At 40.5% G+C, this 72,089-nt stretch overlaps 4 pseudogenes across 2 annotated transcripts; 1 reads left to right on the top strand and 3 right to left on the bottom strand.

Annotated features, from left to right (window-relative positions):
- Positions 1–23,095: 23,095 nt before the first annotated feature.
- LOC110287667 (immunoglobulin kappa variable 4-1-like) lies at positions 23,096–23,714 on the bottom strand (annotated as a pseudogene). The gene is made up of 2 exons (XR_015047703.1): positions 23,573–23,714; positions 23,096–23,470 (listed from the first exon to the last, which is right to left on the bottom strand). The product of XR_015047703.1 is annotated as an immunoglobulin kappa variable 4-1-like (transcript).
- Positions 23,715–36,843: 13,129 nt separating this feature from the next.
- Positions 36,844–37,612, top strand: LOC110287665 (immunoglobulin kappa variable 4-1 pseudogene; annotated as a pseudogene).
- A 23,392-nt stretch (positions 37,613–61,004) lies between these two features.
- On the bottom strand, positions 61,005–62,475 carry LOC110288957 (ornithine decarboxylase pseudogene; annotated as a pseudogene).
- A 3,014-nt stretch (positions 62,476–65,489) lies between these two features.
- LOC110288959 (immunoglobulin kappa variable 4-1 pseudogene) lies at positions 65,490–66,244 on the bottom strand (annotated as a pseudogene). The gene is made up of 2 exons (XR_015047702.1): positions 66,104–66,244; positions 65,490–65,905 (listed from the first exon to the last, which is right to left on the bottom strand). The product of XR_015047702.1 is annotated as an immunoglobulin kappa variable 4-1 pseudogene (transcript).
- Between the last annotated feature and the right edge of the window lie 5,845 nt (positions 66,245–72,089).

Below are 72,089 nucleotides of genomic sequence, written 5' to 3'. Positions count from 1 at the left end.
GTTTTTAGTAGGATCTGATGATTTTTTTGGATTTCCTCAGATTCTGTTGTTATGCCTCCCTTTTCATTTCTGATTTTGTTAATTAGGATACTGTCCCTGTGACCTCTAGTTAGTCTGGCTGAGGTTTTATCTATCTTGTTGATTTTCTCAAAGAACCAGCTCCTGGTTTGGTTGATTCTTTGTATAGTTCTTTTTGTTTCCACTTGGTTGATTTCAGCCTTGAGTTTGATTATTTTCTGCTGTCTAATTCTCTTGGGTGAATTTGCTTTCTTTTGTTCTAGAGCTTTAAATATGCTGTCAAGCAGTTAGTACATGCTCTCTCCAGTTTCTTTTTGGAGGCACTCAGAACTATGAGGTTTCCCGTTAGCACTGCTTTCATTGTGTCCCATATGTTTGGATATGTTTTGTCTTCATTTTCATTAAACTCTAAAACGTCTGTAATTTCTTTCTTTATTTCTTCCTTGACCAATTTATCATTGATTAGAGTGTTGTACAATTTCCACATGTATGTGGGCTTTCTATTATTTATGTTGTTATTGAAGATCAGCCTTAGTACATAGTGATCTGATAGGATGCATGGGATTTTTTTCAATCTTCTCGTATCTGTTGAGGCCTGTTTTGCCACTGATTACATGGTCAATATTGGAGAAGGCCATGAGGTACTGAGTAGAAGGTTATAACCTTTTGTCATAGGATAAATTGTTCTATAGATATTAAATCCATTTGTTTCATAACTTCGGTTAGTTTCACTGTGTATCAGTTTAGTTTATGTTTCCAGGATCTGTCCATTGATGAGAGTGGGGTGTTGAAGTCTCCCAATATTATTGTGTGCAGTACAATGTGCATTTTGAGCTTTACTAAAATTTCTTTAATGAATGTGGTTGCCCTTGCATTTGGAGCATAGATGTTCAGAATTGAGAGTTCATCTTGGTAAAATTTACCTTTGATGAATATGAAGTGTCCCTCCTTATCTTTTTTTGATAACTTATGTTAAAAATCAGTTTTTTTTTTCAATATTAGAATGGCTACTCCAGCTTTTTTCTTGGGACCATTTGCATGGAAAATTGTTTTCCAGCCTTTTAGTCTGAGGTAGTTTCTATCCTTTTCCCTGAGGTGGGTTTTCTGTATGCATCAAAATGTTGGTTCCTGTTTACATAACCTGTCTGTTAGTCTATGTCTTTTTGGGGGTGAATTGATTCCGTTGATATTAAGAGATATTAAGGAAAAGTCATCATTGTGTCCTGTTATTTTTGTTGTTATAGTTGAAATTCTGTTCATGTGGCTATCTGCTTTTAGGTTTGTCCAAGATTACTTTCTTGCCTTTTTTAGAGTGTAGTTTCCCTCCTTTTGTAGGAGTTTCCCTTTATTTTCCTTTGAAGGGCTGGATTTGTGGAAAGATATTTTGTAAATTTGGTTTTGTCATGGAATACCTTGGTTTTCTATCTACAGAAATTGAGAGTTTTGCTGGATACATTTGTGTTCTCTTAGGTTCTGTATGACATCTGCCCAGGATCCTCTGGCTTTCATTGTCTCTGGGGAGAAGTCAGGTATAATTCTGATAGGTCTGCCTTTATATGTTACTTGACCTTTTTCCCTTACTGCTTTTAATATTCTTTCTTTGTTTTGTGCATTTGGTATTTTGATTATTATATGATTGGAGGAATTTCTTTTCTAGTCCAAACTATTTGGAGTTCTGTAGTCTTGTTGTATGTTCATGGGCATCTCTTTCTTTAGATTATGGAAATTTTCTTCTATAGTTTTGGTGAAGATATTTGCTGGCCCTTTAAGTTGGAAATCTTCCTTCTTATCGATACCTATTATCCTTAGGCTTGATCTTCTCATTGTGTCCTAGAATTCCTGGATGTTTTGGGTTTTTGCATTTTGCATTTTCTTTGGTATCTTCTGCGCCTGAGATTCTCTCTTCTATCTCTTGTATTCTGTTGTTGATGCTTTCATCCTTTGGTCCTGACTTCTTTTCTAGGTTTTCTATCTCCAGAGTTGTCTCCATTTTTTCATTTTTTTCATTCTTTGTTGATATATAAGCATAACCACATCCCTGTCTTAAAACTATTGCAGGTTTCCATTCTAATGTCAAGACATCCTTACAGTGTATTAGTTGGTCTACTTCCTCACTTCTTTCCCCCAATAATCCAGTGTCTCTCAACTGCTGTTGTTCCTTTTTCACCAACGTTTAGAAAATTGAGAATTAACAATGCATTATTTAGTTTGTCCCAGGGAGGGTGGAGATTTTTCTTCCATTTTATTTAATAAGCATTTCTTTGGAGGTATGATTGGCTCCTTCTATAACTGCTTGTCCTGTGGGATTATGTGCTACACCAGTAACATGCTTTATTTTATAATATGTGGAAGAATTGTTTTACTTTATCTGATAACATATGCAAGAACATTATGAATTTTATTGTGTATGGATATCCCCATAATTGCCATTATTTCCAATAAATGTGGAAATACACAGTCAGCTATTTCAGATCTTAAAGCAATTGCCCATTGAAACCCTGAGAATATGTCAATGGTGTGGTGTATATACCTTTGTTTTGCTAATTCTGCAAAATGGAAAATGGCCATCTGCCAGATGCCATCTTTGGTACTCCTAGGGTTACTAGCAGCAGGTAATAGAGTATGGTTTCATAGGGAACACGTGGGACATTTTTTATCATTTCTTTGGCTTGTTGACAAGTGATGAAAATTATTTTCTTTAAACCTTTCCTATTAACATGATGTTTCTCATGAAATTTTGAGGCTCCTATCACATTTCCTATGAGTAATTGGTCAATATCATCATTTCCTTAAGCTAAAGTACTAAGCAAACCTGCACGAGCCTGAAGATAAATAATTTATAGTGGATAGTTTCTGATGACTTGTTGTAACTGTATAATTAAAAAAAATTAACTCTCAGTTATCAGGTACAAATTCAGCAGTCTCTATATGCACAACAACTCTTTTTGCATATAGATAACTAGTAATTATATTAAGAGGTTCAGAATAATCTAATAATACCACAAGGATATTATCCAATTCTGATTTTTTAACCATTATGTACAGACATTTGATCACCTTGCTTATTTTATCTGGCTTATAACGTCTTATCCCTATCTTATTTGCACAAGTAAAAATTTTGGTGACTCTGGAATTTGTATGCTCTTTATTGTACATGAAAGAAACCAATTCGTTGTTTTTATAAACTGTATATGCTTGGGTTTTTTTTCATATTTGTTATTAATTTCACCCAAGAAGTTACTACAAACTTTTAGCTAATCCTCATTAATCACCCACATTGACACAATTCCAGCATTTGTAAGAGGTACTGTAGCCTCCCCCAGCCTCAAAGCAGGCTGATCCAGACTTTGACCTTGCTGCCACTAAGAAGGAGATTACCTAGGGTGGAGCCTTCCAACCTAGATGGCTCTATTGTTCTGTCACCTGCCACTGCTCTCCTCCAAGACACTGCTACCTGCTGAGAGGCCCCTGAGATATTCCAGAGGAACATTCTATTCTGCATGTCACCTACAGGCTGGCTCCAGACACCAAGAATGGCCTGGTGGGGAATGAGCCTTCCCCCTTATAAGCACACTCTCTTAGTAAACTGGAAGGCCTTGAACAGAATCATGTCTTGGTCTCCATTAATCTCTCTCGCAGTCTAAGTCTCTTTCAGCCCCATCCTGCCTCGCAGGTGTACTCGGTTCATGTAGGCCATGGGCCAGCATACAACAAGGTACAACAATCTGTTTCTGCCAACTGACATAGACTTATTCTACCATTTAAAATTAGTTCATAAATCTTTACTATATACATCTTCAATTTTTTACTTTGTTTATGAGCTAAGAAAATGCATTCTGGACAAGCCTCTTCCGGTCAGAAAAGCACCGGGGCAGCTAGGGCGCAGGGTCGGCTGACACTCGCCAGCTACCCACAACACCCTCCACAGGATCTTAAGACTTCTGGTGAGTGGAACACAGCTTCTGCTCCAATCCAATTGCGCGCGGGACCTGAGACTGCATTAGTTAGGGAAGCAGAAACCGGCCTGAGTAGGGCCACAGGCCTCATCCTGCCAGATCAGCGCCGGGGTAGCTAGAGCGCAGGGTTGCCTGACACCCGCCAGCTACCCACGACCCCCGCCACAGGATTTTGGGACTGCTGGTGAGTGGAACACAGCTTCTGCTCCAGTCCAATCACGCGGGACCTGAGACTGCTCTGGTTGGGGAGAGAGAAATCCGGCCTACATAGGGCCACAAGCCTCTTCCGGTCAGAAAAGCACCTGAGCAGCTAGGACGCAGGGTCGGCTGACAATCACCAGCTACCCACAACACCCGCCACAGGATCTTAAGACTTCTGGTGAGTGGAACACAGCTTCTGCTCCAATCCAATTGCGCGCGGGACCTGAGACTGCATTAGTTAGGGAAACAGAAACCGGCCTGAGTAGGGCCACAGGCCTCATCCAGCCGGATCAGCACAGGAGTAGCTTGAGCGCAGGGTCACCTGACAACCGCCAGCTACCCACGACCCCCGCCACAGGATTTTGAGACTGCTGGTGAGTGGAACACAGCTTCTGCTCCAGTCCAATCACTCGGGACCTGAGACTGCTTTGGTTGGGGAGGCAGAAATCCGGCCTACATAGGGCCACAAGCCTCTTCCGGTCAGAAAAGCACCTGAGCAGCTAGGACGCAGGGTCGGCTGACACTCGCCAGCTACCCACAACACCCGCCACAGGATCTTAAGACTTCTGGTGAGTGGAACACAGCTTCTGCTCCAATCCAATTGCACGCGGGACCAGAGACTGCATTAGTTAGGGAAGCAGAAAACCGGCCTGAGTAGGACCACAGGCCTCTTCCGGCTGGACCAGCACCAGGGTACCGCCAGCTACCCACGACCCCCGCCGCAGGATTTTGAGACTGCTGGTGAGTGGAACACAGCTTCTGCTCCAATCTTTAAACAGTGACAACGATAACAACTAACCCCAGAGATTACCAGATGGTGAAAGGTAAACGTAATAATCTTAATAACAGAAACCAAGACCACTCACCATCATCAGAACCCAGCACCCCCACTGCACCCAGTCCAGGGCACCCCAACACACCGGAAAAGCTAGACACGGATCTAAAAGCATATCTCATGATGATGGTAGTGGACATCAAGAAGGACTTTAATAACTCACTTAGAGAATTACAGGAGAACATGGCTAAAGAGTTACAAGTCCTTAAAGAAAAACAGGATAACACAATCAAACAGGTAGAAGTCCTTAAAGAAAAACAGGATAACACAATCAAACAGGTAGAAGTCCTTAAAGAAAAACAGGAAAACACATCCAAACAGATGATGGAAATGAACAAAACCATACTAGACCTAAAAAGGGAAGTAGACACAATAAAGAAAACCCAAAATGAGGCAACACTGAAGATAGAAACCCTAGGAAAGAAATCTGGAACCATAGATATGAGCATCAGCAACAGAATACAAGAGATGGAAGAGAGAATCTCAGGTGCAGAAGATTCCATAGAGAACATCGGCACAACAATCAAGGAAAATGTAAAATGCAAAAAGATCCTAACTCAAAACATCCAAGAAATACAGGACACAATGAGAAGACCAAACCTACGGATAATAGGAGTGGATGAGAATGAAGATTTTCAACTCAAAGGACCAGCAAACATCTTCAACAAAATTATAGAAGAAAACTTCCCAAATCTAAAGAAAGAGATGCCCATGAACATACAAGAAGCCTACAGAACTCCAAATAGACTGGACCAGAAAAGAAATACCTCCCGACACATAATAATGAGAACAACAGATGCTCTAAATAAAGATAGAATACTAAAAGCAGTAAGAGAAAAAGGCCAAGTAACATATAAAGGCAAGCCTATCAGAATTACACCAGATTTTTCACCAGAGACTATGAAAGCCAGAAGATCCTGGACTGATGTTATACAGACACTAAAAGAACACAAATTCCAGCCCAGGCTACTATACCCAGCCAAACTCTCAATTAACATAGATGGAGAAACCAAAGTATTCCACGACAAAACCAAATTCACACATTATCTCTCCACGAATCCAGCCCTTCAAAGGATAATAACAGAAAAAAACCAATACAAGGACAGGAACCATGCCCTAGAAACAACAAGAAGGTAATCCCTCAACAAACCTAAAAGAAGACAGCCACAAGAACAGAATGCCAACTTTAACAACAAAAATAACAGGAAACAACAATTACTTTTCCTTAATATCTCTTAATATCAATAGACTCAACTCCCCGATAAAAAGACATAGACTAACACACTGGCTACACAAACAAGACCCAATGTTTTGCTGCTTACAGGAAACTCATCTCAGAGAAAAAGATAGACACTGCCTCAGAATGAAAGGCTGGAAAACAATTTTCCAAGCAAATGGTGTAAGGAAACAAGCTGGAGTAGCCATTCTAATATCTGATAGGATTGACTTCCAACCCAAAGTCATTAAAAAAGACAGGGAGGGACACTTCATACTCACCAAAGGTAAAATCGTCCAAGAGGAAATATCAATCCTGAATATCTATGCTCCAAATACAAAGGCAGCCACGTTCATTAAAGAAACTTTAGTAAATCTCAAAGCACACATTGCACCTCATACAATAATAGTGGGAGACTTCAACACACCACTTTCACCAATGGACAGATCATGGAAACAGAAACTAAACAGGGACACAGAGAAACTAAGAGAAATTATGAATCAAATGGATCTGGCAGATATCTACAGAACATTCTATCCTAAAACAAAAGGATATACCTTCTTCTCAGCACCTCATGGCACCTTCTCCAAAATTGACCACATAATTGGTCACAAAACCGGCCTCAACAGATACAAAAATATTGAAATTGTCCCATGCATCCTATCAGATCACCATGGACTAAAGCTGATCTTCAATAACAAAATAAATAATAGAAAGCCAACCTTCACGTGGAAACTGAACAACGCTCTTCTCAATGATACCTTGATCAAGGAAGGAATAAAGAAAGAAATTAAGGACTTTTTAGAGTTCAATGAAAATGAAGCCACAACATACCCAAACTTATGGGACGCAATGAAAGCATTTCTAAGAGGAAAACTCATAGCTCTGAGTGCCTCCAAGAGGAAACTAGAGAGAGCACACATTAGCAGCTTGACAACACACCTAAAAGCACTAGAACAAAAGGAAGCAAATTCACCCAAGAGGAGTAGACAGCAGGAAATAATCAAACTCAGGGGTGAAATCAACCAAGTGGAAACAAGAAAAACTATTCAAATAATCAACCAATCAAGGAGCTGGTTCTTTGAGAAAATCAACAAGATAGATAAACCCTTAGCCAGACTCACTAGAGGGCACAGGGAAAGCATCCTAATTAACAAAATCAGAAATGAAAAAGGAGACATAACAACAGATCCTGAAGCCATCCAAAACACCATCAGATCCTTCTACCAAAGGCTATACTCAACAAAACTGGAGAACCTGGATGAAATGGAGAAGTTCCTAGACAGATACCAGGTACCAAAGTTGAATCAAGATCAGGTTAATGATCTAAACAGCCCTATATCCCCCAAAGAAATAGAAGCAGTCATTAATAGTCTCCCAACTAAAAAAAGCCCAGGACCAGATGGGTTTAGTGCAGAGTTCTATCAGACCTTCAAAGAAGATCTAATCCCAGTTCTTCACAAACTATTCCACAAAATAGAAACAGAAGGTACTCTACCCAACTCATTCTATGAAGCCACAATTACTCTGATACCTAAACCACAAAAAGACCCAACAAAGATAGAAAACTTCAGACCAATATCCCTTATAAATATTGATGCAAAAATCCTCAATAAAGTTCTTGCTAACCGAATCCAAGAACACATCAAAACTATCATCCATCCTGACCAAGTAGGTTTCATCCCAGGGATGCAGGGATGGTTCAATATACGGAAATCCATCAACGTAATCCAGTATATAAACAAACTCAAAGACAAAAACCACATGGTCATCTCCTTAGATGCGGAAAAAGCATTTGACAAGATCCAACACCCATTCATGATAAAAGTCTTGGAAAGATCAGGAATTCAAGGCCCATACCTAAACATGATAAAAGCAATCTACAGCAAACCAGTAGCCAACATCAAAGTAAATGGTGAGAAGCTTGAAGCAATCCCCGTAAAATCAGGGACTAGACAAGGCTGTCCACTTTCTCCATACCTATTCAACATTGTACTTGAAGTCCTAGCCAGAGCAATTCGACAACAAAAGGAGATCAAAGGGATACAAATTGGAAAAGATGAAGTCAAAATATCACTGTTTGCAGATGATATGATAGTATATATAAGTGACCCTAAAAATTCCACCAGAGAACTCCTAAGCCTGATAAACAGCTTCGGGGAAGTAGCTGGATATAAAGTTAACTCAAACAAATCAATGGCCTTTCTCTACACAAAGAATAAACAGGCTGAGAAAGAAATTAGGGAAACAACACCCTTCTCAATAGTCACAAGTAATATAAAATATCTTGGCGTGACTCTAACTAAGGAAGTGAAAGATCTGTATAATAAAAACTTCAAGTCTCTGAAGAAAGAAATTATAGAAGATCTCAGAAGATGGAAAGATCTCCCATGCTCATGGATTGGCAGGATCAACATTGTAAAAATGGCTATCTTGCCAAAAGCAATCTACAGATTCAATGCAATCCCCATCAAAATTCCAAATCAATTCTTCAACGAATTAGAAAGTGCAATCTGCAAATTCATCTGGAATAACAAAAAACCTAGGATAGCAAAAACTCTTCTCAAGGATAAAAGAACCACTGGTGGAATCACCATGCCGGACCTAAAGCTCTACTACAGAGCAATTGTGATAAAAACTGCATGGTACTGGTATAGTGACAGACAAATAGACCAATGGAATAGAATTGAAGACCCAGAAATGAACCCACACACCTACGGTCACTTGATCTTCCACAAGGGAGCTAAAAACATCCAGTGGAAGAAAGACAGCATTTTCAACAAATGGTGCTGGCACAACTGGTTGTTAACATGTAGAAGAATGCGAATCGATCCATTCCTATCTCCTTGTACTAAGGTCAAGTCTAAGTGGATCAAGGAACTTCACATAAAACCAGAGACACTGAAACTTATAGAGGAGAAAGTGGGGAAAAGCCTTGAAGATATGGGCACAGGGGAAAAATTCCTGAATAGAACAGTAATGGCTTGTGCTGTAAGATCGAGAATTGACAAGTGGGACCTCATGAAACTACAAAGCTTCTGCAAGGCTAAAGACACCATCAATAAGACAAAAAAACCACCAACAGATTGGGAAAGGATCTTCACCTATCCTAAATCAGATAAGGGACTAATATCCAATATATATAAAGAACTCAAGAAGGTGGACTCCAGAAAGTCAAATAACCCCATTAAAAAATGGGGCTCAGAACTGAACAAAGAATTCTCACCTGAGGAATACCGAATGGCAGAGAAACACCTGAAAAAATGTTCAACATCCTTAATCATCAGGGAAATGCAAATCAAAACAACCCTGAGATTCCACCTCACACCAGTCAGAATGGCTAAGATCAAAAATTCAGGTGACAGCAGATGCTGGCGAGGATGTGGAGAAAGAGGAACACTCCTCCATTGTTGGTGGGATTGCAAGCTTGTACAACCACTCTGGAAATCAGTCTGGCGGTTCCTCAGAAAATTGGACATAGTACTACCGGAGGATCCAGCAATACCTCTCCTGGGCATATATCCAGAAGATGTCCCAACCGGTAAAAAGGACACATGCTCCACTATGTTCATAGCAGCCCTATTTATAATAGCCAGAAGCTGGAAAGAACCCAGATGTCCCTCAACAGAGGAATGGATACAGAAATTATGGTACATTTACACAATGGAGTACTACTCAGCTATTAAAAAGAATGAATTTATGAAATTCCTAGCCAAATGGATGGACCTGGAGGGCATCATCTTGAGTGAAGTAACACAATCACAAAAGAACTCACACAATATGTATTCACTGATAAGTGGATATTAGCCCAAAACTTAGGATACCCAAGATATAAGATACAATTTGCTAAACGCATGAAACTCAAGAAGAATGAAGACCAAAGTGTGGACACTGTGCACCTTCTTAGAATTGGGAACAAAACACCCAGGGAAGGAGTTACAGAGACAAAATTCGTAGCTGTGATGAAAGGATGGACCATATAGAGACTGCCGTATCCAGGGATCCATCCCATAATCAGCTTCTAAATGCTGACACCATTGCATACACTAGCAAGATTTTGCTGAAAGGACCCAAATATAGCTGTCTCTTGTGAGACGATGCCGGGGCCTAGCAAACACAGGAGTGGATGTTCACAGTCAGCTATTGGATGTATCACAGGGCTCCCAATGGAGAAGCTAGAGTAAGTACCCAAGGAGCTAAAGGGATCTGCAACCATATTGTTGGAACAACATGATGTACTAACCAGAACCCCGGAGCTCTTGTCTCTAGCTGCATATGTATCGAATGATTGTCTAGTCGGCCATCAATGGAAAGAGAGGCCCATTGGACTTGCAAACTTTATATGCCCCAATATAGGGGAATGCCAGGGCCAAAAGAATGGGAATTGGTGGGTAGGGAATGGGGGGCGCTATGGGGGACTTTTGGGATAGCATTGGAAATGTAATTGAGGAAAATATGTAATAAAAATATTAAAAAAAAAAAAAAGAAAATGCATTCTGTAATACTATCTTTCCTTTGAAAAATGAGACCAGTAGGAGAATGAGTTGAAAGTAAAATGACTAGAATACAATCAAGTTTAGGATCAATTCCATTCACTTATGCCTCTTGCAGTCTTTGTTCTACAGGAATTATCACTTTTTCTGCTTTAGCCATTAGACATTTTAAACTGAATAAATTTGAATCTTCTTGTACTGTTTGAAACAAATTACTTAACTCATATGGACTTAATCCAGTTGTAGATCTCAGCCAGTTAATATCTACTAATTATTTTTGAAAATCATTAAGAGTTTGCAATTGTTCACAATGGACCAGTACCCTTTGTGATAGAATTTTTTGTTGACTGATTCTGTAATCCAAAAAACTAAGTGAATCTCCTCTTTTTATTTTTTCTATAACATCCAGCATGGCAGAATTCTTTGTGGTACCCTAAACTTATTCTCTGAAACATCTGTCAGAATCAGACAACAGAATATCATCCATATAATGATAAATTGAGGAAAATGCTTACAAATAATTTCAAAGGGTTATTGCATAAAATATTGACATATAGTTGGAATATTTTACATTCCCTGTGGAAGTACTTTCCAGTGGTACCTCTTTACTGGATGGCTATTATTCAAATTGGGTACTGAGAAAGCAAACATTTCTCTATCTTTCTCATGCAAGGGTATTGAGATAAACACTATTTCAAGTCAATTATTATTATAGGTCTTGGTAATGAAGATGGTAAATGAAATCGAGGCTGTAAAGGACCCATTGGTTTAATTACCTTATTTACTGCTTTTAAACCCATTATCATCTTCAATTTACCTGAATTCTTTTTTTAAAACAAACACAGGGGTATGTTGAGCCTCTAGCTGCTCTTATACAAATTGTTCAGTTGCCTGAAATTTTTCTTTTGTTGCAGACCACTGTTTTTACCAGAAAGGTTGATTTTATAACTATTTTCAGGGCAAAGCTGTTAGTATGATAGCAGTGGTCTCTTTATAAATTTGGAAACTCAATCTCTATTATGTCCTATTTTCTGACCATGGGCACAGCTTGTGATTCTTTATCACCTGTATCAATACTTTTCCTGGGAGAATCTACCATATCACATCTAATTTGCTTGTTTGCTTCTTTTGGAATTGCAAGAATATTAATTTGTGTACCCCACTGTTGTAAAAGATCCCTTCCCCATAAGTTAATCACTACGTAAGCCAAATAAAGTCTTGCCGCAGACCCTCTTGGGTCCTTTGTCTGGGTAGGATGGGTCTCTGGATGTAGATGGGCAAAGAGTCGGTGAAAATGACAGACAGATGCACCCAGGAGATTGTGTAGAATCTGAATGTATTGTCATAAAGTGAATACCAGTCTTATATAATACAAAAGGTAGGATGTAACAGCAGGGAAAGTACATTGAAGTTACCTGACACAAAACAAAGGAATGACTTCAAAAGGACTTACAGGAACCAGGTAAATGTTTACAGTAAAGATAAAGCACTCCTGCCTAGGGTCAGCTTAATGACAGCTAAGGATTTCACTCCCTAGTCATAATTTGTGCTACTCCTTTGAGCCTTGTGAAAGCTAGCACCAGGGGGTTCTGCTCTAGCAGATCTTCTCATGAATAATGCGATACCACAACCCCCCTATTTCCTAGGCCTTCATAAATTCTTGTATGAGTGTAACTTTTAAGTATCTGTGGAGAATCTCCATTTGTCAGAAGAATTCACCAACTTGCTTCTAATATGCAATATAGCCTGCTATACCTGGCTGTAGTGAAGATTCCTGTCTCAGTGGGATTTCCTAGCTCTTTCATGGTAAAACCACCTATTAGCTAGGCCAATGTGTATTCCTTTGTTTTGATGAGACTGGATGCTGTCCCAAGTAAACACTCTGCAGACCAGCCCTGAGCTGCTCCCTGTCCTTTATAATGCTTAATTAGTTACTGAATAGGTAACTTTCTTACTGAATTCCTACTAAATTCCAAGTTTGTCAGCTTCAAGTATTTTCTGGGACGTTGGAACACTAGCGAAGGCTTAGCTATGTCAGATTTCAATCTTAAAAGGCACTTATAATAAAATAATACTAAAAGTGAGCAAATGGATCCATACACTAGACTAACTCGGGGATAGGGTATGAGTACATGGGCCATGGGAACACCAAAACTCCAGGAGATGAGCTTCTCTGAAAATCTTTGCCTCGTGAGTGCTCCCAGGCTTCTTGGCCTGCCAAGCAAACTTCACTGGAGTGTTCGTGGCAAAGTCTCAACTTCCCTGTTTGACCTTCTGAGCCCACACAGGTAATCTATTGGACACTTTGTCTGATTTGTGATAACTTACCAATTCCTATACATTGTGTGTAAACCTTCTGAAGTAGTCAATCTGGATCGCAAGACATTTGGGAAAATGTGCTAACATCAGCACCTATATCCATCAAAACATCTATGTCAACAACATTCACTTGTAGCATCACTTTGGCTCTCTTGTCATTAACCACTGTTTTTCAGAACACATGGTTTCCAATACTGCCAAAAGTCCCTATCCTTTCCACTAGAACAGCCTTGATGTTGATGTAAGGATACAGCAACACTTGAGCATTTCTATCCCCTACATCAATTTGTATCTTCTTTTTCACAATGTCATAATTTTAATTTCCTCTTTGCTATCCATACCTACCATACCTACATGTGCAATAAATTCTTGAGAAGTTAATCCACTTCTACCCAAGATTATTCCTACTGTCCCTAAAGGTAAGGGATCATGTACATCAGTGGTTAGCCTGTAATAGTCAAATTTTGGGGACAATATGATAGGGCTATCTGTGGTCAGATCCTAAGCTGAATTTTCTCCTGTAGCATGTATAACATCAGAAATATCTAATTTTGATTTTCTTGCCTCTTTTATACCTCCTGAATGACCAAAGGAAAACTACTCATATTGTTTACGTGCAGTCTCAAGCTGACAGGCCTTTTGTTTGTTTCCCTTTAGTAACATTAATTTCCTTTGCTCACTTATGTTGTGCTAAATTTTGTGGCTTCGTGGCTCCACCATAACAACCATTGTAATTGGTGTCCAGCTTCTAGTAGAGCTGGCACCAATCCCTCCAAATATTGTGAGATAACCCTATGCTATGTAGGCCACTTATTTAGCATTTCTTTGAGAAATGAGGAATGTAAGCTTCACTCTGTGAAATATTTTCAATCTCATATTTCTATCAATTGCCAGGTCAATTCATTATAAGCCTGTCCACAATTGCTAGAAGGTATATGCTACACAAGGACTGGGAAGGCTGAAGGTGCCTGTCTAAATCTAAGCAAAATCGCTGGTGATGCATGTGGCAGCACATTAACCTGTTGCACCTGTACCATTTTCTGTTCTTTCCAGGCCCTAGAAGCCATGTGGGTGACAGTTTACCTTCCAGCCTAGTTTGCTTTGTGCTTTCATCATGTGGTATATTCCTGGTCTCATTAACCAAGACAGAACTTTTTCTCCTCCCACTGGCCCTTTTTTTCCCCCAAGAACTTCTATCTTCAAACTCTCTAAATGTATAGTTGATTCTGCACTCTCCTCTAACTGAAGAGCTTTGTTGGTTTCTGCTTAAAATATTTCAAATAGTATACATTAAAACTATGAAGCAAAACCAAAAATAAAACCTCATCCGGGAGCAAGGCAGGATTCCATCCAGTGGCAGTAGATGTCATTTTGTCAGTCTCCATAAGCAACATTGCTAATGCCTCATAGTCTGCCTTTTCCTCTACATTAGGAGTAGATTACCAATTGGAGCTGAGACATATTGGGCACAACCTATAAGCTTTCATTGTTATCATCATAATTTTAATGATGGTTCTTAAATGTTTTATCCTCCCTTCTAGCCAACCATCCAGCAGAGGCAGTAGGAAAGAAAGGATACAGAGTGAGTGGATCTGTTTAGAAATTGTTCTTTGGAGCAAATCCCATCTGCTTTGTCAGGGAATCAGTTCAGTTCACAAGTCAAGAGCAGCAGCTCGATCCACTCACAAACAGTTGTCCAGTTCAGTAGTATTGGAATATCAGCAGTGGTGGTACAACCTAGCAGGAACAGCTAGACCTTATCCAAACCTCCACAAGTCAGCAGGAGGGATTTGGACCAGCAGGGACACAAGAAGAAGTTCTCTAAAATGCCCCTCTCAATGAACCAAAGATCATCAATGATTTGAGACCAAGAAGTGTTGCAGAGCTAGTTCCACCAGCAAGCCCCTTTCACAGTCAGTTGAGTCCTATTTATACTCCCTCCAAATATCACATATTCTCCATGGGTCTTGCCTCAGCACATATCTTGTCTCAGCATGTAAGTCTGACTAAGCAAAAATTCATGTGCGTCTGTATCAGCTGACATAACTCTGCCAATCAGCCCAAGTCCACAGGTGCAGCAAGAAGCTGCAGCATACCACCAGAATGTTTTTGGTGTGTTTCTCTCTATGGAGTCCCATCAGATGGGGCTCAAATACACAATATAAGGCAGACCAATACATGTGTATTAAAGAGAAGAATCCTTCATCATGTGTCCTTCCACAGAATTGCTTTAGCAGAACATCCTTTCAGCTGTGTCTGCTTCAGTGAAACATTCCTTCATGAGTCTGACTTAGAGAAACATCCTTTCACCTGTGTTCACTTTGGGAAATAACTTTTTTACTTGTTTTCCCCACAAAATGTTATCCAACACAACTGACTGTCCAAAGAACCAGAAAAGTTTCCACTTTAGGCTTGCCTTTCTTGTTGATTTTTGCAATGAACAAACTTTTTTTTTAATTGACTCTTTCTATTGTTCATTGTTTTCAGATTTCATCCCTCAGTTTGTACATTTTGTTCCATCTATTTCTCTTGGGTGATTACTTATTTTTTTTCTAGCGTTCTCACTGTGTTGTTAAGTTGCTAGTATGAAATCTCTCTTTTTAATGTAGACACCTAATGGTATCAACTTTCTGCTTAGCACAGTTTTCAATGTGTCCCATAAGTTTGGGTATGCTGTGTATTCATTTTTATTGAGTCCTAGACAGTTTTCTATTTCAACCTTTTTTTGTTTTGACTCTCCATTCTTCATTTGACCCAGTTCCTGACTAGGACTTGTTGAACTTGCATACATTTGTAAGCTTTCTGTTGTTTCTGGTGGTGTTGATATCTAGATTTACTCCATGGCAGTCTGATAGGATGCTGGGAGTTATTTTAATTTTGTTGTATCTGTTGAGACTTGATTTATGTCTGAGTATGTGTAGAAAGTACCATGAGGTATATTGAAAAGGGTATATTTTTTTGTGTTTTAGTGAAATGTTCTGTAGATATATATTAGCTCAATTATTTTTTTGTTTAACTTTTTTAAACAAAATTAATAGAATGGCCTGTATATTGCAAGAGTGAGGTATTGACGTATCCCACTATGAGAATAAGGGTCAATATGTGATTTAAGTTGTATTGGGGGTTCTTATACAGCCATGGATAACATTGTTTGAAGTGTCATCTTTTGGATTATTTTCTTTAATGAGTATGTAATCTCTTTCTTTCAGCCAATCATCATTCACTAACAGTCTTACAATGCTGGAAAGGAGAAAAGGATTCAGAATTGCTAGGGACTTATCTTTTACTAAGTTAGCATTGGTGCCTAGCACAAAATACAGTTTTTCTTAGCCATCACATAGAATGTAGCATGAATATTGCATTTGTGAAAGAATACACACATACATATGCACACTCACACACACACAACAGAAAACAAACAAAAATGGGAACATATGCTCGGGTAGTAATTGCACATACAAAGAATGAAGTACTATGGGCAAGGCCTTATACTGCATGCAAACTTTGGGTTATATTTCAAAATATTTAGATATTTTAGCTATGCAAAACAAAACCACCAAGTACATAGTATGAAATTTTCAAAAATATTTAAATGACTAATAATTTCACATGACCTCACAGTATTGTCTCATTCTTGAAGGATATTCTGAAGATATTGAGATGTCTCAAACTCTACTGTATCTTGTTGTCATTAGAAAACTGATATTCATCTCTTGCAATTCAAATCACATCTTCCTGCAAACATTTATTGAAACAGGCTCTAGGTACATGAGCCAGGACAATGGGCAAACCTACTGATTCAGTATTTTGTAAGTAGACTTTAACATTCTTGACAGGCTCAGTGGCAATAGGCCAAGGAACGTACATATTTCATGTTCAAAATCAGCAGCATGGAGGCTCATGTTATGGTTACCATTTGTAAGGCACACAATCTCATAAAGTGCTATACCCTAAATAAAAGCCTCCCTGCTGAGATGGCCCAAGTACCATCATGTGTTACTTGTCTTTGAGACATTATAGAAAATTGCCTAAAATCATGTGAGAGGAAGAACAGATCATCCAAATGCAGCTCAGTTCTATGCCCTATGGGAAACATAACTTTATGTTGGCAAAGTATTAATGTGACTTACATCATCACCATTACAGAAATACAGAGTAGAAGAATGTTTGTTATCAAATTTCTCCTACATGAATAGACATGAAATGTTTTTTTTAAAAAAGTCTCAAATATCAATAAATTATGTGCTTCTAAAGATGGTTAGTGACTTCTAGACGATCTTTTATGGCCTACAGATTCTTCTCACTTTTATCAATGATAGAAACTAAATCAAAAACATAAAACTCACTTCACCTAAATAATTAATAAAAGGAAATCATAAAAATGACTAGAAATGGTGGGGTGAGTTATAGAAAGAGTAAGCAAGATGTGCAGCTGAAGGGACTGCTACCTGATATGGAAACTGAGGACTACAGTGCGGACAGTCCTCAACAAAACACGGAACTAACATATAATTCAGCTCCTCTATCAGTAGGTATATTCAAGAACAAATGTAAATTATCATTAACTAGATATACTCCCAAGCTGATATTTATTGATGCTCTATTCATTATATTAAGTATTTAAACCTCAGGTTGACTGGGGCAGATCAGCAGCTTATCTGCCCCTCTGAAGACCCCATAATCTAAAGGCCCAAGAGATCTGCTGCACATAGGGCAGCAGGTAAGGGATCTTCCCAAATAACCAGAGCAGCTGGGAACCCTGAGGAGCCCAGGAGATGTGGGATCCATCCCCTCTGCTCAAACTCCACCCCCTTTCCAGCCTGTACCTTCTGACATGGCACATCAGCAACTTGTCTGCCCATCTAAAGACCCACACACACAGGCTAAAGGCCTCCTGAGAGGTCTGCTGCACCCAGAGCAACATATGATCAGCAACATATGGCCCTCTGAAGACTACAGTCTGAAGGCCTCCCAGGATACCTGCTCCATGCAGGGCAACAGTTCCCACAGTCTGAAGTGGAGAGATGGGGTTGCCATCTGACAGCCAAAACCTCTGACTCAGAATTGTTTCTGTCTAAGAGAACTGCAGGGTCAAAATGGAGAACAGACTGAAGAAAAGGAGATAACAGTGACCAGCCCAACTTGGGATCCATCTCAAGGGGATGCTCTAAGGACTAACAATATTATTGATGCTATGGTGTGCTTACAGACAGAAGATTAGCATGGCTGTTCTCTGAGAGGCCCAACAAGGAACTGAGACAGAAGCAGATACTAACACCCAATCAATGGACTGAAGTCAGGTACCCCTGTTGTTGAATTACGGAAAGGCTGGAAGAAGCTGAGAAAGAGGGTGACTCCATAGGAAGACCAACAATCACAACTTAACTCTTGAGGTCTTTCAGACACTGAGTCACCAACCAGACAGCATACAATAGTTGGTCAGAGGCCCCAGACACATATACAGCAGAGGACTGCTTGATCTGTCATCAGTGAGAGAAGACTCTCCTAACCCTCAGGAAACTTGAAGCCCCAGGGAGTGGGAAGGACTAGGGTGCATCATCTTCTTGGAGACAGGGGGAAAGAGGAATGTGTTGATAAACTGTGGAAGGGTGGACCAACAGGAGAGTTGTTGTTGATAGCCCTGGGGCTAATTATATTTGATGTTAATCCCATTCTCCTGTGAGTGGCTGCAAACAAGGAATGAGTCAGCACTCAGGTGATTTCCTGTAAAACTGCTTCCCACCTTAATTTGCAAAATAAAGGAGAGCTGATGATTGGGCAGGTAAAAAGAAGGTGGAAGGGAAGGTGGGGAGAGAGAAGAAGGAGAAAATGGGAGAGGGAGAGGATACAGAGGAGGAGGAAGAAGAAGAAAAGTGGAGCAGAAGCACATGGCCTGGAGAAACTAAGTTCTAAGGGGTGTCATAGACGTGGAAGATGGTAGTGTAGCAGTAGATCTGCTCAATCTAGGCATGCAGCATGTGTTCCTATTAGTTGACTCATGTTTTTATTGCCCGGGTATATTTGGGTTGGAGATTTACCACAACAAAATGGCGCCCAATGTATTGATTTGAGCTCTACTAACCTGAGATAAAAATTCACTGCCCCCAACTTCTGAATGGGATTTGGGCAGTGATATAGGCTGCAGCAGAGTGGATTTGAAGCTGACTGGGTTTGAGGGGCCTACAGAGAACAGTAGAAAAGCATCTACACCTGAGAGAGCCTTTCTGTGTTTGCTTCCCTGTATCCTTTGCTCCCTACCCTGCCTCCCCCACCTCCAAACAGGAACACAGACAACTCGGGTCCTTTTACACTCATCTTCTCCCTGTGAATAAAGAATTGGGAGAGAAAGTTACAAAGGCCTCCAGACCAAGTAATTCATTGATACAAAGAGAGAAATATATATATATATATATATATATATATATATATATAACCTTTTGATACTTAAAGTTGGGAAATTTCACCTGTGGTTCAGGACTAGATAAGGAATATTAATCACTGACTCCAAGTAGAGAGATCAGTGATAATCACCTGCTATGAACAGGTACTAATTAATAGAAGTCTGTGGCTCCAGGTAGAGAGCATAACAGATAGATGTTATAATAGGTATTAATTAACTAAATGTCTGGGGCTCAAGGTAGAGAACACAACAGATAGATGGTATAACAGGATGGCTGCTCTAGGGAGAGACCTTAACAATTAAAAACTATCTGCTTCCTCTAGGCAAATACTAGTGAAAGTTTGAATTAATCGCTTTAAAGATGGTATAAAGATATATTGCTCTAATTAAGTCTTACAGGATACTCATAGTTCTACAGGAATTTTGGGTTTAAATCCTGGTTTGACAAGCTGCCACTTACAAGCAGGTATAGAAAGGAAGGGGGGAAGGAAAGGAAAGGAGAAAAAGGAGAAAAAGGAGGAAAAGGAAGAAAAGGAGGAAAAGGAGAAAAAGGAGAAAAGGGAGAAAAGGGAGAAAAGGGAGAAAAAGGAGAAAGGAAAGGAAAGGAAAATAGAAGTGTGAATCAATTGTCTTAAACATGGTATGATAAAGTCTACAGGAGACTCATATTCTGTCTAATTTGGGCTCCATGGGAATTTTGGGTTAATATCCTGACATGACAAATTAGAAAGGCCTAAATAGGCTAAATATATGTGATTTTGAGTATTGTGGTTGTTTTATTGTTCCTCTGGGACAGAGGGAAAGTTACAGGTTTTCCTAAATACCAGCTAAAGGATATCCTTATTTGGGGAAAAGGTTTTTTCTTTGTGATTTTTGGAAAGGTGATTAAGGTATTTACACCTTCCAGTGTTATATGGATCAGATTTGATTGAGGGAGACCCCCCTGAGATCTAGATTCCATAAAATCAAACAAAAAGTTTATCTTGATGATACTAAAATTTTATTTTGAGATTTATATATTACAGAATATATAGCCTTGGTGAATTTCATCATCAGACATGCTGAACTGACCTGCTTGCACACCTGATGTCTTGGTTTTTTTCATCTGGATCTAGTCAAGACACAGACATCAAAGATTAATACAATCATTGGTGTGGCCTTCTTAAGACTAACCAATTCCCCCATTTCCCTACCCTTCCCCCTCTCTTATAAAATATCTCAATGCCCATATTCAGCTTGAAGAAGTAATGAAGAGTCATCGTCCCAGTCCCCTAAGCTTTGGGGCTGGGGGATAGTTATTATAGGTTGTCTTTGATACTAAAAATTTTGAAGTACAGGGCTTGGACCCAGTCCTTTTATTGCTGTTATTAAAAACAGATCTGAGATGTGGATTAAGGGTCAAATAGGAAATTCAAGGCTCTGAGTTTATTGTTGGGGTGTTTTCAATTATTTTAATTAGAAATGGGTGAGAGTAGTTAACAGAACAGTCTAGATTATTTCACATAGTTGGTTCCCAAAAACATTAGAAGTCCACAGAATGTGACATTTAATGATTGCTTAGTCACTTCTTGTTGTGACTTGTCTGCTCCTGACAGCTTTCACTGTCTTGGATTCAGACAAGAAACTGAGCACTTTTGAGATACTCCAGTTGTGGAAATAGCCACTAGGTAAAAATTGCCTCATTTCATCTACAGATATAATACTGCCCAAAGCAAGGACACAATTGCAGGTTAGGATAGCTTGATTCTGCTGAGACAGAGTAGGCTAGTCCTTAATATTCCTGTTTCTCTAAGTCTGTCAGATGACCCTGGCTAGTAGGCTGAAGACCGATGCTCTGACATGTTGAAGTAAGGAACTGTCCAAGTGATCAGCAGTCTCTATAAATTGGCTGTTTTAGGCTTCCTATATATTTTCAGTTAATATCAGTTGTTCTTGGATTTCTGATGGGGTTGAAAAACTACATAGTCTCCTAGCCAACCCAGGCTTTTTACTTTGAGAGGAACAGATTTGAGAGGATGGTTTTCAGATGGCATTCAATCTAAAGCCAAGACATATCCAGGTGCAGAACTATAGTCTTTTAAGTAAAGATAGATGACAGAGGTTTTTATTTAATTAACAAAGATGATGGACTGGGTGTTAGATCTCTTGTACTTTATAAATTAAAAAATAATAATAGTTATGTTCAATTATATCTGAGATAAAATAGTCTTTTAATTGGACAGAAAGGGGGAAATGTTTTGGATAGCCCTGGGGCTAATTATATTTGCTGTTAATTCTGTTCTCCTGTGATGGGCCTCAAACAAGGGATGAGTCAGTACTCAGGTGATTTCCTGTAAACCTGCTTCCCACCTTAATTTGTAAAATAAAGGAGAGCTGGTGATTGGGCAAATAAAGGAAAGGTGAGCTGAAGGTAGGGAAAAAGGAGAAAATGGGAGAGGGAGATGTGGAGGAGGAGGGAAAAGGAATAAAGCAGAGCAGAAGCACATGGCCTGTAGAAATTTTAAGTTCTAAGGAGTCTCATAAATGTGGAAGATCGTAGTGTAGCAGTAGATCTGCCCATTCTAGGCACATAGCATATATTCATATTAATTGAGTCGTGTTTTCATTGCCAGAGCATATTTGGGTTGGAGATTTACTGCGACAGAGGGTAATTACTGGACTGTAAAACACATAAGGTAATAAAAAAAAATCAACATTCCTGTTTCACAATTATACTTTGTCACAAAAACAAATGACAAGAAAAAACAATTTTTCAATTAATATAAATATTAATACATGTTTGAGGTTTGTCAACATACTGTTTTTATTGAAATACAAAGTGTTTCCCTCAACCAATCTCAAACACTTTAATAATTATAAGACAGAAATACAAACTCAATTCTCATGATACAAAATCACGTTTACATGAGTGTAATGTAGAATGAGGTATCACAGCCTCCACATTTGTAAAGTAGATGAGAAAACAGCAGAGGCAGGTGAAATAGGAATAGGAAGCATAGATCAGATATATTGGTTAAAATGTGAAACCCATTTTTCTCTGATATTTGCATCCTCATTTTTTATAGACACATAAACTCTGTGTGTATGCATGTATATGTGTGTGTATGAATGTGAATGGGCAAGTGTATATGTCACATGAACATAGATGGAAGACTAGCAGTTGAAAGTACATTAGTTGGAGAAAAAGAGTGTGACAGAAAGAAGAAACAAGGGGGATGAAGATTGTCAACATGTATGATATAATCTTTACTATATTTTTATGGAAATCAACATAAATATGCAAATAAAGATAGCCAAAAAGAGAACTGGAGGGAAAATACCAGGGTTCAAGAGTAAGGAAGACTTCTCACAGCTGAGAAAAGCAAATTCCAAGTTCTCTCCTGTATATTCCGGTTGGAATATAGGCTGCCAGGCTTTCAGTTTAGCCCTTGGAATTTTGCACTGAAGAATACAAAATAATAAATTTATCACATTCAGTACCCAGAATTTGAGCATAAGAAGTTAAAAGAAAACACAGATGACTTTATTTCCTTTCCTATAAAGGCCTCCCTATTCAAAGGTTTCAAAAAGGCCATTTGTTCATAAATTTACAACCAAACTTTGCATCTGTTAGTCAGGCATAGCAGCTCTCAGAAGGGGAAGTGTGTACGTCAAGGTCTATTTAATGCAGGCAGTTGGTGAGAGCCTCAAGGAGGTTTTTGTAGGAGGCTGAAGCATTGTGCAAGGAGAGGTATTGATGACAGTAATAAACTGCCAGGTCTTCAGCTTGCACACTGCTGATGGTAAGAGTGAAATCTGTCCCAGATCCACTGCCTATGAAGCGATCAGGGACCCCAGATTCCCTAGTGGATGCCCAGTAGATCAGCAGTTTAGGAGACTGCCCTGGTTTCTGCTGGTACCAGGCCAAGTAGTTCTTCTGGTTTGAACTGTATAAAACACTTTGACTGGCCTTACAGTTCATAGTGACCTTTTCTCCTGCAGACACAGCCAGAGATGATGGAGACTGTGTCATCATAATGTTCCCACAGGTACCTGAAATAATAAATAGACAGTGAAAATAGACACTGGCACATATCATAAATTGTTTATTACAAATATGAAACTTTGAAGATTTTAATACTTTAAATTTCTTACCAGATACCCAGAGCAGCAGGGACAGGAAGACCTGAGTCTGTGATTCCATCTTGATCCCCCTGCCTTTCTGATGCAGAACAGTCACAATGCAAAGGCCTAGTTTATAAATTCTGAGCAGCTGGGCTGGGCTAGAGGAACCCATGCAAAGCAGACAGTAAATAAAAAGCAAATGCATGGGCAATGTGTGAGTGGGTACCTGGTGTCAATCAACAGGCAAAAATGTCATCAGAGAAAGCAGAAGAAAACACTGAAAGTGATTGGCTTCCTCATCACGAACAGAAATCCACTATGTCATCTTAAAGGTTTGGTTAAAATCCAAGATATATTTAAATCAGGTGACTTTTCTTTAAACTTTAGGAGCTATCTCAGATAACCATTCTAGAAAACATGATAAGATATGCTAAGAAAAAAAATCACAAGAATACAGGGAAGAAACAGAGCAAGAAAAATGTCCTATAAAAATATGAAATTCCTAGCCAAATGGATGGACCTGGACGGCATCATCCTGAGTGAGGTAACACAATCACAAGGGAACTCACACAATATGTACTCACTGATAAGTGGATATTAGACCAAAACTTGGGATACTCAAGATATAAGATACAATTTGCTAAACGCATGAAACTCAAGAATGAAGACCAAAGTGTGGACACTGTGCCCCTCCTTAGAATTGGGAACAAAACACCCATGGAAGGAGTTACAGAGACAAAGTTTGGAGCTGTGACGAAAGGATGGACCATCTAGAGACTGCCATATCCAGGGATCCACCCCATAATCAGCTTCCAAACACTGACACCATTGCATACACTAGCAAGATTTTGCTGAAAGGACCCAGATATAGCTGTCTCTTGTGAGACTATGCCGGGGCCTAGCAAACACAGAAGTGGATGCTCACAGTCAGCTAGTGGATGGATCACAGGGCTCCCAATGGAGGAGCTAGAGAAAGTACCCAAGGAGCTAAAGGGATCTGCAACCCTATAGGTGGAACAACATTATGAACTAACCAGTACCCCGGAGCTCTTGTCTCTAGCTGCATATGTATCAAAAGATGGCCTAGTCGGCCATCACTGGAAAGAGAGGCCCATTGGACACACATGCCCCAGTACAGGGGAATGCCAGGGCCAAAAAAATGGGAATGGGTGGGTAGGGAAGTGGGGGGAAAGGTATGGGGGACTTTTTGGATAGCATTGGAAATGTAATTGAGGAAAATACGTAATAAAAAATATTAAAAATTAAAAAAAGAAAGAAAGATCTAAAGAGAGAAAATAACAAATATCAAAAACATACCATGGAACCATTAGAAAGTTAAAAATACCGAGGTTTATTTTTTAATTATAATTTTAAATTTTGCAAACCTTTAGCTACACTAAGACAAACATAGAGAAGATGCTGCTATGAAAATGTTACCCAAAGGGGTAACATTACAAGTTAAGGTACAAAAATACAATATGAAAAAATTAGTTTTAACAATTACACATTATAAGGTTTGACCATCTAAAATACTGCAAGAAGCACTTCAGATTTATTCAGCATTCTTGTCTGTTTCTATGAAGTCAGCTCATTTAGCAGAATGTTGGTTACCAAGGTGCTTAGAGTGGTAGTGCATTCAAATAGATATTTGTAAAGGTATAACCATTAAGAGGATAAGATGGATATTTTCTAGACTCAACTAGAGCATGGTGAGTACATTTGTTAATTATGTATTATATGCTTAAGAATTGTCTATGGAATTAAATTTTAAATTATGAACATGGAAAAAAATAGTAATGGATAGGAAGGGAAAGAAAAAATTTTAAAAAATGAAGCTAAATTTGTCCATTGTCTCTCATCCTCATATCTAATCTTATAAGGAGAACATGGACAGTGCCTCAGATATTTGGGCCCCAACTTCCAAAATAAACATGGGACAGAGATGCAAGAAAAAGCCCAGATTAGCTCTGTGGAAATCCTTGGGGACATTAGTTTAAGCATAGGATCAGAGAAGATTTAATCTCAAAGTAAAGGCAAACCCAACAGAAACTAACAATCATGTTTCCCACAGCTTCAGGGAACTTAAAGAGGGTTCTCACTTTGAGAAAATGGCAGGGAATAAAACAAATCAGTTTTCATCTACTCATCATGCCTGGACATCATCAGTACCAAAAAAGTTTATTCCACAAAGGCATGTTCAGGAGAAGTCTTGAAATTAGCAGGATTAAAACTGTCGAAATATGGTCTTGCTCACTCTTCAAAAATTCCTCAGAATGGGACACAGCCACAATAAATCACATAATGAATTTACAGAGACCAGCAGACCACAACATCAGAGATTGTTCACATGCAAAGGGGGGGAAAATGTTTGAGTGTGAAGGAAGATCAGTTGCAATAACAGACATGAAGTAACCAACTGAATTCAGGTTAGTGAATTACAAAAGCATATATGAGATGAATCATAAATACAGAATTATGTGTAAAGTACAAGAAACAGAAAAGTAAAATAAACATCATGATAACGAGTGAGATTCATATCTGTATTCCAAAACTGGAGAGATAGAAGCAAAATATAAGATTACAGCCATCCTAAGATACATAAGTTCTTAGGACAGTCTAATCTATGTGTGGAGACAATTTCCAGATGTATATCATTAATCAACTAACTACAAATAACTCATTATCCAAAGTTAATTATTCTGATATTAACATGCTAACATTAATCCAGAATATTATTGAAATTAAATATGCATTTAGTCAGTATCCATTTTTCTTCTATTTTTCATTAAGTATATAATTTTATACAGCAATTTTCACATATAAAACATTAAATTAATTGTGATAAGCATGTTCAGATCTCACTTATAAACTGCTAGCATACCAACATAACAGAGAGACGATTTGTAGATTTAGAAAGTTCAGAATCTCTGGTGTTGGCAGACCTGGATGTCCCCGAGGGCAGCAGGGCTCCAGGGATACAGATAAAGCTGGTAATCTCCTGATGGAAGCAGGCTACTGAGACTGCAAGGAGAGTTGTTTGTCCTGAGTGGCAGCAGGCTTCCAGGGATACAGGCAGAGCTGGTAGTCACTGATGGCTTCAGGTAGTCACTGATAGCTACAGGTCTCTGGATGTCCCAGGTTTCAGCAGGCCTCCAGGATTGCCAATAGAGGTGTGGACCAGTAGAGATAGGTCATAGAGGACAGGGCAAACCTCACAGCTACTGGGCTTGCTGGAGGAGAGGGCAGGTACTGGATGGTAGCAGGACTCCAGGGAAGCAGGCAGAGCTGTGCCTCAGGACATAGAGAGTAGACAGTATAGGAGCAATTCCCTGCTGTGTTTTCCTGGAAGGGCCAGCAGGAAGGGAATTGGATTGGGAATCTCACCTGTTGATCCCTCATGGCTGCAGGCCTCCAGGATTGCAGGCCTCTATGTGGATCAGAAGATGGAGTGCAGCAAGAAAAGATCAACCTCACTGCTGCTGGACATGCTGGAGGACACAGCAGGCCAGGGATGGGAGGGAAATAGGGGGTGGAGGGGAACCTAGCATAATTGTTCTCTGAGAGGCTCCACCCCACACTGGTCAAAACAGATGAAGAGACAATGTTCAAGGAATCTTGTGAAAGAGGGGAAGGATTGGGGGACCCAGAGGAGACAGAGACTCCATATGACACAGAGCCAACTAACCTGGGTCCTTGAGGGACTCCCAGAGACTGAACAGCAAACCAAATAGCATTCATGGGCTGAACCTAGCACCTTCCTACTATTCACTGCACATAGCAGATGTGAAGCTTGGTATTCAAGTGAATCCCCCAATAACTGGAGCAAGAACTCTCCCTGAGTCTGTTGCCTGACTGTGGACTCTCTTCCTCTAACTGGACTGACTTGTCTGGCCTCAGTGGGAAAGGATGTGCCCAGTTCTGAAGTGAGTTAATGTGCCAGAGTGGGTTGGTATGATGGGGACTTCCCCTTTCTCAGAGGAGAATGGAGGAGTATATGAGGTAGGAAACTGTCTAAAGGGGAGACTGGGAGGAGAAGGGGGCTGTGATTGGGATGTAAGTTGAATTAATGAATGAATGAATGAACAAAATATTTTCCAATATCAAACTGAAGAATATACCAAATGAACAACAATCCCCATCAGTGTCTGATAAGTTGTCATATGATTTCAATTCTCGCTAAACCTTATACTTCACTTTGTGACAGCCCAGTGAGCTCAGACTGTGCTCTCATGTCTTTTATTGCTGCTCATTCAGATTGGACAGATGGAGGTGGGGGTCTGAGAAATACAAAGATGACTGTAGTTAAACATGGGCTTATCACAGAATATAAGGAGAGAGCATAGGGGCTTGGGAGGTAAAATTTCCATGTTCTTTTGTGTATAATCATAAAAGCCTAATGACCTTATTTACTGCTTCTCCCACAAATATGGTCTCCACAATATGTCCTGGTGCATTTGATTCCTTGGGCTGTCGTTTAAAATGCACTACAATTCAACTGACTCAAAATAACACAGATGAACTTCCTCCAGCCTTTGGAGCCAGGAAGTCAGAAGTTGATTATCTTAAGCTCCTGGGACACAGCAGCCTCTTCCATAAATCCACCATGCCTGGAGGCCTAGGGAAAGTCAGTCAGTCTGAAATGCAAAATATCCTGAGTCAATACAAGGCTGAACTTGGCTATTGAATCACGTATCTTTTACTCTCTGGATGAATGTTTGTGGCTACCCAGTATCAGTGACAGGAAATAGTAGACATGGAAGGATTTTCTATACTTCGTCTAAAACATTAACATAATATTGTTTTGGGTAAGATATACAAGGTAGGGTTCACTTGGAATTGCAGCACATAAGATGCTGACACATAAAAATTTCCATGGATTCAAGGCAGCTTGGGCTACTAAGCAAGATTTAAGCTAGCCTGTGATACATTAAAAGATTCCATATTTATAAATAAACAAATAAAACTAGTTCATTCTGAATTACTGCTTTTTTAAAAATATGATTTAGATGTCTCAGTGATTACTAGCACCTGCTGCTCTTGCATAGGAATCCATTTGTTTCTCAGCTCCCATATCTGGAGCCTCACCACCACCACTAACTCCAGTTCCAAAGGAACCAGTGCCCTCTAATGGCCCATGAAGTAAGTAACCCACACATATTTAGCATACACACAAACACATACACATAGAAAGAATTAAAAAATTTACATCTTCAAAAAATTCTTCATTATACATATGATATAAATACATAGATATTGTATAAACATTTATTTATGTGTTATGCAGAAATATCTCATGAATGTGAAGTTAACATTGATTCCTTTTAAGTGAAAATAAATTGTTCATACACTATTTTCTGATCATGGTTTCTTTTCTTCAGCTCCTCTCACAACCTTCTCACCTTCCCATTCCAACAATTCACTTCCATTTCCATGCCTTCTTTCTCTCTCTCTTTAGAAAAAAGACCAGAGTGTATATATATATATATATATATATATTCCACATATAAATGCATTAAAGAAAGTAAAAGCAAGAGAAACACAATAAACATAAAACACAAAATCAGAAACCTTAACATATAAATGAACACCAGTAATGTAAAAAATGCTAAAATAAGGAATATAAGCCAAAAATATCAACAAAAATACCACTCAGAGGTGTGTACAGCTGCAGAGAGATGACACTGAAGAAAACTAATTTCCTCTTTGGGAGTGGTTGCTGCTTGGCAATAGTTTCTTGGTTAGGGAGGAAAGCTCTTGTCTATTTCCTCCTCTTACCACAAGGACCCCATTTAACTTAGACCTGTGCTGGACCTCTACATGCTACCACAATCTCTGTTAGTTCACGTGAGCACCATTCCTGTTGTGTCTGGAAGACACTGTTTGCTTGCTATCATTCATCACCTCTGGCTCTAACAATCATTCCATCTCCTCTTCCTTAAAGATCCTTGAACTCTCAGGAATGTGTTTGACGAAGACATTCCTTTTAAACCTGAGTGTTCCAAGGTCCCTCATTCTGTATGCCTTGTCCACTTGTGAGTCTCTGTATTTCTTCACATCCACGCAGGAAGAAGCTCCTCTAATGATGGCTGAGCAGGACACTGCAGGATGTCATTAGGAGTCATTTACTTCCTGTGTTCCTTAGGCAGAACAATAGTATCTGGGGATACAATAGTTTTCCCAAGGTCCATGGACTATCTGGTCTTAGGTTCTTGGCTAGCAGAAGAATGTCAGGCATGGGAGGAATCTCATGGTATGGAACTTAAAATCATATATTGAAGTTCGTTACTGTCACAATCACTCAAGTCACAGGATTTATACTAACTTGGTAGATACCCCTGAGGTAGAAGGCAGAATACCTTTCAGTACCATGAACACTAGCCAATAGGAGTAAACATTGCAGTTAGACACCACTCAATTTCTCTATGTACATATATACATATATGCATATTTGTGTATATGCATATACACACATATACAAATATATGTAAAGGTGCTAGTTTAATGAAAAGGGGTAAAAATGCAATGAGAACTGCTGGCACAATGGTCACAATGAGTTCCTGATTTTACAGAATATATTTTAGCCAATGTTGTGTTGACACACAAAAAGATGAACAAACTGTTTCATTTCTGCTCCAGATGAATTTTAAGATGTTTTCCTCATCTTTATTTTAAATAAACACAATGATACTAATTGTAATGCCTAGAACTGAACACCATTTCCTGAGTCTTTGGTTATTATGGTTACGGGCCATAAGGGAGGACCTACCATTACTCTGTCTGTCTGTTATTGGTTTTGTTTTCAGAATGAGCATGGCATCAAACTGCTTTCTAAAGCCTTGTACTTAAAACAATCAAATGATACTATAAGTATTCATCCTAGGATCCTCTTTCTGCTCTAGATAGTGGTTAAAGAAAAAGGCCTACAATTGGTCAAAGTGCAGAGAATATTTGACTGTGGAGTGGTCTTCTATAAAGAAGATATCTCACTCCCCATAGATAAGAGGTCATCATGGAAGTAGAAAGAACATTAGATACAGATATTATGGGGAGTGAAATAGTGTCTTCTGGATATAACATGGCCATTGCACCTATGAGCAAACTGCAACCACATTTACTTGAACAATATTTGACTCTTCACCAAACATGTGTTCTTATCCCTCCTGGAAGGTCTGTTAGTAACTAATGAGTGCCTGGAATTAGACTGGGTCATTTCCTTAAGTGGTATAATCATTTTTCAGAAGGTAATTAATACTTATGAAACAATCATAATTAAACTCAGAACACAAAAGAAACAAATACAAATTAGAATAGGATATATTGAGAAGGCTTCACCAGGGAGAATGGAAAGGAACATAAGGTAAGAGGGGCTAAATGCTCAAAACTCAGTACATACATAGATAAATTTCAAATGAGATTTTAAATATAAGTTCTGATTCATACTCAGTTTCACATATATAGCTGGAACACTATCACCATTTGGTAATTTATAATAATGTGCATAAAAACATTCAGATTTTTTGGTTAGAAGGTTTAGATAGTTTAGTTGGGTCTGTTTAGATGGTTTACTAGCTCTTGATTTAACTTTGGCATATGGTATCTGTCTAAAAAAATATTTCATCTAGATTTTCCAGTTTTGTTGAGTACGATCTGATGATTTTTTTGAATTTCCTCTATTTCTGTTGTTATGTCTCCCTTTTCATTTCTGATTTTGTTAATTTGGATACTGCCTCTTGGCCCTTTAGTTAGTTTGGCTAGGGGTTTATCTATCTTGTTGATTCTCTCAGAGAACCAGCTTTTGGTTTTATTGATTCTTTGTATTCTTTTCTTTGATTCTATTGGGTTGATTTCAGCCCTGAGTTTGACTCTTTCCTGCCTTCTACTCCTCTTGGATGAGTTTGCTTCTTTTTGTTCTAGGTCCAACTGCTCTGAGTGCAGCTGATCCCCAACTTCTCTGAGTGTAGCAAGTCCTCTAATGCTCTGAGTACAGTGGGTCCCCAACCACTCTGAGTGCAGTGGCTTCTCAACTGCTCTGAGTGCATCAGGTTCTCTGGGATGGATCAGGATATGGTGTCTCCACTGGAGCAGTCCAACCAAGAATCTGCCCCAGTAGAAAGGACCAGGCGCAGGGGACCTAAGGGACAGAAGGAGAGTGGTTTTCAAAAGGGCAGGGGTTTTGTTGAATGATGTGTCCTGAGTCTACTGGGCTCCCAGCAGCAGCTCTGAGTCTCTGGAAGGGGAGCAGGAATTTTTCCTAACTGCTCTGAGTACAGTGGGTTCTCTAGGATGGATCAGGGTATGGTGTCTTTACTGGAGAAGACCAGCCAAGAGTCTTTCCTAGCAGGAAGGGCCGGGCAGAAACATCTCTGTTTATTTTTATTTATAGGTTTCTTGAATATAGAAACTTGGCTTGAATCTGTGGTTACAGTACGTTCATTTTTTTTACAGTCTCTATTGAGAAGCCAGGTGTTATTTTAATGGTCCTGCCTCTATATGTGAGAAATTGATTTGGTGTCTAACTACAACCTTCACTCCTACTGACTAGTGTTCATGCTACTGAAAGATACTCTGCATTCTACCAGAAGGATATCTACCAATCTACCTGTAAACTGTGACCTGAAAGATGGGGAGAATAACCAACTTCAATGTACAGATGTAAGAGCCACTCATGAGACACAGCCCATTTATGACATTGCTCTAATAGCCAAGAACCTGAGAGCAGATAGGCTATAGACCTAGGGGAAACCCAGATGCTAATGTTCTGCTAAAGGAACACAGGAAGTAAATGACTCCTAATGATATTCTGCTATACCCATAGATCAGTGTCCTGCCCAGCCACCATTAGAGGAGCTTCCTCCTAATACAGAGACTTACAAATGGACACTATATAGAGAATGAGAGACCTTGGAACATTCAGGTTTAAATGGAATGTTGTCATCAAATACCTCCCTGAGAGCCCAGGGATCTTTGAGGAAGAGGAGATGGAATGATTATGAGAGCCAGAGGGGATGGATGATAACAAGGAAACAGTGTCTTTCAGACACAACAAGAATGATGCACATGTGAACTAACAGAGATTGTGGTAGCATGTAGCCCAAGCTGCCCTTAACCCATGGAAATTTCCATGTTTCAGCATCGAAGCACTGCAGTTCCAAGTGTAATCTATCTTGTGTGTCTTACCAAATGTAATATGTTAATACTTTATCTGAATTATAAAGTCCTCTTATATCTATATTTTCTGTCACAGATATTGGGTAGCCACAGCGATTCTTCTCGAGAATAAAAGATATGTGATTCAACAACAAAGCCTAGTTAACCTGGTATTGACTCAGTATATTTTGCACCTAACACTGAATTTACCTAGGCCTCCAGGCATGGTGGATCCATGGAAGAGGCTGCCATGTCCCAGGAACTCAAGATAATCAACTTCAGACTTCCTGGCTCCAAAGGCTGGAGGAAGTTCATCTGTGTTATTTTGAGTCAGCTGGTTTGTAGTGCATTTTAAACGACAGCCCAAGGAATCAAATGCACCAGGACATATTGTGGAGACCATATTTGTGGGAAAAGCAGTAAATAAGGTCGTCAGGCTTTTGTGATTATACACAAAAGAACATGTAAATTTTACCTCCAAGCTCCTATGCTCTCTCTTTATATTCTGTGATAAGCCCATATTTAACTGCAGGCATCTTTGTATTTGTCAGACCCCTGTCTCCATCTGTTGAATTTGAATGAGCATTAGTAAATGAAATGAGAGCATGGTCTGTGCTCACCGCAGCTGTCACAAAGCAAGATTTTGCTGAAAGGATCCTGATATAGCTGTCTATTGTGAGGCTATGCCGGGGCCTAGCAAACACAGAAGTGGAAGCTCACAGTCAGCTATTGGATGGATCACAGAGACCCCAATGGAGGAGCTAGAGAAAATACCCAAGGAGCTAAAGGGGTCTACAACCCTATAGGTGGAACAACAATATGAATTAACCAGTACCCCCCAGAGCTCGTGTTTCTAGCTGCATATGTATCAGAAGATGGCCTAGTCGGCCATCATTGGAAAGAAAGGCCCCTTGGTCTTGCAAACTTTATATGCCTTAGTACAGGGGAACACAGGGCTAAGAAGTGAGAGTGGATGGGTAGGGGAGTGGGGGGGAGGGTATGGGGGACTTTTGGGATAGCATTGGAAATGTAGATGAAGAAAATACCTAATAAAAAGAAAAGTTTAGCAAAGATCTTCACAATTTGTTTTAGAAACTGATGGTGATTCTTGCTCATCTGGTATATTCTTCGGTTTATTTTGGAAACTATTTTGTTAGTTAACTAACTAATTAACTAATTCAATTTACATTCCAATCGCAGACTGCTTTCCTCGCAGTGTCCATCTTACTCAGCTCTTCCTCCATATACCCCTCCCTTTTTCCTCTGAAAAAGGGGAGGTCCCCAGTACAGGCTGGGTACCAATCCACTATGGCACATCAAGTCACATACTCTCCCACTGAGCCCAGTCAAGGCAGGCTAGTTAGGGGAACAAGTTTCACAGTCAGGCAACAGAATCAGGGAGAGTGTTGTTCCAGTTGTTGGGGGACTCACATGAATACCAAGCTGCACATCTGCTACATATGTGTGAGGGATGGTTGGGAAGGCTCTAGATTCAGCCCATTAATATGGTTTGGTTGGTTATTCAGTCTCTGGGACCCCCCCCCCCCGCCCCAAGGGCCCAGGTTATTCGAGTCTATTGGTCTTCTAAAGGAGTTCCCATCCTCTCTGGGTCTCTCAGTCCTTCTCCTAACTCGTTCAAAAGACTCCTTGAACTCTGATGTTTGGATGTAGGTCTCTGCATTTGTTTTGGTCAGATGATGGGTGGAGACTCTTAGAAAACAGTTATGCTAGGCTCCCCTCCACCCCCTATTCTAGTCCCCATCTCCTGTCTGCTGGGTTCTCCAGTATTCCTAGCAGCTATGATGTGATTACTTTCCCTGCTATGCTCGATCTCCAGGTCCACACAGCCACCTGCAAAAATGGAGTCCTACAGCCATCAAGGACCACCAAGTGAAACTCCTAAACCCATTTCCTGCCTGTTGGCCTTTCCAGAAAAACCCAGCAGTGAGTTCCTGCTATCCCCTCTGTACTTCATGTCCTAGCCCACAGCTCTGCCTGCTTCCCTGGAGTCCTGCTGACACCCAGGACATCCAGGTGAGCTTCTCATGTGCCAGTCACCTGCCCTCTTCTCCAGCAAGCGCAACAACTGTGAGGTCAGCCCTGTCCTCTTTGTTTCATCTTCTGGTCCATACCTCTACCAGCAATCCCAGAGGCCTGCAGCCATCATGGACTACCAGCTTTGTTGCCATCCCTGGAGGCCTGTTGCAAACAGGACATCCAGAAGCCTGAAGTCATCAGTGATGACCAGCTCTGCCTATATCCCTGGAAGCCTGCTGCCATTCAGGACAACCAGCTTTACTTGCAATCCCAGTGGCCTGCTGCCATCAGGAGATTTTACCAAATTTACCTGTATCCCTGAATGCCTGAGGGATTATCAGGCCTGCCAACACCAAAGACTAGACCTTTCTTTTTTTGTTTTTTTATTAGATATTATATTTATTTAAAGTTCAAATGTAATCGATCCCCTCGGAAACCCCCTATCCCATACCCCTCCGCCTGCTTCTATGTGAGTGCTCATAGCCTTCACAGGACCAATTGCTCCTCCTCCCATTGATGCCCAACAAGGCCATTCTCTGCTACATATGCGGCTAGAGCCATGGGTCACTCCATGTGTAAACTTTACTTGGTGGTTTAGTCCCTGGGGCTCTGGGGGGATCTAGTGGTTTGATATTGTTCTTCCTATGTGGTTTCAAACCCCTTTAGCTAATTGGGGGGCTTTCTTAATCCACAAACTGTCTCTCTGTTATATTGGTATGTTAGTGGTTTATAAATGAGATCTGAACATGCTTATCACAAATCATTTAATCTTTTATACCTGGAAAGTTGCTGTATAAAATTATATATTTAGTACAAAATAGAAGAAAAATGCATGTTGATTAAATGCATATTTCATTTCAATAATATTCTGGTTTAATGTTAGTACATTAAAATCAGACAAATAATTCACTTTGGATATCAAATGCCATGAGGTGTCTTGTAGTCAGTTGATTAATGATATATATCTGGAAATCTGACCCCCACGCACAGATTAAACTGGCCTAGAATTTATGTTCCCAAAGCTGGCCATGACCTCATGGATCTCCTGCTTCTGGCTCTCCAGATCAGGGATACAGATATGAATCTCACTCTGTTGTGATATTTTGTTTACTTTTCTGTTTCTTGTACTCTACACATAATACTGTATTTATGATTCATCTCATATATACTCTCATAATTCACTAACCTGAATTCAGGTGGTTATTTCATCTCTGTTATTGCTATTGATTTTCCTTCACAATCAAACATATTTTTTCCCTTTAGATATGAACAATCTCTGATGTTGTGGTCTACTTGTCTCACTCATTACTTGATTTAGAGTGGCTGTGCCCCCTTCTGGAGAATTTTTGAAGTGTGAGCAAGACCATATTTAGCCAGTTTTAATCCTGCTAATTTCTAGATTTCTCTAGAATATACCTCTGTGGAATAGTCCCTTTTGGTAGTGCTGGTGTCCAGGCATGATGAGGTGAAGAAACCGGGTTTGTTTTATGCACCATTTCCTAACTGATAACCCTCTTTAAGCTCCCTGAAGTTGTGAGAAACATGATTGTTAGTTTCTGTTGGGTGTGCCTTTGAGATTAATGCTTCACTGATTCTAGGAAACATTTCCCCAGCATTTCCACAGAGCTAATATGGGCTTCTATTTGCATCTTTTTCCCACGTTTATTTTGGAAGTTGGGGCCCAAATGTCTGAGGCACTGTTCATGTTCTCATTATAAGAGTGAATTTGGAAATGGGAGAGAATGAACAAATTTAGCTTCAATATATGTGGACTCTCCTCTTTCCCTTCCTATTTATTATTATCTTTTATAGGACATTTTTCTTACTCTGCTTCCTCCTTGTATTCTTCTGATTTTTCTCAGCATCTCTTACCTAGAATTGTCAATCTAAGATAGCTTTCTTAAAATTTCTACAAAAGTCACCTGATTTAAATATGTCTTATATTTTAACCCAAACCTATTAGATTTCACAGTAAACTGATGTTGGAGATGAGAAAGACAAACACTTTCAGTGTCTTCTTATGCTCTCTCTGATGGCATTTTTGCCTGTTGATTGACTCCAAGCACTCACCCGGACACTGACCAGGCATTTGCTTTTGTACTGTCTTTCTACTTTGCATGGGTTCCTCCAGCCCAGCCTAGCTACTCAGAATTTATAAACCAGGCCTTTGCATTATGACTGAACTGCATCAGTCAGGCAGGGGGGAGAAAGATGGAATCACAGACCCATGTCCTCATGTTCTTGCTGCTCTGGGTATCTGGTAAGAAATTTAAAGTATTAAAACCTTTTCAAAGTTTCATCTTTGTAATAAGGAATTTGCAGTTTTTGCCAGTGTGTAATATTTCTTGCAAATAATTTTCTGACATTATGACATTATAAGGTCATTTAAATGAAAATTTTCAACTGTCATTATAATCTGTGTGTATGTATGCATTTTCACTGTCTACTCACTATTGTAGATACCTGTGGGGACATTGTGATGACCCAGTCTCCATCCTCCCTGGCTGTGACAGCAGGAGAGAAGGTCACTATGAGCTGCAAGTCCAGTCAGAGTCTTTTATGGAGTGTAAACCAAAAGAACTACTTGTCCTGGTACCAGCAGAAACAAGAGCAGCCTCCTAAACTGCTTATCTATGGGGCATCCATTAGAGAATCTTGGGTCCCTGATCGATTCACAGGAAGTGGATCTGGGACAGACTTCACTCTCACTATTAGCAATGTGCATGCTGAAGACCTAGCAGTTTATTACTGTCAGCACAATCATGGAAGCTTTCTCCCCCCACAGAGCTTCAGCCGCCTACACAAACCTCCTTGAGAGTTTAAACAGCTGTGTACACCACACACAGCCCTGGGCATGCCCACTTCCCTCGTCTGCCTGAGACCTAGCATGCCTGAAAAACAAGTTTACAGAACCCAATAAAAAGGTATCTGTTCAATGTAACTTATGTCTTTTGGTATAAAAACTCTAAGTACCAAAATGCAGGAAAAAAAAGTGTTATTTTTCTATTCCTTCTGTAACCATTTACCACAAACTATGTTGATTAAATATGAGGAATTTATCTTTTTATGGTTCTATAAATCTTGTATCCAAGGTAAAACCCTATGGGCTGATGTAGTGATGTTGGTAAACTTTATTTTGATTAGGAGTGTGTAGAAAAAAAATTGTTTCTTGCATTTTCTAGTTCCTAGGAGGTTTTCTTACTTCCTTAATGGTATCCATCTTTTTCTGACTATTCTTTTCCTTTTCTGACTCTCTTATTTGTATTCCTTTTATGTAATTAGTTCTCTTTATGTACATGTGCATCTCTCTCTCTCTCTCTCTCTCTCTCTCTCTCTCTCTCTCTCTGTGTGTGTGTGTGTGTGTGTGTGTGTGTGTGTGTGTGTGTGTACATGTAGATGAATATGTGCAATGCTATTTTTGTGGAGGTCAGAAGATAACTAGGAGTTGATTCTGGTTTTGCCAATAGCTTTTGAGGTCTTACTCTGAGACTCAGCTTGGTGGCAAGTGTCTTTGTCCTTGGTGCAATGTTGCTGCTTCTTAAACTTCTTTCTTATTATGTACACATTTTACACAATTTCATAACAGAATATCTTTCAAGTACATATATTTTGACCATATCTATTAACTTTACCCATTTCCCTTTTGTCTTCTTGTAGTGGAACTATAGTTGACCTACCAGCAACACAAATATTAATGCAGAGGCTTTTTAATATTTTTGCTGGGCAGTCTCCCAGCTACACGAACTTGAGTAGTCCTGGTACTAAGTCTCTCTACATGGCCAGCTCTAACTTTGTGCTTGGCTTTGGTTCATCTGTTCACATCTGTGTCCATTGGCTGAATCTGTCACATGTCTCTTCTTCTAGCATTCCTCTCTCTGCCCAGAAGTTCGACCTTCCACTTCCTGTCTGGCTATGGGGTTTTAGCTCTTTGCTACAGGCAATTAGATACATTTTTGATTGCCTTAGGAAGGTATGGAAAAATGAATATTTACAAAATACAAGAGTTCTGCCAGATGCATGTAGCTTTCTTCTTGTTACATAGTTAACAACTGAACACACAGAGATACACTTTCACACTATGTACCCCAACATCTTGTTATTTTTTCTTTCCAGTCTCACCCCCCTCTCTCTTCGTCTTATTCTCTGTTTCTCCTCTTTCTATCTTAAACACACACACATATGTGTCAGTGTGTATGCACATACATACATATGTACACATAGATAAACACAGTCACATGTATACACAAATAAACACCACATACATATATGCACATACACATGTATCCACATACACGAAGGAACACATTCAGAAATACACACTTATACATATATATCCGCATGAAATTTACATAAAACATATTTAGGAACCACAAAGGAGAGAAATTATGATATCTGTTGCCCTTGTTTCTGGGGCCACATATGACTTTGAAATATTTTTATCTGTTTTTGTTTTGTTTTGTTTTGCCTGTAGAGCCTGAGATACTAGGTTCTCCCATCACAAATATGACCCAGTGGGACAAATGCTCTGTCTTCAGAATATCTTGTCGGTCTAGCATTGAATTTTGGAGTAGAGTAAGGGATGACTGTGTTATTCACAATGATCTGTGTTTCTGCTCATGTCTGTTATAACCTTAGCTCCTAAGGACATTTGTATATTTGGGGTGAAGGCTATTTAGTAGTGTAAATTCTTCTTGAAACCAAGAGGAAGTCATATCCTTTAATTCATGAATAAGATCTATTTGCTTTGTCTTCTTGCTAAGAATCACAACATAAAAAGACTTCTTGCCTGAAAACTTTGATATTGTTGAGATTTGAAAATGTTCCAAAAACCTCTCAAATTATTTATAGTAGAGTATCTATAGAGCACTTGTATTTATCTTACAGTTTTAAAAAAATATTTGGACCTCCAAGATCTCTAAAACACAGGATCACCAAACAGGCAGCATACACCAGCTGAAATGAGGCCTTCAAAACACATTTACAGGAGAGAACTTCCGGGCCTGTGTTCATTCAGAAATGATGCACTTAACCCTCAAGAGACTGAAGGCCAAAATACAACACCCCTTCATGATAAAAGTCTTGGAAATATCAGGAATTCAAGGCCCATACCTAAACATAATAAAAGCAATATACAGCAAACAAGTACCAACCATCAAACTAAATGGAGAGAAATTTGAAGTAATCCTACTAAAATCAAGGACTAGACAAGACTGTCTACTCTCTCCCTACCTATTCAATATAGTACTCAAAGTCCTAGCCACAGTAATTAGATAACAAAAGGAGCTGAAAGGGATACAAATTGGAAAGGAAGAAGTCAAAATTTCACTATTTGCAGATAATATATTATATAAGTGAACGTAAAAATTCCACCAGAGACCTCCTAAACCTGATAAAAACTTTAGTGCAGTAGCTGGATATAAAATTAGCTCAAAAAAAGTCAGGGGCCGAGTAGGGCCACAGGCCTCACCCGGCCGGATCAGCGCCAGGGTAGCGGGAGCGCAGGGTTGCCTGACACCCGCCAGCTACCCACGACCCCCCGCCTCAGGATTTTGGGACTGCTGGTGAGTGGAACACAGCTTCTGCTCCAATCCAATTGCGCAGGACCTGAGACTGCATTAGTTAGGGAAGCAGAAACCGGCCTGAGTAGGGCCACAGGCCTCACCCGGCCGGATCAGCGCCAGGGTAGCGGGAGCGCAGGGTTGCCTGACACCCGCCAGCTACCCAGGACCCCCGCCTCAGGATTTTGGGACTGCTGGTGAGTGGAACACAGCTTCTGCTCCAATCCAATTGCGCGGGACCTGAGACTGCATTAGTTAGGGAAGCAGAAACCGGCCTGAGTAGGGCCACAGGCCTCACCCGGCCGGATCAGCGCCAGGGTAGCGGGAGCGCAGGGTTGCCTGACACCCGCCAGCTACCCACGACCCCCGCCGCAGGATTTTGGGACTGCTGGTGAGTGGAACACAGCTTCTGCTCCAGTCCAATCACGCGGGACCTGAGACTGCTCTGGTTGGGGAGAGAGAAATCCGGCCTACATAGGGCCACAACCCTCTTCCGGTCAGAAAAACACCTGGGCAGCTGGGGCGCAGGGTCTGCTGACACTCGCCAGCTACCCACAACACCCGCCACAGGATCTTAAGACTTCTGGTGAGTGGAGCACAGCTTCTGCTCCAATCCAATTGCGCAGGACCTGAGACTGCATTAGTTAGGGAAGCAGAAACCGGCCTGAGTAGGACCACAGGCCTCATCTGGCTGGATCAGCGCCAGGGTAGCGGGAGCGCAGGGTTGCCTGACACCCGCCAGCTACCCACGACCCCCGCCGCAGGATTTTGGGACTGCTGGTGAGTGGAACACAGCTTCTGCTCCAATCCAATTGCGCAGGACCTGAGACTGCATTAGTTAGGGAAGCAGAAACCGGCCTGAGTAGGGCCACAGGCCTCACCCGGCCGGATCAGCGCCAGGGTAGCGGGAGCGCAGGGTTGCCTGACACCCGCCAGCTACCCAAGACCCCCGCCGCAGGATTTTGGGACTGCTGGTGAGTGGAACACAGCTTCTGCTCCAGTCCAATCACGCGGGACCTGAGACTGCTCTGGTTGGGGAGAGAGAAATCCGGCCTACATAGGGCCACAACCCTCTTCCGGTCAGAAAAGCACCTGGGCAGCTGGGGCGCAGGGTCAGCTGACACTCACCAGCTACCCACAACACCCACCACAGGATCTTAAGACTTCTGGAGAGTGGAACACAGCTTCTGCTCCAATCCAATTGCACGCGGGACCAGAGACTACATTAGTTAGGGAAGCAGAAAAACGGCCTGAGTAGGACCACAGGCCTCTTCCATCTGGACCAGCACCGGGGTACCTTCAGCTACCCACGACCCCCGCCGCAGGATTTAGAGACTGCTGGTGAGTGGAACACAGCTTCTGCTCCAATCTTTAAATAGTGACAACGATAACAACTAACCCCAGAGATTACCAGATGGCGAAAGGTAAACGTAATAATCTTACTAACAGGAACCAAGACCACTCACCATCATCAGAACCCAGCACCCCCACTTCGCCCAGTCCAGGGCACCCCAACACACCGGAAAAGCTAGACACGGATTTAAAAGCATATCTCCTGATGATGATAGAGGACTTCAAGAAGGACTTTAATAACACACTTAAAGAAATGCAGGAGAACACTGATAAAAAGGCAGAAGACAATAAAGAGGAAGCACAAAAATCCCTTAAAGAATTGCAGGAGAACACTGCTAAAGAGTTACAAATCCTTAAAGAAAAACATGATAACATAATCAAACAGGTAGAAGTCCTTACAGAAAAACAGGAAAACACATCCAAACAGATGATGGAAATGAACAAAACCATACTAGACCTAAAAAGGGAAGTAGACACAATAAAGAAAACCCAAAATGAGGCAACACTGGAGATAGAAACCCTAGGAAAGAAATCTGGAACCATAGATACGAGCATCAGCAACAGAATACAAGAGATGGAAGAGAGAATCTCAGGTGCAGAAGATTCCATAGAGAACATCGGCACAACAATCAAGTAAAATGTAAAATGCAAAAAGATCCTAACTCAAAACATCCAAGAAATACAGGACATAATGAGAAGACCAAACCTACGGATAATAGGAGTGGATGAGAATGAAGATTTTCAACTCAAAGGACCAGCAAACATCTTCAACAAAATTATAGAAGAAAACTTCCCAAATCTAAAGAAAGAGATGCCCATGAACATACAAGAAGCCTACAGAACTCCAAATAGACTGGACCAGAAAAGAAATACCTCCCGACACATAATAATCAGAGCAACAAATGCTCTAAATAAAGATAGAATACTAAAAGCAGTAAGAGAAAAAGGCCAAGTAACATATAAAGGCAAGCCTATCAGAATTACACCAGACTTTTCACCAGAGACTATGAAAGCCAGAAGATCCTGGACGGATGTTATACAGACACTAAAAGAACACAAATTCCAGCCCAGGCTACTATACCCAGCCAAACTCTCAATTAACATAGATGGAGAAACCAAAGTATTCCACGACAAAACCAAATTCACACATTATCTCTCCACGAATCCAGCCCTTCAAAGGATAATAACAGAAAAAAACCAATACAAGGACAGGAACCACGCCCTAGAAACAACAAGAAGGTAATCCCTCAACAAACCTAAAAGAAGACAGCCACAAGAACAAAATGCCAACTTTAACATCAAAAATAACAGAAAACAACAATTACTTTTCCTTAATATCTCTTAATATCAATGGACTCAACTCCCCGATAAAAAGACATAGACTAACAAACTGGCTACACAAACAAGACCCAACATTTTGCTGCTTACAGGAAACTCATCTCAGAGAAAAGGATAGACACTACCTCAGAATGAAAGGCTGGAAAACAATTTTCCAAGCAAATGGCATGAAGAAACAAGCTGGAGTAGCCATTCTAATATCTGATAAGATTGACTTCCAACCCAAAGTCATTAAAAAAGACAGGGAGGGACACTTCATACACATCAAAGGTAAAATCCTCCAAGAGGAACTATCAATCCTGAATATCTATGCTCCAAATACAAAGGCAGCCACATTCATTAAAGAAACTTTAGTAAAGCTCAAAGCACACATTGCACCTCATACAATAATAGTGGGAGACTTCAACACACCACTTTCACCAATGGACAGATCATGGAAACAGAAACTAAACAGGGACACAGTGAAACTAACAGAAATTATGAATCAAATGGATCTGGCAGATATCTACAGAACATTCTATCCTAAAACAAAAGGATATACCTTCTTCTCAGCACCTCATGGTACCTTCTCCAAAATTGACCACATAATTGGTCACAAAACAGGCCTCAACAGATATAAAAATATTGAAATTGTCCCATGCATCCTATCAGATCACCATGGACTAAGGCTGATCTTCAATAACAAAATAAATAATAGAAAGCCAACCTTCACGTGGAAACTGAACAACACTCTTCTCAATGATACCTTGGTCAAGGAAGGAATAAAGAAAGAAATTAAGGACTTTTTAGAGTTCAATGAAAATGAAGCCACAACATACCCAAACTTATGGGACGCAATGAAAGCATTTTTAAGAGGAAAACTCATAGCTCTGAGTGCCTCCAAAAGGAAACTAGAGAGAGCACACATTAGCAGCTTGACAACACACCTAAAAGCACTAGAACAAAAGGAAGCAAATTCACCCAAGAGGAGTAGACGGCAGGAAATAATCAAACTCAGGGGTGAAATCAACCAAGTGGAAACAAGAAAAACTATTCAAAGAATCAACCAATCAAGGAGCTGGTTCTTTGAGAAAATCAACAAGATAGATAAACCCTTAGCCAGACTCACTAGAGGGCACAGGGAAAGCATCCTAATTAACAAAATCAGAAATGAAAAAGGAGACATAACAACAGATCCTGAAGACATCCAAAACACCATCAGATCCTTCTACCAAAGGCTATACTCAACAAAACTGGAGAACCTGGATGAAATGGACAAGTTCCTAGACAGATACCAGGTACCAAAGCTGAATCAAGATCAGGTTAATGATCTAAACAGCCCTATATCCCCCAAAGAAATAGAAGCAGTCATTAATAGTCTCCCAACTAAAAAATGCCCAGGACCAGATGGGTTTAGTGCAGAGTTCTATCAGACCTTCAAAGAAGATCTAATCCCAGTTCTTCACAAACTATTCCACAAAATAGAAACAGAAGGTACTCTACCCAACTCATTCTATGAAGCCACAATTACTCTGATACCTAAACCACAAAAAGACCCAACAAAGATAGAAAACTTCAGACCAATATCCCTTATGAATATTGATGCAAAAATCCTCAATAAAGTTCTTGCTAACCGAATCCAAGAACACATCAAAACAATCATCCATCCTGACCAAGTAGGTTTCATCCCAGGGATGCAGGGATGGTTCAATATACGGAAATCCATCAATGTAATCCAGTATATAAACAAACTCAAAGACAAAAACCACATGGTCATCTCCTTAGATGCGGAAAAAGCATTTGACAAGATCCAACACCCATTCATGATAAAAGTCTTGGAAAGATCAGGAATTCAAGGCCCATACCTAAACATGATAAAAGCAATCTACAGCAAACCAGTAGCCAACATCAAAGTAAATGGTGAGAAGCTTGAAGCAATCCCTCTAAAATCAGGGACTAGACAAGGCTGTCCACTTTCTCCATACCTATTCAACATTGTACTTGAAGTCCTAGCCAGAGCAATTCGACAACAAAAGGAGATCAAAGGGATACAAATTGGAAAAGATGAAGTCAAAATATCACTTTTTGCAGATGATATGATAGTATATATAAGTGACCCTAAAAATTCCACCAGAGAACTCCTAAGCCTGATAAACAGCTTCGGTGAAGTAGCTGGATATAAAATTAACTCAAACAAATCAATGGCCTTTCTCTACACAAAGAACAAACAGGCTGAGAAAGAAATTAGGGAAACAACACCCTTCTCAATAGTCACAAATAATATAAAATATCTTGGCGTGACTCTAACTAAGGAAGTGAAAGATCTGTATAATAAAAACTTCAAGTCTCTGAAGAAAGAAATTATAGAAGATCTCAGAAGATGGAAAGATCTCCCATGCTCATGGATTGGCAGGATCAACATTGTAAAAATGGCTATCTTGCCAAAAGCAATCTACAGATTCAATGCAATCCCCATCAAAATTCCAAATCAATTCTTCAACGAATTAGAAAGTGCAATCTGCAAATTCATCTGGAATAACAAAAAACCTAGGATAGCAAAAACTCTCCTCAAGGATAAAAGAACCTCTGGTGGAATCACCATGCTGGACCTAAAGCTCTACTACAGAGCAATTGTGATAAAAACTGCATGGTACTGGTATAGTGACAGACAAATAGACCAATGGAATAGAATTGAAGACCCAGAAATGAATCCACACACCTATGGTCACTTGATCTTCGACAAGGGAGCTAAAACCATCCAGTGGAAGAAAGACAGCATTTTCAACAAATGGTGCTGGCACAACTGGTTGTTAACATGTAGAAGAATGGGAATCGATCCATTCCTATCTCCTTGTACTAAGGTCAAGTCTAAGTGGATCAAGGAACTTCACATAAAACCAGAGACACTGAAACTTATAGAGGAGAAAGTGGGGAAAAGCCTTGAAGATATGGGCACAGGGGAAAAATTCCTGAATAGAACAGTAATGGCTTGTGCTGTAAGATCGAGAATTGACAAGTGGGACCTCATGAAACTACAAAGCTTCTGCAAGGCTAAAGACACCATCAATAAGACAAAAAAACCACCAACAGATTGGGAAAGGATCTTCACCTATCCTAAATCAGATAAGGGACTAATATCCAATATATATAAAGAACTCAAGAAGGTGGACTCCAGAAAGTCAAATAACCCCATTAAAAAATGGGGCTCAGAACTGAACAAAGAATTCTCACCTGAGGAATACCGAATGGCAGAGAAGCACCTGAAAAAATGTTCAACATCCTTAATCATCAGGGAAATGCAAATCAAAACAACCCTGAGATTCCACCTCACACCAGTCAGAATGGCTAAGATCAAAAATTCAGGTGACAGCAGATGCTGGCGAGGATGTGGAGAAAGTGGAACACTCCTCCATTGTTGGTGGGATTGCAAGCTTGTACAACCACTCTGGAAATCAGTCTGGCGGTTCCTCAGAAAATTGGACATAGTACTACCGGAGGATCCAGCAATACCTCTCCTGGGCATATATCCAGAAGATGTCCCAACCGGTAAAAAGGACACATGCTCCACTATGTTCATAGCAGCCCTATTTATAATAGCCAGAAGCTGGAAAGAACCCAGATGTCCCTCAACAGAGGAATGGATACAGAAATTATGGTACATTTACACAATGGAGTACTACTCAGCCATTAAAAAGAATGAATTTATGAAATTCCTAGCCAAATGGATGGACCTGGAGGGCATCATCTTGAGTGAAGTAACACAATCACAAAAGATCTCACACAATATGTATTCATTGATAAGTGGATATTAGCCCAAAACTTAGGATACCCAAGATATAAGATACAATTTGATAAACGCATGAAACTCAAGAAGAATGAAGACCAAAGTGTGGACATTGTGCACCTTCTTAGAATTGGGAACAAAACACCCAGGGAAGGAGTTACAGAGACAAAGTTCGTAGCTGTGATGAAAGGATGGACCATTTAGAGACTGCTGTATCCAGGGATCCGTCCCATAATCAGCTTCTAAACGCTGGCACCATTGCATACACTAGTAAGATCTTGCTGAAAGGACCCAAATATAGCTGTCTCTTGTGAGATGATGCCGGGGCCTAGCAAACACAGGAGTGGATGTTCACAGTCAGCTATTGGATGTATCACAGGGCTCCCAATGGAGAAGCTAGAGAAAGTACCCAAGGAGCTAAAGGGATCTGCAACCCTATTGTTGGAACAACATGATGTACTAACCAGAACCCTGGAGCTCTTGTCTCTAGCTGCATATGTATCGAAAGATGGCCTAGTCGGCCATCACTGGAAAGAGAGGCCCATTGGACTTGCAAACTTTATATGCCCCAATATAGGGGAATGCCAGGGCCAAAAGAATGGGAATGGGTGGGTAGGGAAGCGGGGGGCGCTATGGGGGACTTTTGGGATAGTATTGGAAATGTAATTGAGGAAAATATGTAATAAAAATATAAAAAAAAAAGTGTAAAAACAAAAAAAAAAAAAAAAAAGTCAGGGGCCATTCTCTAAACAAAGGATAAACAGGCTGAGAAAGAAATTAGGGAAGCAACACCCTTCACAATAGTCACATATAATGTAAAATATATTGGTGTGACTCTAACTTAGAAAGTGAAAGATCTGAAAAATAACTAAGGACGTAAAAGATCTGGATGATAAGAACTTCAGGTCTCTGAAGAAAGAAATTGAAGAAGATCTCAGAAGATGGAAAGATCTCCCATGCTCATGGTTTGGCAGGATTAATATAATAAAAATGACCATCTTGCCAAAAGCAATCTACAGATTTAATGGAATCCCCAGCAAAATTCCAACACAATTCTTCACAGAGTTAAAAAGAGATATTTGAAAAAATCATTTGGAATAACAAAATACCTAGGATAGCAAAAAGTATTCCCCAAAATAAAAGAACCTCTGGTGGAATCATCATCCCTGACCTCAAGCTGTACTACAGAGAAATTGTGATAAAAACTTCATAGTATTTATACAGTGACAAGCAGGTAGATCAATAGAATAGAATTGAAGACCCAGAAATGAATCCACACAACTATGGTCACTTGATCTTTGACAAAGGAGTTAAAATCATCCAGTGGAAAAAAGACAGAATTTTCAACAAATGGTTCTGACTTAACTGGTGGTTAGCATGTCAAATAATGAAAATTGATCCATTCTTTTTTCCTTTTTTATTAAATATTTACTTCATTTACATTTCAAATGCTACCCTAAAAGTCCCCTATACCCTCCCCCTGCCCTTCTTCCCAACCCACCCACTTCTGCTTCCTGGCCCTGGCATTCCCCTGTACTGGGGCATATGATTTTTGCAAGACCAAAGGCCTCTCCTACCATTGATGGCCGACTAGGCCATCCTCTGCTACATATGGAACTAGAGACACAGCTCTTGGGGGGTACTGGTTAGTTTATATTGTTGTCCCTCCTATAGGGTTGCAGACCCCTTTAGCTCCCTGGGTACTTTCTCTAGCTCTTTCATTAGAGGCCCTGTGTTCCACACTGTGAGCATCCACTTCTGTATTTGCCAGACACAGGCATAGCCTCACAAGAGATAGCTATATAATGGTCCTGTCAGCACAATCTTGTTGGCATAGGCAATAGTGTCTGGGATTGGTGATTGTATGTGGGATGGATCCCCGGGTAGGGCAGTCTCTTAGAATACCCAAGATACAACTTGCAAAACACATGAAACTCAAGAAGAAGGAAGACCAAAGTGTGGATACTTCATTCCTTCCTAAAATGGGGAACAAAATACCCATGGAAGGAGTTACAGAAAAAAAGTTCAGAGCTGAGATGGAAGGAAGGACGATCCATTCTTATCTCCTTATACAAAGCTGAAGTCCAAGTGGATCAAGGACTTCAACATAAAGTGAGTTACACTGAAACTAATAGAACAGAAAGTGGGGAAGAGCATCAAGCACATGGGTACAGGGGGAAATTTCCTGAACAGAACACCAATAGCTTATTCTCTAAGATCAAGAATTAACAAATGGGGCCTCATAAAATTGCAAAGCTTCTGTAAGGCAAAAGACACTGTCAATAAGACAAAAAGGCAACCAACAGATTGGAAAAAGATATTTACCGATCCTTTGATAGAGGTCTAATATATTGAAAGAACTCAAGAAGTTAGACTCCAGAGAACCAAATAACCCAATAAAAGTTGGAGTACAGAACTAAACAAAAAATTCTCAACTGAGTAATTCCAAATGGCTGACAAGCACATAGAAATGTTCAACATCCTCAGTCTTCAGGGAAATGCAAATCAAAACAACCCTGAGATTCCACCTCACACCAGTCAGAATGGCTAAGATAAAAAAACTCAGGTGACAGAAGATGCTGGCAAGTATGTGGAGAAAGAGGAACACTCCTCCATTGTTGGTGGGATTGCAAGCTAGTACAACCACTCTGGAAATCAGTTTGACATTTCCTCAAGAAATTGGACATAGTACTACCTGAGTACCCAGCAATACCACTCCTGGTCGTATACCCAGAAGATACTCTAACTTGTAATAAGGTCACATGCCCCACTATGTTCATAGCAGCCTTATTTATAATAGTCAGAAGCTAGAAAGAACCCAGATGTCCCTCAACAGAGGAATGGATACAGAAAATGTAGTACATTCACACAATGGAGTACTACTCATGTATTAAAGACAATGAATTTATGTAATTCTTAGGCACATGAATATACCTAGAAAATACCATCCTGATTGAGGTATCCCATCACAAAAGAACACACATTGTATGCCATCACTGATAAGTGGATATTAGCCCATTAGCTAGGAATACCCAAGATAAAATTCACAGATCATATAAAGCTCAAGAAGAAGGAAGAACAAAATGTGGATACTTTGATCCTTCTTAGAAGGAGGAACAAAATACCATGGAAGGAGCTACAGAGACAAAGTGTGGAGCAGAGACTGAAGGAATGACTATTCAGAAACTGCCCCACCTGTGGATCCATCCCATATACACTCACCATACTCAGACACTATTGTGGATGCCAACAAGTGCTTGATGACAGGAACCTGATATAGCTGTCTCCTAAGAGGCTTTTCAGTGCCTGACAAATACAGAAGTGGATACTGACAGCCATCCATTGGACTGAGCATAGGATCCCCAATGAAGGAGCTAAAGTAAGGCTGAAGGGGTTTGCAGCCCCATAGGAGGAACTACAATATGAACTAACTGGTACCCTAGAGCTCCCAGGGACCAAACCACCAACCAAAGAGTACACATGGTGGGACTTATGGCTCCAGCTGCATATTTAGCAGAGGACGGCCTAATGGGTCACCAGTGGGAGGAGAGCCCCTTGGTCCTGTGAAAGCTCTATGCCCCAGTGTAGGGGAATGTCAGGGTCAGGAAGTAGGCGTGGGTGGGTGGGGGGTGAACAGGTGGAGGGGGGAAGGGGTAGGTGATTTTCTGAGGGGAAACCAGAAAAGAGGATAACATTTGAAATGTAAATAAAGAAAATATCTATTAAAAATATAAGAAAACCTGGAAAACTCTGTTTTGAATCAAAGATCATGAGCTCCACTGGTGGCAAATCCTAGGGAAAATACTTGTCCTTTCTTCTATGTGATACAACAGATGTTACTTCATGTTGCCACTCACAAACTATTATGGGGCAAAGTTGGCACCATGGGGCAATCTCATAATCTGCTTTCTATTGAATTAACTGAAAGCATGAGAATCAAAAGAGAGAGAGAGAGACAGAGACAGAGACAGAGACGACAGACTGGAGGGCTCATAGAGTTTAGAGATCATGTGGAGTGGGAAATGGGGACATCCACATGGATACAGGAGGTAGGTATGGGATATGGAACAGTCAGTGGGTGGGTGGGGGAGTGAACAAAATATGGAGTGTAAAAATTAAATAAATAAATAAATAAATAAATAAATAAATAAATAAATAAATGTTTTTTTTTAAATTGGGTTTTTGAGAGAAAGAAGAAAGAAAGAAAGAAAGAAAGAAAGAAAGAAAGAAAGAAAGAAAGAAAGAAAGAAAGAAAGAAAGAAAGGAAGGAAGGAAGGAAGGAAGGAAGGAAGGAAGGAAGGAAGGAAGGAAGAAAGAAAAGAAAGAAAGAAAAAAAAAGAAAGAAAAATAAAGAGAGAGGGAGAATATGAACTTTGGTGGATAGAAAGGAGGAAGGAATAATTTAGGAGTTGGGGAAAGGAAAATATTATCAAAATATATTATATAAAAGTCTTTTGAATAAAAATGTGGTGAAAACTGAACAGGACAGTCATAAAATCCTTAGGATGTGTTTGAATCACTCTGTGAATGGTTTTGCCAACCCAAACTACCACTGTGATGAGAGAAAGTGTCCCTCTGATTATGAGCTTTACTGTGCTGCTTTTCATGTTGAATCATTAGACAAAGGCCCAGGATCCTGAAAGAATCTTCAAAGTTTGTGACCTAATAAGGAGTGCCTAGTCTAGTTGTAAGAGATGGGGTCAGCTACTCTCCTGCTGTGGGTGCTGATGCCCTGAATACCAGGTGAGACAGTACAGCAAAGTGTTGTAAGTTTCTACAGTTGTCATGTGTGCTTTTCATGTCTCTAGGATCTTGATCATTGGAATCATGGCATTTTAAATTTGTTTTTAACTATCACATTTTGCCTTTTAATTCCTAATAGTTCAGAGTGATGCTTGTGACAGTTTTCACAGGTGGCATATGTATCACATTGAGATAGTTTCAGTATGCCTGTAACAGTAGTGTTTCCATATTTATCATTCCAGGCTCTACTGGAGGACATTGTGCTGACCCAGACTTCAGCTTGTTTTGTTGTGTCTCTGGGACAAAGAGACAACATATCCTGCAAGTCCTATGAGAGCATCACTGACACACTGTGCAAAAACAGTATGCAGTGGTATCAGCAGAACCCAGAACAGCTTCCCATAGTCCTGATTTATGAAGCATTCAGTGTAGAGTCTGGTGTTTCTGTCAGATTCTGTGGTAGCTGGTGTGAGACAGATTTCAAACTCACAATTTATCCTGTAGAGGACAGCAACGCTGCAAGCTATTATTGTCAGCAGAGTAAGGAAGTTTTTCACACAGTTTTCTATGTCTAAGCAAGAAATTCCTGGGCTTGTGGATCAATGACATTCTAACTCTCTAGACAACTCTGCCAAAGATCTTCAGGTTTCTTGAAAAAAAGTGCACTGGTTAAATTGATACCAACTGATATACAATGGAGTCATCTGAGAGTAGGGAACATGGATTAAATGCCTTGACAAGATTGGTATATTGGCAAGCCTGTAGAGCATTTTCTTACTTAGTAAATGATGTGAGAATACCCCCTAAAATATCAGTGATGCCACCCCTAAGCTTGTGGTCTGAGTTTTATATGACAGCAGGCTGAACAAGCCATGTGAGCAAGGTAGTAAGCAGCACCCCTTAGTGGTCTCTGCATCAGCTATGACCTCCAGATTCCTGCCCTGGCTTGTTTGAGTTTCTGTTCTGACTTCCTTCGGTGATGGACTAAGGAAGTGAAAGAACATCAACCTTTTCCTCCCCAAATTGTTTTTCTTGTGATGTTTCATCATAAGAATGGTGACCTAAGGCAAAAAGTAAAACCATGAAACATACATTGTTTATACTGATGTGTATATTTCCCTGTACATATTATAGTTAAGTTCCTTTGGTTGGTGGTTAATTTAGTCCCTAGGAGCTCTGGGGGTACTTGTTGGTTCATATTGTTATTCCTCCTATGGGGCTAAAAGCTCCTTCAGCTCCTTCTGTCCTTTCTCTAGCTCCTCCATTGGGGACTTTGTGCCCATTCCAATGGTTTGCTGAGAGCATCCACCTATGTATTTGACAGGCACTGGCAGAGACTCTCAGGAGACAGCTATATCAGGCTCCTGTCAGCAAGTACTTATTGGCAGCCACAGTAGTGTCTGGGTTTGGTGACTGTGTATAGGATGGAGACTCTGCTCCACACTATGCCTCTGTGTCTCCTCCCATGGACATTTTGTTCCCCCTTCTACAAAGGACCGATGTATCCATACTTTGGTCTTCCTTCTTCTTGAACTTGATTTGGTCTGTGAATTGTATCTTGAGTATTCCTGGCTATTGGACTAATATCCACTTATCAGTGAGTCTATACCATCTGTGTTCTTTTGTGATTGGGTTACCTCACTCAAGATGATATACTATAGTTCCATCCATTTGCCTAAGAATTTCATGAATTCATTGTTTTTAATAGCTGAGTAGTATTCCATTGTGTAAATGTACCACAATTTCTGTATTCATTCTTCTATTGATGGATATCTTGTTTCTTTCCAGCTTCTAGCTATTATAAATAATGTTTTGGTTGAAAATAAAGTTCTGTTAGACGCTGTGGGGATATAAAATATAAATAAGAGAGTATAGTGGCAAAAGAAAACTTCAGCCACTCTTCTTCGCAGTTGACAAGAATATCGTTTCGGTTGATCACCAGTGAGCAAAATCACCTGCAAAGAAGAGCCTCCAGTCCCCGAAAGTTCTGTGTTTGACTGAGTCCTCCACACTGACAGTGCTGGGCAAACAAGATGGCTCAACAGATAATAGTGATTGCAGCCAAGCCTAAAGACCTGAGTTCGATCCCTGAGACTCACATTGTAGATGGATCGAACTGACTTCTGCAAGCTACCCCAAATAAATGAAAATAAATAAATGCAAAAAAAAAAGTCTGCTATGAGCATAATGGAGCATATGTCCTTATAATATGTTGGAGCATCTTCTAGGTATATGCCCAGGAGGGACTAAACCACCAACCAAAGAATACACATGGAGGGACCCATGGCTCCAGCTGCATATGTAGCAGAGGATGGTCTTGTTGGACATCAATGGAAGGAGAGACCCTTGATCCTGAGAAGGCTCATGCCCCATTATAGGGGATTGCCAGCACAGGGAATTGTGAGTGGGTGTGTTGGTGAGTAGGGGTATGGGGAATGGAATAGGGAGTTTTCAGGGGGGAAAGGAAAGGAGAATAACATTTCAAATATAAATAAAGTGCCATACATTTGTCTACAAAACTCAGGATGTCCTAGTTCTTAATAGCTGAGTAGTATTTTAGTGTGTAAATGAACCACATTTTCTGTACCCATTCTTTTGTTGGGGGACATCTAGGTTGTTTCCAGCTTATCATTTTGAGTGAGGTTACTTAGACCCAAAAGGACTTGCATGGTATGTACTCACTAATAAGTGGGTATTAGCCACATTTAAAAAAAAGAGGAAGTACAGAATACCCAAGGTACAGTCCACAGAACTCAAAAAGGTCAACAAGCTGAAAGCTCCCAAGTGAGGATGCCTCAGTCCCACTTGGGAGGGAGAAGAAAGTAATCACAAGTGTGGAGGGAGGGACCTGAAAGGGAAAGTGGAAGTGGGGGAGAAGTGGGGTGGCAGGAGGGAAACTTGATCTGGTATTGTGTGAAGAAAAGGACTGAAGCCCTGAGGGCCAGCAGAAAGAAAGGAAACAGGCAACCTAGGGAGGTAGGAGGTTAGGGGTCCCTCCAGAATGCACCAGAGACCTGAGAGGTGAGTGAATCTCAGAACTCAAAGGCAGGGATCTTAGATGAGATGCCTGACAGTAAGGAGAGGGAACTTTTAGATCCCATCCCCAGCATCAAATGAGAGACAAAGGGCATTCCATTGTCACAACTCTGAGTGATAATTGTTCCTGTCTGAAAGAATGACAGGGATGGAAATGGAGAGGAGCCTGAGTTAAAGAAGGTTCAGCTATAGGCCCAAAGAGGGATCCAGCTCAAGGGGAGGTCCCAGGGCCTGACACCATTACTGTGGCTTTGGAGCACTCACAATAAGGAACCTGGCATGATTGCACTCAGAAAGACTGAACATGTAGCTGAAAGAGTAAGAGGCAATTAGTTGCACACAATTAATGGACAGAAGTCTTTTCATCTTGGGAAAGACTGAAAGAAGCTGAGGAGGAAAGCGACCCTTTAGGAGAACCAGCAGTCTCAACTAATATGAACGTTAGAGATCTGTCAAATACTGAACCAGCAAGCAGGAAGCATACACCAGTCAATTTCCCACTCTCCATCCATTTTTTTCCCACCCACCAAACCCTTAGGTACTCTTTGCCTGAAAACCAGCTAGCCCCCACAGACTGGAAATTATGTAGGTAATATCCACTTTTCTCCCTCTCCTGTATATTCAATTACCTAGTCTCTTGCCTAGCCCTGAAACAGAACATTCTTTCTGCCTCAATTCCAGAGGCACCCCACAGTTTCTCTTGTTGAACTCCACTTTCTCACTCCTGGACTGGGGATCAGGTAGGACATTCTCACTCTCCTTTCTGTTCTCTAATTACTATTCCTTCCTCTCATCCCCAGAGCTTTAGTACACATTTTGCAGGGGCTTGTTTAAATTTCAGGGAGACTCAGTTTTCCTCTTTTCTATGGAACACTTGAAGCCCCTCTGACCACACCTTTGAGCTCATCTCCACTCTTGTCAATCTCCAACATACTGAAACACATTCAATCCAAGACAAACAATGGCCATATCTGGAAGGAACTCAAAAGTACTCTCTACTAGGCAACCCAGAGCAACCAAATGCTCCTAAGTTCTAGATATGGCAACAAATTTAAGAAATTCTTTTATATTCAGGGAATATAAAGTGTTAGGTAAAGCTGGAAATGAAAAAATTTGGAAGCAAAAAATCTCAGTGGTAAGGCTCACCAACAGAATCCAGGAGATGGAATAGAGAATCTCACACACTGAAAACATGTTAGAAGTACCTGATGAAAATCTCTCCTCTGCTGTGAAGTGGCCTAGACTTCTGGAGAGTGGGAGACTGTTTCCTTTACCCAATTTCCCCTTGCCACCCAAGGTATCCAGGATAGTTGGTCCTGGGATTATGAAAGCAGATGAGTTAGACTTGCATCTTTCCTGGTCAGTATAGTAGGCTTGGCTCTGGTGGCAGTGGCAAGGTTAGAGGAGTAGAGCTGGTCCTGCCATACTTCTGGATTGAGGTGGCATGGGTCAGAGACAATACCCTCCTCACCTATGACAGTCGATGGAACTGGCCCTGAGGTTATGAGACCTGGTGAGCTGGCCCTGTCACTTGCCTGGCATAGCACTTAGGAGATCAATACCTGCACCTCATCTGAGCAGCACAGTGGAGCTGACCCTTAGTGGAGGAGGCACAGGTGAGCTGGCTCTGAGGACGAGAGTGTGGTCAAGTGGCCACTCATATCTGGTGTGAGGTGGCCAATGTGCATAGGGTGATTCCCCTCCTCCACCTGCAGTAGTTGGAGACCTAGCTCTGCCCCATCACTGACTGTAGCACTTGAGATAGTGGGCCCTGCACCTTATCAGGGCAACAGAATAGAGCTGGCATTGATGGAAAAGCAACAGGTAAGTCAGCCCTGAGGGAGAAAAGCAGGAGAGATGGCCTAGCCCCATCACATGTTGCAGCACTTGGAAGAGTGGGCCCAAATCTTGATAGGGCAGCACAATGAAAGCTGGCTCTAGAAGCATGTGAGAACATAAGAGTTCTTGTCCAGATACCATGAAGGAGAAAAATCTGACTCTGTCTCATGCAAATGGTGGCAATGGTTAGCCTAGCTGGAGTACTGTTGAAGTACAGCTAACCTTGGTGGTACTGATAAGAGAGAGCTGACAGTCTGATTATCTCAGGTACCACCCAGGCCCAGATCCAGGACTCTGAATTTGTCCACCCCCAATATTATCTACAAATCTTTGTTAGTCATTAAAAGGCCATTCTTACTGATACAAAGCTGTAGGCTCTCTATGACACAGGAGAACAACACGTAATCCAGAGAAGTCCTTATTTGGATCCAATACTAATGGTGTCACAGAAGCCAAATATCTTGAACCAGACCAATGACTCATTGCAATGATCATTTGCAAGTGCAGGTGTGTGGGCAAAGTTATACTGTGAGACACACTGTGACATATTACAGCTACTATGATGAAATGCTTTCTGTGCTTTGTTTATTGTTGTTTGCTTCTTTGTATATTTTAGTTTGGGGGATATTGCAAGGGCAAAGGTCAGTTATAAGAGGTCTGTCAAAGTAAGAATTTCTGGTTTTGTTAGAGACATAGATGTGTTATGTGGTGTTTTTCTGGAAGCTATCTGGTGAAAGGGCATGTGATGGTTTTCTGGAGCAGATGCTTGAGAGAACATGCGATGTTTTGGAAACAATGTAAGTATGACACAACAGACTGTGGAAGATGATCTGGCATTGGTCAGCCTGCTGGCCTTTATTGGGCTTCACAGATACTGGTCTTCATTTGTCATGCCTTAGTAGATAGATGCACACCAAAGAACTTCAGGTGGTGTTCCAACTGTTTTTAGATGCTTTGGTGAAAAGTCATTAGAGCCTCATGGTTTCGTCTGGATCGAGATGATGCTGTGGATTCCTTTTTGGTGTTTTGCTAGTGGACTGGACTGCATACAATGAAGACTGGAGTTGCCCCAAGGAACTACTTCTAAGCAGGTCCATGTCTCTCTTGTCCTATTAGCCATTTTCCTCTCCTACATTTGGTCGGTGGTCTGTAAGGGAGGTTGAAATGTTTAAGAACCCTTATTAAAATAGGCTTTGAAAAATATAAGCCTACAGATGGGAGATAAGCAGGACTGGGGTGCCTGACATGAAACTCAACCAATAAAAAGTTAAAAAATAAAAACCTCAACAAAAAACTAAAACACTCACCATAACCAAGAAACAAAAAGAAAATGTTCAATCTAAAAAATCCTAGTCACAAAACATCCAGGTAGTCTGGAATTCCACACAAAGAATAAGATCATTGATAATGCAAGATACATGGTATCAATTCCCCAATAAGACTCAGACAATAGATTGTGGTTGAAATAGTACCCAAATTTCTGTTGCAAGAAAGAATATTGCAGAATATGAAAACAATAAATAATTTCAGATTACCAAATCAAAATAGGGGGAAATTTTCTTATACTACCACAGTGAAATAAGAGTAATCAATAAGCACTCATCACTGATAATGCAACATCCATGGTATCAATTTCCCCAATAAAAGACACAGAAAGTGTCCATCTTTCTGTTGCATCTGAAAAAAACATCTTTATACCTTCATGCCTTCACATCAAAGATAGACATTACCTCAAGTTAAAAGAAGGGGAAAAGGTATTCCAATCAAGTGGACCCAAGGAGCCAGCTGGTTTATCCATTCTAATACCTGTGACAAAATGGACTTAACATCCAAACTAATCTCTTTGATTAGCTTTTCATCACTATGACAACAAGTGATAATAATCTTGGACGAACAAAGAGTCTTTTAGATGTATCTCCATAAATCTCCTTTATATAGTTCTTTTCTTCATCTCAGAAGTCCTATATTTACTTAAGTATTATTTATGTTCAACCTGAAGAATATTCTTCCAGTGTTTTTATTTAAAAGCTGAGTTGGAGGTGACTCTATGGATAAAGTGCTTCCCATGTAAGTTTGAGGATCTGGTTTATACCCCAAGAATTCACATAAAATGAAATGCGGTAGCAACATGTGACTGTACTTGGAGTTATGCTATCACACATGAGAACAGAGACAAGAAAATTCCTAGAAGACACTGGGCCATGGTGCCTTTCGTGAGAATTGTGAACCCCACCTCAGATAAGGTCAATGGCAACAGCCACACACAAGGTTGTCTCCTGATATTCACCCACATGCCATGGCAAGGGAAATTTCCTTCAAATCAATATGAACACATATAGACACCCCAAAAAACATAGAGAAAAAATAAAATAAGTAATTATCCTAGGAATTAATTATATTAAACCTCTTAATTGAGTCTTTATTTTTTTCCATCTTAGAAAACATTATCTTTGTGTGTATATGATCTTGAGGGATCAAGTTGTTCTTGAAATATCTTTACATCCTTTACACTGTACATTTATTTTGCATTCTTCCATATCACACCTCAGAAAAACTACAGGGAAAAGATTTAATAAAATAGACTTGCAAACTCCTTTAAGATACACATGTGATGTTGTAGTAAATTTTCTGCTGACACCAACTTCCTGTGGGTGAAACAGGAGCAGGTGTCCTTTGAGAAGCAGCACACACTTGGCTGAGATGATTTGTATATAGAGTCATTATACAACAGCCCAGGCTCCTTTAAAGGCAGCTGCAATGAGCCTTAGAAGCATCCTCTCTTCCAGCTCTCAGAGATGGCATCAGACACACACCTGCTATGGATGCTGCTTCTCTGAGTTCCAGGTAATGATGCAGAGAAGTGTTGAGAGGAACCTCTGTGGCCATCATGAATTTTCATGCCTCTGAGCTCTTGATCATTATAATTAAGCATTTGTAATTGGTTTAAAGTTTCCACATTTCCTTTGATTTTCTTGTTTCTCAGAGTCACATTCACAGCTATTCTTAAAACTTTCAATTGAAAAGGTCCTATGCTGGAAAGGTTTCCAGAGTCACCATGACCAGAAGGAGCCAAGCCATATGAAGAGGGAAGATGGGAGATGGAAGATCCTGACCACGAGGCCAGGAAGATTATCTAAGAGGTAGATGAAAAAGGGGATTGGATCCATAATGATGGATTATATAGAGGCCAATGGAGCTGGGGGAAGACAAGCACAGACCAATATCTGGGATGGAGTGTTCAGGGTAAGGAGTGAGGTATGCCAGCCAAGAAGGCCCAGTAACAGGTAGACAATGGGATATGCTGGGCAGCCAGTATCTTCTTTGGTATGTTAAGGGACATCTAACTTAGTCATCTGCCCCTGATTTGAGACCTAACAAATATGCTTTCATGTGTAGAGAGCTATGACTCTAAAATTGAAAAATACAGACATGTACTTGTGGTTAAGGATCATTTACTGAGATCTCTAACTACTGATAAGAAGATTCAAAAGGCCAAGACAGGGATTAAAAAGCATGTAGTTCTCTTTTTTTAATGAACAGGGAAATTTTCTTCAAATTTAGTAGTAACACCTATTCAAAAAACAATAAAACTAAAACAAATTCTTTGAGAAATTGAATAGAGATCACCATTTAGCTAGGAAATTAACTATAACAGGTACAGGGAAGCATACACACCAGTATAAACTCTTTATGTTTCATGATTTTACTTTTTGTCTTAGGTCACTATTCTTATGATGAAATGCCATGAGAAAAACAATTTGTGGAGGAAAGGGTTTCTGTGTACTTCCATTTTCATAGTCCATCACTAAAGGAAGTTGGAACAGAAACTCAAACAAACCAGGGCAGGAATCTGGAGGCCGGAGCTGATGCAGAGGCCACTGAGGGGTGCTGCTTACTAGCTGCTCACATGGCTTGCTCAGCCTGCTGCCTTATAAAACTCAGACCACAAGCTTAGGGGTGGCCTCATTAATATTTTAGGGGGTCTTCCCACATTATTTACTAATTAATAAAAATGCTCAACAGGCTTGTCAATATACCAATCTTGTCAAGGCATTTAATCAATGTTCCTACTCTCAGATGACTACATTGTATATCAAGTTAGCATAAGTTTAGTCAGTACACTTTTTGTCAAGAAACCTGAAGATTTTTGGTAGAGTTGTCTAGAGAGTTAGAATGTCATTGATCCACAAGCCCAGGAATTTTTTGTTTAGATACAGAAAACTGTGTGAAGAAACTCCTTACTCTGCTGACAATAATAGTTTGCAGCATTGCTGTCCTCTACAGGATTAATTGTGAGTGTGCAATATGTCTTACACCAAGTACCAGGGAACCTGACAGAAATAACAGACTCTACACTGGGTGCTTCATAAATCAGGACTATGGGAGGCTGAAGCTTTTGGCATGTTCTGCCAATGTTCAAGCTACAAATGCTCGCTTAGCAGCTGAGGGGCACACATTAATATCATGTCTGAAAGTGAATAAAAATCCATATAAGACAAATATTCAAAGTTACCACAGGGACACAATGTGACCCCCATCTCCTAGTCTTACATACTGCATTGGTGCCAACACTACTCTTACAGAGACACTCCAAACTAGCAGTAATTAAGTTAAATACCTTAATTCAAGCTAAACTTGTAGGCAAGAGCTACAAGAATGGCATGCATACATTGATACTAGCAGAAACACAGGCTGCAGGGTGACGGTCCATCCTGCTCTCCTGGGCACAAGACATGGCCAGAGTGCCAGCATCCTGCTCCTCCACTTCCCGCAGGAAGCCATGACTCTGGATCTGCTTCATGAGTTGCCACATTGGCCGGGATGTTTGGCCTCTGGAACCCATTGAAAGTAGAAGCAGCAGCAATGGTGTATTCACCCACGTTCACAAACACCATCCATCACCCACATGCATTTCAGGCAGGTTATAGCGCTCAACGATACCAGCAAGGCCATCACATGTTGGCCCCCAGATGCTGGATTAGTAATACTTCTCATCTGGCTTGGGTCTCTTCTGCAGCAGGGCCTTCACATGGGCATGATCATAAAGAATGCAGTTAAATGATCCGTACACTCCATCATTCACATAATGCATGAAGGTTTGCTCATCTTCATCGTCAGAGTGGGTATGCTCCTTCTACCTTTTTGGGTGGAGGGCAATGATGTTGACTGCTAGTGTAAAAGCTGAGCATAGTATTGCCCGGCTCAGCTATGATTCTCTCTACAGAGTTTGATAAAGAACTTTTCCAGAGCTAGGTTGATCACACTGGTGACCTCTTCAAATTTAAGCTTTGTATCTTCAGATCCAGGAAAGCCACCCCCAATATCAAGCCCATACATGCTGAAACCAACTTCTGTTCCCATGTCAAATACACAGCCAGCATCTGACACGGCCTGCATAAAGGTCTGAGAGTCAATACATCCACTGCACACATGGAAGCTAATACCAATGATGTCAATATTTAGCTCTTTTGCCCATTTCAAGAGGAGCCCAATGGTTTTGAGTGTGGCACCAGGCGACAACTGCTTTGAAATCATCATTGACAATCCAAAAAACCAACTTTGAGCACCTTGCTGTCTGCTGCTTCATCATGTCCACTGACCCGAGGTGGAGCCAAGCTGCTGGCTGAGAGAGGACTGTGGCGGTGGCTGCAGGAACTGACCTCCACATTTCTCTTACTGCCCTACACAGTACCCCATCTCTTCTCTATCCAACTTTCTTCATCAACTCAATTTCACTGTCAAAAGTCATCATATGGACTCCATTACTGGCAGCATACTTGATTTGAGACACTTGTTTACAACAAAGCGGTGCATAGGTAATCCTCTCTGGAGGCATCTGAAGCCCCGCACCAACTGTATTTCAGTCTTGCTTGCACAGTCAAATCCTGTCCCAATAGCAGCTAGGGTACTCACTATGGCTCTGTGGTCCTTACACTTGACTGCATAAAAGGGAGTAACACGGGGAAGAGCTTTTAGCCACCTCAGATGCTTTTTTAGAATGTCTCCACATCATAGAAAGAAGAGACTTCAATTGTTATTTTGGGTTCAGAATGTCCTTAGCAGTTAAGCCTTCAATCGAGGGTACAGCAGTCAAACTCTTCCTTAGTAAAGCTTCCCATCATTCTCCATGTGCCTACAGAAAACCTAGAGATGGAATTAAATCATTGCCAGCTCCTCACAAGGCCAGGTTATCCAAGAAATGTGAATGCTGACTCCATGAAGTGGTAGAAACACTCACAGCACAGGGGCATGGCTGGCTGGACCCATGGAAACACTGAACCCCTATGAGCACCTTGCTGTCTGCTGCTTCATCATGTCCACTGACCCGAGGTGGACCCAAGCTGCTGGCTGAGGGAGGACTGTGATGGTGGCTGCAGAAACTGACCTCTACATTTCTCTTACTGCCCTACTCAGTACCCCATCTCTTCTCCATCCTCTTTCTTTCCTCTCCCCTCCTCTTCTTTCACTTCTTTTTTCCTTTCTTCTTTTTAACTTCCCCTTTCTTTCTTCTTTTGCTCTTGCTGTTGTACAGGATTTATTGTTTCCTTGTGATTGAATCAAAGGTAGTTGTACTATTATTTCTGTAAAACTGATCTGTTGAATTTTTAAGTAATTAGTTAATTTTGTTTACACTCCATATTTTATTCAACCCCTCCATCCTCCTACTGCTCCACCTAACATACCTCCTTCCCACATCCCTGTCTCCACATGTATGCCCCCACCTCCAACACCACCTGAGCTCTAATCTCCCTAGGGCATCCAGTCTCTTAAGGATTAAGTGTATCATCTCTGAATGAATACAGATCCAGCAGTCCTCTGCTGTATGTGTGTTGGTGGCCTCATATCAGCTGGTGTATGCTGTCTGTTTGGTGATCCAGTGTTTGAGAGATCTCGGGGGGTCCATATTAATTGAGACTGTTGGACCTCCTACAGGGTCGCCGTCCTCCTCAGCTTCTTTCAGTCTTTCCCTAATTCAAAAACAGGGGTCAGCTGCTTCTGTCCATTGGTTGGGTGCAAATATCTGCATCAGACTCAGCTGCTTGTTGTGTCTTCTAGAGTGAGGTCATGATAGGTTCCTTTCTGTGAGTTCTTCATAGCCTCATTGATAGTGTCAGTCCTTGGGACCACCACTTGAGCTGGATTCCTTATTGGGCCTGTCGCTGGACCTTCTTTTCTTCAGTATCCCCTCCATTTCCATCCCTGTAATTCTTTCAGACAGGAACAATTATTGGTCAGAGATGTAACTGTAGGATGGCACCCCTTCCCTCATTTGATGTCCTGTCCTCCTGCTGGAGGTGGGCTCTATAAGTTCCCTCTCCATACTGTTGAGCATTTCATCCCTTTGAGTCCTGAGAGTCTCTCACCTCCCAGGTCTCTGATGCATTCTGGAGGGTCTTCCAAACCTCTTACCTCCCCAGGTTGCCTGTTGATATACTTTCTGCTGGCCCCCAGTGCTTCAGTCCTTTTCCCTCATCCAATATCTGATTTTAATGGAAGCCTGTCATGAGAGCATCTACACACTTGTGGTTTCAGAGCTTTAAATTGGTCCTTGAGCTTCTATTTTGCTTCCTTCCCAGTGATTACTTCCTGTCTTTGGTAGTACTTTTGACGGTTTATTTAACCTGGATACTCTCAAACAGCTGTGTAACTTACTTCATTATTTGATGACTACTTTGCATAGATCCCTAGAGGCCAGCACAGCTGCCCATGATTTATAAACCAGGTCTTTGCAGTGAGATCTGAAATACATCTGAACAGCATGGACATTAAGATGGAGTCACAGACTCAGGTCTTGGTATTCGTATTGCTCTGGTTGTCTGGTGAGACATTTAAAAGTATTATAACATCTTAAAAGTAATTTATTTAAATAGCTATTTCCTATAGGAAGCCAATATTAGGCAGACAATGCCATTCGAAAAGAAATTTTGAATTCTAACATTTGTATCATGAAGTCTTTGTATATGTAAGTGTATACTCATCTATTTCTGTTTGCAGGTGTTGATGGAGACATTGTGATGACCCAGTCACAAAAATTCATGTCCACATCAGTAGGAGAGAGGGTCAGCATCACCTGCAAGGCCAGTCAGAATGTGTGTAATGCTTTAGCCTGGTATCAACAGAAACCAGGGAAATCTCCGAAACCACTGATTTACTTGGCATCCAATTGGCACACTGGAGTCCCTGATCGCTTCACAGGCAGTGGATCTGGGATATATTTCACTCTTACCATCAGCAGTGTGCAGGCTGAAGACCTGGCAGATTATTTCTGTCAGCAATATTATAGCACTCCTCCCACAGTGCTTCAGCCTTCTACACAAACCTCCTTGAGAGTTTAAACAGCTGTGTACACCACACACAGCCCTGGTTATGCACACTATCCCATTCAGCCTTAGAAGTGCCATGTCTGAAGTGCTGATGAAAACGTTTACAGAGCCCAGTAAAAAATAATGTGTTCCATGCTTGTTATGTCTTTTGGTATAAAACTTCTATACAACAAAATGCAGGGGAAAAATCCACAGTATTGTTTTTCTATTCCTTCTGCAACATATTCTGTAATAACCAAAAACCTGTTGATTAAATATAAGGCATTCATGTTTTTTTTATAGTTCTACATTTCTGGTATCTAATGTAAGACCCTATGGGCTGTTGTGGTGATGTTGTAAACATAAAGATAATTAAAAGGATTACAAATAAAAGAGTCAGAAAAGAAAAAGAAAAGTCAGAAAAAGATGGATATAATTAAGGAAGTAAGAAAACCTCCTAGGAACTAGAAAACACAAGAAAAATGTTTCTATATATTTCTAACAAAAACATAGTTTACAACATCACAACAGCCCATAGGGTCTTATATTAGATATCAGATGTGTAGTACTATAAAAAACTAAATCCCTTATATTCAATCAACAGATTTGTGGTGTAGTACTATAAAAAACTAAATCCCTTATATTCAATCAACAGATTTGTGGTTGTTACAGAATATGTTACAGGAGGAATAGAAAACCAATACAGTGGATTTTTTTTCCTGCATTTTAGTGTATAGAATTTTTATACCTAAAGACATAAGAAACATTGAATACATTATTTTTTACTGGGCTCTGTAAACTTTTTCATCAGCATTTCAGACATGGCACCTCTAAGGCTGAATGGGGAAGTGTGTATAACCAGAGCTGTATGTGGTGTACACAGCTGTTTAAACTCTCAACGAGGTTTGTGTAGAAGGCTGAAGCACTGTGGGAGGAGTGCTATAATGTTGCTGACAGAAATAATCTGCCAGGTCTTCAGCCTGCACACTGCTGATGGTAAGAGTGAAATCTGTCCCAGATCCACTGCCTATGAAGCGATCAGGGACCCCAGATTCCCTAGTGGATGCAAAGTATATCAGAAGTTTAGGAGATTGTCCGGGTTTCTGCTGGTACCAGGCCAAATAGTTCTTTTGGTTGCCACTACTTAAAAGGCTCTGACTGGACTTGCAGCTCATAGTGACCTTCTGTCCTACTGACATAGCCAGGGAGGATGGAGACTGTGTCATCACAATGTCTGCACAGGCACCTGCAATAATTAATAAGCAGTGAAAATGCATAGATACACAAACATAGATTATAACAACAGTCAATATTTTTCATTTAAATGTCCTTATCATAATATCAGAAATTTATTTTGTAAGAAATATTACACACTGGCACGTATTGCAAATTTCTTTCCACAAAGATGAAACTTGAAAAGGTTTTAATACTTTAAATTTCTTACCAGATACCCAGAGCAGCAGAAACATGAGGACCTGTGTCTGTGATTCCATCTTGCTGCCAGGCCTGTCTGATGCTGTTCAGACACAGTGCAAAGGCTTGGTTTATAAATTCTGAGCAGCTGGGCTGGGCTGTTGAAACCCATGCAAAGCAGATAGAAAATACCAAAGCAAATAATGCCTGGTCAGTGTTCATGAGTGCTTGGAATCAATCAACAGGCAAAAATGCCATCAAAGAGAGCATAAGAAAACACTGAAAGTGATTGGCTTCCTCATTACCAACAGAAATCTACTACAGAAACTAGTAGGTTTGGGTTAAAATCTAAGACATATTTAAATCAGGTGACTTTTGTAGAAATTTTAGGAGACCTATCTCAGGTTGACCATTCTAGAAAACATGATAAGATATGCTGAGAAAAATCACAAGAATATAAGAAAAAAAAACCAGAGTATGAAAATGTCCTATAAAAGATAGCAATGGGTAGGAAGCAAAAGAGGAAAGTCAAAAAATATTGAAGCTAAATTTGTTCATTGTCTCCAATCTCCAAATCGACTCTTCTAATGAGAATATGAACAGTGCCTCAGACAGTAGGGCCCCAAATTCCAAAATAAACATGTGACAGAGATATAAGGAGACACCCAACTTAGCTCTGTGGAAATCCCGTGGGACATGAATTTAAGCCTAGGATCAGTGACTATTTAGTCTCAAAGTAAAAGAAAACCTAACAGAAAGTAACATGTTTCCTATGACTTCACGGAACTTAAAAGGGGTTCTAATTTTTGCGGAAATGGTGGAGAATAAAATAAACAAGGTTTCTTTACCTCATCATGCCTGGACACTAGTAACACTGAAAGGGTGTATTCCACAAAAGCATATTTTAGAGAAGTCTAGAAATTTTCAGGATTAAAACTGGCTAAATATGGTCATGCTCACTCTTCAAAAAGTTTACCAGGAGGGGGCACAGCCACACTAAATCAAATAATGAATTTACAGGAACCAACAGATCATAATATCAGAGATTGTTCACATCCGAAGGGGGGGAAATGTTTGAGTTTGAAGGAAGATCAGTCACAATAACAGACATGAAATAAGCACCTGAATTCAGGTTAGTGAATTATGAAAATATATATGAGATGAATTGTAAATCTAGTATTATGTGTAAAGTACAAGAAACAGAAAAGTAAACAAAATATCATAAAAAAGAATAAGATTCACATCTGTATCCCAGAACTAGGAACACAGAAGCAGGAGAACCATCAGATTATGGCCAGCCTGTGGTACATAACAAGTTCTAGACCAGTCTAATCTATGCATGGAAACAAGCTGTCCAAATGTACATCATTAGTCAAATGGTTAAAAGACATCTCATGATATTTTATATCCAAAGTAAACTGTTCATCTGATATTAATGTGCTAAAATTAAGCCAGAACATTATTGAAATCGAATATGCATTTAATAAATATGCATTTTTCTTCTATTTTACGCTAAATATATAATTTTATATAGCAATTTTTCAGGAACAAAAAGAAGTGATTTGCGATAAGCATGTTCAGATTTCATTTATAAACTGCATAAATGACAACATAATACAGAGATGGTTTGTGGGTTAAGAAAGCAACTAATCTCTGTTGTTGGAAGGCCTGGTAGTCCCCGGATACAGGTAAAGCTGGTAGTCTCCTGATGGCAGCAGGTCACTGGGATTGAAGGTAGAGATGTTTTTCCTGAGTGGTAGCTGGCTTGCAGGGATGCAGGTAGAGCTGGTAGTCATTGATAACTTCAGGCCTCTGGATGTCCCGGGTTGCAACATCCCTCAAGGAATAGAAGCAAAGCAGGTAGTCCCTGATGGCTTGCAGGCCTTCCATGATTGCCAGTAGAGGTGTGAACCAGAAGATGGAACACAAAGAGGATAGGGCATACCTCACAGCTGCTGGTTTTGCTGGAGGAAAGGTTTGGTAATTGGCACAAGGGGAGCTCACCTGGATGTCCTAGGTGGCAGCAGAAGTCCAGGGAAGCAGGCATAACTGTGAGCCAGGACATGAATAAAGTGCAGAGGGGATAGGAGGAACTCACTGCTAGGTTTTCCTAAAGGGACCAACAGGCAAGGAATTGGTTAAGGAGTCTCACTTGGTGGTCCCTGATGGCTGCAGGCTTCTAGGATGGCAGGTAGAGTTTTAGACCTGAAAATGGAGCACAGTAGGAAAAGTACAGATCTCATAGCTACTAGGCATGCTAGATGACCCAGGGGATAGGAAAGAGGATAGGGGGTAGAGGATAGCCTAGTGTGACTGTCCTCTGAGAGGATCCACCCAGCAGCTGGCCAAAACCGATTCAGAGACCAGTAAACAAACATTAGACACAGTTCAGAGTCTTGTGAAAGAATTAGAGGAAGGATAAAGGGAACCAGAGGTGATCAGGGCTCCATAAGAAGACCAACAGAGTCAACTAACCTTGTCCGTTGGGGAGCTCCCAGAGACTGAATAGACAACCAAACAGCACTCATGGGCTGAACCTAGCACCTTCCTAAGCATTCCACACATATATGTAGCAGATGTATAGCTTTGTATTCCTAAATACCCCAACAACTGCAACAAGAACTCTCTGTGACTCTGTTGCCTGACTATAAACCCTGTTCCCTTAACTGGTCTCCCTTGTCTGACCTCATTGAGAGAGGATGTGCCTAGTCCTGCAGTGACTTGACGTGTTATAGTGGCTTGGTACCCAGGATGTGTTAAGGACCTCCCCTTTCACAGAGGAGAAAGGGATGGGTATATGGGAGAAGAATCTGTGTAAGGTGGACTCTGGGAAGAGAGGAGTCTGAGATTGGGATGTAAAATTAATTAATTGATTAATTAATTAACAAAATAGTTCCAAATCACAAACTGAAGAATATACCAGATGAGCAACAATCCCCATCAGTGTCTAATAAGTTGTCATGTCTTCTCAATCCTCGATAAACTTTATACTTTCCTTTGTGACAGCCCAGTGATCTCAGACTGTGCTCTCATGTAATTTACTGCTGCTCATTCAGATTGGACACATGGAGACAGGGGTCTAACAAATCTAAAGACTCCTGCAGTTAAACATGAGCTTCTCACAATATATAAAGGGAGAGCATAGGGACTTGGAAGGTAAAATTTCCATGTTCTTCTATGTATAACCACAAAAGCCTGACAACCTTATTTACTGCTTTTCCCACAAATATGTTTTCCACAATATGTCCCAGGGATTTCAGTTCCTTGGACTGTGGTTCAAAATACACTACAAACCAGCTGACTCAAAATAACACAGATGAATTTCCTCCCTTTCCATTCATCTGTCATGCCTATAGGCCTAGGGAAATTCACCATGAGATGCAAAATATACTTGTCAATACAAGGCTGAATTTGGCTTTGCTGTTGAATTATGTATCTCTTACTCTCTGGATGAGTGGCTGTGGCTACCCAATATCTGTGAGAGAAAATAGTAGATATTGAAGGATTTTTTTTTTTTATAATTCAGTTCAGGGCCATGGGTGTGGGGCAAGGAGGGGAGTGGGAGAGAAGCCATGTCCAGCCAGAGTTCCAGTGCTTTGGGCAGGAGGACTTGTAGGACTGCAGCATGTTTTCCATGTGCCCCAGGTGGATGTCTGGCTGTGTTAAGCCACTGACCCCATCTCAGTAGGTGGTGGACAAGGAGCCACCATAGCACCAGGTTCTCAGACTTGGGAATCCCACACTGGATATGACAGAGGAGCTGAGAACAGAATGGGGGTACGCAGGGCTCATCAGCTCTGGGGGCTGAAGGGAGGAGAGGGCAAAGGGAGAGGGGGTGCTGGATGGTTCCCACTTGGGTGAGAGTCCTTGGACAAGTCCATGGCTGGAGCACAGGATGGCCTTCTGGCAGGAGGTTAGACGCTGGCTCGTTAGGAGAAAGCCTATCCTGTCCTTCAAGCACAGTGGTCCTTGATGAGTAGAGACAGTCTATAGTTTTAGAGCTTTATTGTAGAAAAGCAGGGAGAAAGGAAAGAAGGTAGAAAGAGAAAGAGACTGGCCATGGCCACATGGAGAGAGGGAGGAAGGAAAAGAGAGAAGGACAGATACACAGTAATCAAGGTGAGGGCTTAAAAAGAGCAAGGAGGGGCCACACAGCCCCTCTTATAGTGGGCTGGGCTATCATGCTGTTGCCAAGTAACTGTGGGGAGGAGCATATCTGACTATAGTCAGGTAACTGTGGGGGTGGAGTCTAGCCAGAATGACAGAAGCTTGGGACATTGTCTGTGTGACTGATAGTCACAGAATTATGGACAGGGACCTGATTCTGGGAATGTGGCTCACCTTTCTGTCCCTTGTAGATTTCTCTACTGGGTCACCAGAGCAAGCCCCATTCAATCAAAATAGGCTGCCTATCACAGACCCACAATTCAGATAAAATATTGACATAGTATTATTTTTGGTAAGACATACAAGGTAGGTTAGACTTGGAGATGCAGCACTTAAGAGGTCAAAACAGAAATTTGCATAGGTTCAGGACAGCTTGGGCTGTAAAGCAAGTTTTCACATAGTCTGTGGGTAACACATAGGAAGATTCTATATTTTAAAATAGATAGATAGATAGATAGATAGATAGATAGATAGATGACAGATAGATAGATAGATAGATAGATAGATAGATAGATAGATAGATAGATAGATGAATAGATAAATAAAACTAGTCCATTCTGTCTGAGTTAGTGCTTTTTTTTAAAATATGATTTAGATGGCTCAGCAATTACTAATACCTGCTGCTCTTGCAGAGGACTACATCTTACTTCTCAGCTCCCATATCTGGAGCCTCATCACCACCACTAACTCCAGTTCCAAAGGAACCAGTGCCCTCTTATGGCCCATGTAGTAAGTAACCCACACATATGTGGTATATACTCACAGAGATATAAGCAAAAACATTAATAAAATATGTAAGTCTTCAAAATGAATGCCTGATTTATATATATATATATATATATATATATATATATATATGCATGTATATGTGACATAAATACATATATATTATATAAACATATTTTGTTATGCATAAATATCATGAATGTGAAGTTAATATTGATTTCCATTTGAGTGAAAATAAACTTTTCATACACTATTTTCTGATCAGGTTTTCTCTTCTTCAGCTCCTTTAACATCTTTCCCACCTTCCAAACCATCAATTTCCAGGCCTATTTTCTCTTTCTCTTTAGAAAAAAATGACTGGCCATACACAAATAGAGCTGTGAGTGAGCAAGCCTCCCAGGGGTGTGGACAGGCCTGTGAGTGCAGGTAGGCTCACCACTGTGCTCAGAGGAACCAGCACTGAACCTTCAGGACACAGGAACTGAGGGGCAGCCTGGGATCAGAGTCTTCCAGTCTCCTTCTGCACACAGAGCTGATTCTGTGCCACAGAGCTACATACACAAATACCAGCAGGAGAGTGCTGGTCTCCCTGGAGTGCCTACACACCTACAAGCACAAATAAGACCACCACTTCTCTTCAAATTCCTAGTGCAAGAGAGACCCTCACAGAGCAATTAGGACACAAAAAACCATGGATAACATGGGGACAGGGTCCTTCTGATTTCTGCCTGCACCCAAGAGCTGACCCTGTACCACAGCTCTCCATATGTAGATCCCTCCTGAGAGAACTATTTTCCTGAAAGTACTGACATACAGGCTTGCAGGAGGGGCAAGCCAAAGTCACAGACAGCAAGGGCAGAGACAAGAGAAATAACCAGAAGGCAAGCACAAGAACATTAACAAAAAAACCAACCAAACAAACAAAACAAAACAAAAAAACAACAAAAACACCAAGATTACTTGGCATCATCAGAACCCAGTTCTCTCATCACACAAAACCCTGGGGACCCCAACACACCAAAAAAGCAAAACTGATTTAAAATCACATCTCATGATGGTGATAGAGGAATTTAAAAAGGACATAAATAACCCTATAGGTGGAACAACATTATGAACTAACCAGT

Source organism: Mus caroli, unplaced genomic scaffold (assembly GCF_978045245.1).
Source record: "Mus caroli unplaced genomic scaffold, Mus_caroli_1 scaffold_7, whole genome shotgun sequence".
In the NCBI taxonomy this organism is placed as follows: Eukaryota; Metazoa; Chordata; class Mammalia; order Rodentia; family Muridae; genus Mus; species Mus caroli.
The sequence above is the reverse complement of the archived record's forward strand: the minus strand, read 5'-3'. Positions and strand labels throughout refer to the sequence as shown.